Source organism: Rutilus rutilus (assembly GCF_951802725.1).
Source record: "Rutilus rutilus genome assembly, chromosome: 1".
Lineage (NCBI taxonomy): Eukaryota > Metazoa > Chordata > Actinopteri > Cypriniformes > Leuciscidae > Rutilus > Rutilus rutilus.
Genome location: NC_140209.1, coordinates 13,337,400 through 13,397,915, shown reverse-complemented (window position 1 = coordinate 13,397,915; position 60,516 = coordinate 13,337,400). Strand labels below are relative to the sequence as shown.

Genomic DNA, 60,516 nt, shown 5'->3' with positions numbered 1-60,516 from the left:
TTTAAACACAGCAGTGTAGTTTTTATATGTTAGGTTGACTATTTTATTATATTTTATTAAGGCTATAATGAACAGACTGCGATGTCAAGATTGCAATGCTGGAATGTGTGTGTGTGGGTGTGGGTGGCGCGGGCGCGATTGAACAGTGGACACAAAAAGATACTCCGTCATTTAGTTCATACAGGACATCATTCAAACTGCAAAGTGCTAACTTATATTTGTGTACAGTCGAAATAAAACACAACATTGTGCTTTTGTAAAATAAATTCAAGCAATCTGCCCCCGAAATGGCGCTAATTTTAAAATTAAACTAAAATGCTCACGGCTGCACGGGCATTCATAGCGGTGCGCGTCCACGGCGAGGAATGAGCAGAACAGAGTCAACATTTTTTAGTTAATTCCTACTTCCATAGGAATTCATTGAAAACGCTCGCTCTGCTCTGCAACATTATCAATGTCCTTGCGGACGAACATATGTTACTTTCGTTTTTAAGTTAGCTATTCAAAAGCCCCCAGCGGTGTCACACGTTGATTAACCGGTGTTAAAATATTCTTACCGTCACATACCTAGTATATTTTTATATAGATACAATAGGCCTACCTGATTTTGAACACAAGAGGGCAGTCTAGCACTATAAATGACATTATTTATTTTTTGGACTAAAAAAACATTCTGGATGTTTTTAAACTTAAACAATTATATATAAAAAAAAGAATAAAATGGGTTTAGTTCTGATATTTGTATAATTTTATATAGAAATAAATGGTGTATAATAACATTTTTAGAAGATATGAGGCTTTTAGTGTTTCCTTTTTTGACATTACTTTAATCCCTCGCCATAGCAAAACCGTTTGAGATATTTATTATCTGTTTACAATTTAGCATCTTTAATGTATTTTCATCATGTTGAAAAAGTTTGGTGGGAATAAAATAAACCACTTAAGAGGAGTGGGTAAAAATTCAGAGGCTGATTTTGCAAAGAAATCCACATTCAAACCAAAATATCTGACTTCTTGTTGCTCAGAGCTAATGACTGTAAATTAGAAAATTGTCCGGCTCGATGAGCCCAATATGCGTACTGATTTTTGTGACTGTACATAAAATTAACCCCCCCACTTTTGTCAAAAGCATTTAGAAAGTGACACACTTCCTGCTGCCAGTTGGTGGCGCTATAACTTTGACTCACAATAGTTACATACGAGTGATCGGCCTCTTACCACAAACACACGGCTGAAGTTTCATCAAGATCAGTTAATGTATGCAGAAGTTATAACACTTTGTTTTTATCTTTTCTCGCCATAAATTTGTTTCCTCGCCATGGCCAAACCGTTCGAGATATCAAAAATCCGTCCGCAATTTAGCATCCTCAATGTCTTTACTTATTGCTGACTGAGTTTGGTGGCAATTGAAAGAATTGCCTAGGAGGATTATTTCAAATTTCAGAGCAAGTGTTCTCCAAAAAACCCATAACAGCCGACTTCCTGTTGGGCTGGCGTAAAACTTGACCAGGGAAAGTTGTTCGGCCCGATGAGATCTATACGTGTACTGAGTTTCATATTAATTCATGCAAGCTTGTTTGATCTATGGACTAGGGCTGTGCAAAAATATCGATACAGCTAACTATCACGATATTTTTTTTCACGATAGTGTATCGATATTTCAACCTCTAGTATCGATATAAAAAAATAAAAAAATGTCATCAAATCCCTCTGTGTGCATCAAACAGTCTCCGCCGCTGCTGTAGTTGTCGCTGACTCGCTGTCCAGTTGTATGAGGCGCCGGACTGGACAAAAGCGAAGTGAACTGCGCGAGAGAGACCGAGGGCCCTATCTTGCACCCAGCGCAATTGACTTTGTACACGGACGCATGTATCATTCCTATTTTGCACCCGCGCAAAGCGGACTTTTCCCTCCACAGATGCACGTCGGTTAACTAAGAAATACACTTGCGCTCTCCGGGGCGGTTCAGCGCAAAGAGGAGGCGTGTTCCGGCGCAAACGTTCCCTCATGCTATTTTACAGGTTTAGAAAACAACTGTGCCACTAACCGAAAAAAAACAGTTTAAAGTCAGTGGTGCGTTGCGCATGTTATTCATATGCTATTTTAAGGGTGCATGCTTGGCCTTAATCAATGTAGCGTGTGCACAATGCGCATACACTTTGATTCTCTCATCTACACACAGACGCAGCAGTTATCATTTTTGCAAATCATACATTATTACGAAAGATAAATAGATAGATATATAGATAGATAGATAGACAGTCGGTCTCCTCGTCTGTGAACCGCTCCTCGCGTGCGCCTGGCAAATCCGCCGTTATAATAGGAATCCGCTTTAGAACAAGCGCGCCTGCTCTTAAAGGGAATGTGAGATGTCGCTCTGATTGGTTTATTTCACGTTACGCCCAAACCACACCTATGAATAATGAAGCTACTTCAGACCAACCCATTTTAGATTTGCGCCAGGCGCAAGAGTCATTTATCCCGCCGGGAAAATAGCAACAGCGCCAAGACCCGCCCACAAAGTTACTTGCGCTTTGCGCTTTGACACTTGCGTTTCAGATCGTTAAAATAGGGCCCCGAGTGTGTCTGCGCGTGAGAGAGACCGAGGGTTTCCGAGCATTGGTACATACATAGTAATGTAATTACTATATAAGAGGCATGGAAGTTCGATTAATGGACAACAATAATCAGTACAAACGTCTTGTCGGACAACAATAATCAGTACAAACGTCTATTGTTTAATAAATATAAATAATTTGAGCACATAAACTCCCATATGGAGGATTAAATAAGATTGAATGTATGTAGTAAGATTCCATAACTAATCACTGACACTGTACCACAACCGCGTCAAATAACAATGATTCTGAATTTTATTCACCAACATCAGGATGTTGTCAGTGCAAGTCATGGTGTCCGAGCATTAGTAGGCTTATTTGGTACATAGTAATATATAATTATTATATAAGAGGCATGGACGTTTAATTAATGGACAACAATATAAATAAAAACAACAATTAAATTATTATAAACAATAGTTCAAAACAAGACGTTTGTAGTACTGATTATTGCTGTCCATTAATCGAACTTCCATGCCTCTTATAGTATATAATATTATGTACCAATTAGGCTACTAATGCTGGGGCACTCTCAGTCTCTCTCGCACGCAGACACACTCCGTCTCTCGCGTACTGTCGCTCGTGCACGCAGACACACTCGACACAATGCAAATAGACATCATTTGAATTCAGAATTCATCCTCATTGTCTTGACTTCATTCACACCGAGTTTGGTGGTGATCGGATGAATTCCCTAGTAGGAGTATTTCACATTCCATTGTATGCGTTTTCCAAACAACGTATAATAACCGACTTCCTGTTGGGCTGGTGTAAAACTTAGAGCACGAAAGTTGTTCGGCCCGATGAGATCTATACGTGTACTGAGTTTCATATTATTACATGCAAGCGTGTTTGATTTATGGACCAAGTTTTCTGACACCATTCCAGGGGGCACTGTCGAGCCCCCCTGCCACTCCCGGGTACCAGCTTCAGTCCGTCCCTGATGGCCGCAGTTTCTGACGTGTGTGCAAAATTTCAAGAGTTTTTGAGCATGTTAAGGGCCCCAAAAGTGGCAAAAAGGCAAAAAAAAATATAATGAAAAAAATAAATAAATCATTACGAAAACAATAGGGCCTTCGCCCTTTCAGGGCTTGGGCCCTAATTAATGAATCGTTCACGACCGACCCTTTGTAACAGTTCTGAAAAGCTGTTCCATTTCTTATGCTGTAATGCTTCTCCCCACCTCAAGGGGGATCTAGGGAGGTTTCTAGTGATTCGTTATCTAATTCTCGTGAGATTCAGACGTTCGTATACTTAAAGTGCATCCGAATATGCCTACTTTCCTACTATATAGTAGGAGAAAACAGTACGTGAAAAGAGTAGTATGTCCGAAACCTCAGTACTCATAAAAGAGTAGGCGAGAAGTTCCCGGAGGATCTACTGCTTCAGCCCAGATTCTGAAGAGCTCGTGGATGGATCCTTTTCTATCCCAGGAGGCCACGCGAGTGGATACGTCAATATCGAACATCGCGGAGATCAGCGACACAGGTGTTTTCAAATGTGAGTAAACGCGGTTCCTTGTGTTAAAATCGTATGTGTTGACCTACTGGATAGTAAACTGTTGAATTGTTGAAGGCGTTAGACAGTTTAGCATATTTGTGATTTTGCAGTAAAAACACATTTTATTACAGTATGTACCGCTAACAGGGAAGCTCCAGTAAGCACACATACACACACTGAAGTGGATTTACATAGATGCTTATTTTAAATGTCTATTTACATCTGACAGTAAATTATTCTATACGTATTGCAGATGAGCACATCACAACATGAAATAGACATCTGAGTGATGAATGTGTGCTATTGTGTAGGAGAATTTACTGTTGTCAGCACTGTTAATATTACTTGATAAACAAATCTACATAAAGTAACTAAACATACGTTATGTATTTTATTTGTCTATTGGCACTGTTGATAAATTGAGGAACATTTATGTTGTATAATTAAAGAGTTCACACTTACAGACAATTAGAGGGAGTAAAGTTTAATGCGTATTTGGCGTGCTGTCTGGGGGGAGGGGCTCCGAGCCGGAGTTCGGTCCGAACCCCAGGGTACTTAATATCTTAATATCTGTGGCGTTTCCAAATCGACACCAATACCTTTATCTGGGGCGTCTCCAAATTGACACCCAATTCCTTTTTCTGGGGTGTCTACTAATCGACACCCAATATCTTTATACTCCAGCTCTTGCGTCTTCTAAATGGTTTAGCTCCGCAGTACTTGAGCGAGCTCTTAACACATTATAGTCCTTCACGTCTATTGCGATCTCAAAATTCCGGCCAGTTAATAATACCTAGAATATCAAAATCGACCGCTGGCGGTAGATCCTTTTCCTATTTAGCACCAAAACTTTGGAACAGTCTTCCTACCATTGTCCGGGAAGCAGACACACTCTGTCAGTTCAAAGCTAGATTAAAGACACATCTCTTTGACCTAGCATTCACATAATACATTATAGACCTCTATAATTCAATGTTAGGCTGCATAGATTAGGTCAGCCGGAACCAGGAACACTTACCATAACTCCTGATGTACTCGTTACATCATAAGAAGAATGGCATCTACGCCTATTTTAGTGTCTTTGTTTATCCCGAGGTTTTCCCTCAGCCTGCCGGATCCGGGCCGTATCCAGATCTGACGAAGGACCTTCGCCTGGACCCGATGACAACACAGTGCTGAAGTGCCAACTAGTCTCTCCCTATGGAGGATCCCTTTACCACTCTACAGATAAGGCGTTGTCGGGAAAATTCGTTTCGCGTACCTACCCCTAAGTGACAAAATTAAATTAAATTCTGTATCAAAATTTATAAGGAAAGACCAGTACTTTGTTTAGGCTTGGTTTGTAGTGAATTCCAAACCTGCGCACATATATTCAAACGCACATAACTATAGAACCAATTCTTAATGTGCATGTGAACGCCATCAGCGTTTCTCACAGGTTCGCGTTTAAAGTCTGTGTAGAGAGAATGGTGTCGTCTTAGCGGCCCCTAATTAAATAACAAATGATCGTTGCGACGGAAGCGAATCAATCAAAACTAACTTTAGCTGGAAAATAACTTTATTAAAGAACCGCTATAAAGCCAAAACAATCTCTATTACCGTAAATGATACGTTTATCTCTGTAAAGCTGCTTTGAAACAATTGTGAGAAATTACACTATTGTCTTTCAATAGAGCAGTTTTACAGGCTTTTATCATGTATCCTGACTCAAATAATGTGTTTCTAACAGCAAACACTCAGAATAAAGTGAGATGATCTGCTGATGATCCTGAATGGCTTGTTGAATGATTGTTGATAGTCAATAGTTGATAGAGTGTTGAGAGGCTCATCAATATTAACAGATCTGCTGAAAACACTCTTTATTTCATGACACTAGTTCGTGTTTTCACCTCATTTATTATGCTGATGTCTTCAGATCTCCTGTAAATTGACAGTCAAAGCTCATTTCTTAGCTCATTTCAAAAACAAACTTAGGTTACAAGTTACTGGTATATTTTAGATTTTAGCAGCTGTTCTGGGACCACTTCAGGGGTCAGCTTCACTGACTTCTGGGTCAGTGAAGCTCCGCCCACAGCAGTCAAATGGACAGTGAAGCTCCTCCCACAGCAATTACATCATCAGTGAAGCTCTGCAAAAGACTGAGTTTAGGCGAAGCACTGCTACGTGGAGTAAATCACTCCGCAGAAGTAGCAGTGCTTCGCCTTCTGAGAATATAGTTCCCAGAATGTATACGGTTAGAAGATGGCTGTGTCTCATGTGGCCTTGTTATTCGTACACGCTGTGACTATACAAATCACAACATGTAAATAGGAAAATGTTGGCGTTATTTTGTCACTTATTGGGAGCAGTATGCTATCTGGAGCCGTTTACCTCCTGTCTTTGTGCTAAGCTAGGCTAGCGGTGGGTGCGTCAGACAGAGTTACTGCACACACAGAGATGAAAAGGGTATGTATGGACTTATCTAACTCTGGGGAATACGGTGAAGAAGCTAAAGTCCCAAAAAGTCAACGTGTTCCTTTAAATGGTTTTCTTTTCACATACAATGAGTTTTTGGCACATTATAAGATTCCTGTTACAGGGTAATATACAAATGTTTTATGCAATATCTCCTGAAATTTGTATGCAGTGGTCCCCACCTACTATAGTAAGTTCTAAGGTAGGCCTAATATTTATTTCCTCCTTAACTCACAAAACAGATCCATAAGAGCGTCATTTCAAACAGGTTTGGCTTATAATCAATATTTAATTACAAACAAAGTTAATTATGTATCACTTAAAATTATACATAGAATTTACCCAGTTAAACTTTGTGAAATTCACAACCAATTTTGTGACTGATTTAAAATGCACTTTTTAGCAAAAGTTGCGCTGAAACTGTGGTTCATGTATTTCAACTCTGCCCATTTGTAAGACCATTCTGGCAAAAGGTTTGTGATTTTATCACTCAGAACATTGATGGACAATTTGTGTTGTTTTGGAAACATCTATTATTTGGTCTTTTGGAGAGCTACAGAGATAAGCGCAGTTGGGTTTATATAATACATTTTATTTAACATGTTTTACATAATTTAAGAAAGTAATTCAGCTTTATATTGATCAGTCAGATTTTCTATGAAGAAAAAAGCAGTTAAAACTTAGAAAATGTGTAAAAGTCTTGATATGTAGCATACTCTTCTTTTTTGTTAACAGTATAAAAAAATACCCCCAAAAAAGAAGGGTTCAGCCATTGAATTGGGACATCCTTCGTCGCGCAGCTGTGACGCAATCGCACTACAAATGCGCCCACACACACACGGGAGGGATGGCAAGACGATTGGATCCTAAGGCAGTTGGCAACAACTGGATTGTGAATGGACAGGAGAATGCTGAAGGAAGTGACGGTTCAGGAAATGAATTAGACGAGATGGAAGGTGGCGGGAATTATGGGAAATGGGATACGGTTAGAAATAATACACGGAAAAAGAAACTAAAGAATAAGTCAGATGAAAGTGATTCTGACAGGATTAACTGTAGAGGAAACGGAGAGAGAGCAGTTTAAGGTATTTGTAAAACTTGAGCATGAAGGGGATTCGTTTGGTGATATGAATCCAATACAGCTAACAAAAACTCTAAACAAGGAAATTGGCATAATAAAGTCAAGTCAAGTCAAGTATATTTGTATAGCGCTTTTCACAATACAAATTGTATCAAAGCAGCTTCACATTATTAAATTAAAATAATACAGCAAGGTTTGTTTCTAGTGGAATTTATTGATTGATAAAAATAAATTAATATTCCCAAAATATCCCCAACTGAGCAAGCCAAAGGCAACAGTGGCAAGGAACCGATAATAAAGAGTGCTAAAATACTAAGAAATGGATCATTGCTGATTATATGCAAGGATGAGAAACAGCAAATGAAGGTAATCAAAATGAACAAAATAAATGGAAAGAAAGTACAATGCTCTAAGACTAATGGTTAAAAATTGGTCAAAGGAGTTATCACAGGGATTCCGGTAAACGTCTCAATAGAAGATGTGAAAGGAAATATAAAAAATGCAAATGTGAGTGAAGTAAGACGTCTAAAAATAAACAGGAATGGAAGTACAACCGATAGTCTTTCAATAATGATCACTTTTGATGAGGAGAAACTCCCGAATAAGGTCTACATTGGATATGTGTTACGACGTGAGGCTATATATACCTCCACCACTTAGATGTTTTAAATGTAAGAGATTTGGACATGTGGCAGCAGTGTGCAAGAGAAAACAGAGATGTAGTAAATGCAGTGGTGATCATGAATATGACAAATGTGAAGAGGGTGCAAAGATGAAGTGCTGTAATTGTGGATAGTTCAGCTTACCGAGGATGTGAGGTTAGCAAGAGGCAGGCTGAAGTGCAACGAGTCAAGGAATCAGTTATGCAGTCAGTAAACCTCATTTAATATGTATACATTTACATTTATCTGACGCTTTTATCCAAAGCGACTTACAATTGCTATATATGCACGCCTCTGGAGCAACTAGGGGTTAAGTGTCTTGCTCAGGGACACATTGGTGTCTCACAGTGGATTCGAACCCGGGTCTCTCACACCAAAGGCATGTGTCTTATCCATTGCGCCACCACCACCTAACCAAACACTTGGGGTTAAACCACGTTCAAAATAACAGCCAACACTCAGGGATACTTAACTTCTTCTGAATTTATTTTTAAGGAACACAACTAATTATTACAAGTGGCAGTGCCACCTGCAGACACAATGGGGGATAGATGTATTACGTACATAACATTTCCTCCCCTCTTAATCAAGAAACAAAGAAAACAATGCATTCTCAGCTACACAAAAATTATACATTTATTTATTTTTTACTCTGGAGGTAGAGGGTAGACTGCCTCTTGCCTCGAGCCAGTTCGGGGATTATTCTGCCCCATGTCAGAACAAGCTCACTAACATAACTAATTACATTTATGTCCAGCAGAGGTTTCTCATGGCTCACGGCTCATAATGTCAGACGGTTGGGCGGTTTAATCACTCTGGCTGGATAACGTCTGACATGCACTGATGGAATGTTGAGTTTGCCATTGTTTATCTGAGACTCTGCTGATGTGTCACTGTTAACATCTTGTTCCTTTGTTGGTGGTGCCGAAGAAGTGTCATTTACAGTCGTTTGTACAGGAACAGACACATCACTGATGTCAGGTGGTTGTGTCACCTGAGTTTCAGCTGTTTGATTCGGAATGGACAAGAGTTGATCAGCATGGCGTCGCCATTCTGCAGAAGCTCCTACATCCACAGTATAAGATACTGGACCACTTTGAGCCGTCACCACACCTGATGTCCATCTTTCTCTCCCTCTGTAATCACGAGCCAGCACAGCATCACCGACTTCAAACGGTCTTGGCTTCGAACGACCAGCTCGGCAGAGGACCTGGGAGGTCTGTGAGAGTCGCACGGCAGCTGTCACACTGGGTTTTCAAGGCATCCAGACGTGTGCGCAGTTGTCGTCCCAAAAACAACAAGGACGGGGTCTCTCTTGTCGTCGGATGTGGTGTGTTACGGTACGTCAGCAAGAATGTTTCCAGCCGTCTCTGAAGAGTAAAAGAGCCCTTAGACGTCTTCAGTGCTTGTTTTAGAGACTGAACAAACCTTTCAGCCTGCCCATTGGTTGCTGGATGATATGGGGCGGAACGGATATGTTTCACATGGTTGGTCTTCAGGAAAGTTACAAACTCCTGAGAGACAAATTGTGGTCCATTATCACTCACCAGGACTTCAGGCAGTCCATAATGGCTGAAGAGATTCCGCAAAACTTAAATTGTTCTTCCTGCAGTTGTTGATGTCATCAACTGCACCTCAGGCCACTTCGAATGTGCGTCAACCACGACTAGGTACATGTGACCCTCACATGGCCCAGCAAAATCTACATGTATGTGCTCCCATGGTTTGCTTGGCCACTCCCATGGGTGGAGGGGTGCTTGGGATGGCATTTTCTGTATTTGTTGACATGACTGACACATTTTCACATACAGTTCAATGTCAGCATCAATACCAGGCCACCACACATAACTGCAAGCAATGGCTTTCATTCTGACAATTCCTGGATGGCCAGTGTGCAGTTCCTCCAGTACTCTTTTCCGCAGCTTGTGGGGAACAACGACTCTCATGCCCCGCATTAAGCACCCGTGTTGGACGGCCAGCTCATTGTATCTGGAGATGAAAGGTGAGAGCTCATTATTATTAGTCAGGTTGACAGCTTGAGTCCCTTTTATGACCATTTCGACGACTGTAGACAAGGTTGGGTCACTCATAGTCTCACGTCGGATATCAGTGGCACTGACAGGGAGTTTCTCCATCTGTCCGAGGTAAAACAGCTCTACAGCATCCTTTTTCTCACTGTGCTCTACTTGTAACGGCAGACGGGAAAGACCATCGGCATTTGCATGATGCTCAGCTCTTTTGTACTCTATTGTATAGTTGTGCGCAGACAAAAGTAATGCCCACCTTTGCATCCGCGCAGCCGCCATAGACGGAATTCCTTTTTGCGGCCCAAAGATTGTAGTTAAAGGGCGGTGATCTGTGAAAAGCGTGAATTTCCGTCCGTAGAGATACTGGTGGAATTTTCTGACGCCAAACACTATGGCCAGAGCCTCGCGCTCAATCTGTGCAAAATTCTGTTCTGCCTTGCTAAGTGTGCGTGACGCGAAGGCTATTGGCTTTTCTTCACCGTTGGGTAACATGTGGGAAATGACGGCACCAATGCCATAAGGTGATGCGTCGCATGCAAGCCGAATGGCGTTCTGAGGGTCATAGTGTGTCAAGACATTTTGTGACACCAGTTGTTCTTTAGCCTTTTTGAATGCAGCATCGCACTCTGCAGACCACTGCCAGCGTTTCCCTTTACACAGCAGGGCGTTCAAAGGATTTGCTATGTTTGCCAGATTGGGTATGAATCTTCCGTAATAGTTTAACAGGCCGAGAAATGATCTCAGCTGTGTGATGTTTGATGGAATTGGCGCATTGACAATTGCACTTACTTTTTTAGGGGACTTGTGCAAACCTTCTGCATCAATTATGTGACCCAGGAATTCCAGTGAGTCCTTGAAGAAGTCACATTTCCCTTTTTCAGCATGCAAGCCAAACTGCTCCAGTCGTCCAAGGACTACATCCAGGTTTTCCAGGTGTTCAGCTTCAGTCCACCCGGTAACCAGAATGTCATCCAGGTAACAATGGACATTAGGCAGACCTTGTAATATTTGGTCCATAGCTCTCTTGAATATGGCTGGAGCCGAAGCGATCCTGAATGGAAGGCGATTGTACTGGAATAGCCCTTTCTGTGTGGAAATTGTGAGGAACTTCCTGGATTCCTCCTCGACCCTCATTTGAAGGTAAGCATGTGACAAGTCCAATTTGCTGAAACATTGTCCTCCCGCTAATGAAGCGAATAGGTCCTCAATGCGCGGTAATGGATAGTGTTCAATGTGTAAGACAGGGTTTACCGTCACCTTAAAGTCACCACAGATGCGCACATCTCCGTTTTTCTTTATAACAGAGACTATTGGAGTAGCCCATTCACTGTACTCTACCGGTGACAATACTCCAATTTCAGTGAGACGGTTCAGCTCCGCTTCGACTTTTGGACGAAGAGCATACGGAACGACTCTGGGCTTGCAAAACTTGGGTTTGTGTTCAGATTTCAATGTTATTTTAGCTTTGATGTTCTTCATTTCTCCCAACTGTTTAGAGAAAATAGTGGCATGTTTCTGCAGCACAGCTTCTAGCGTCTTCAATTTGACTGTTTTTATTTCTTTCCAGTTCAGTTTGATCTGACGCAACCACTCTCTGCCATAGAGTGGTGGATAGTCCCCCTGCACGACATACAATGGAAGAACAGCTGTCTGCTTGCCCATTTTCACATGTACATGGATTACACCTTCAGGACGCAATGCTTGCCCAGTGTGTGTTCGAAGAACAATGTCCGTTGAGCATAGGGGCAGGTGTTTCAATATTCGATCATAAGTCTCTGTTGAAATCAATGACACTGCTGCGCCCGTGTCCAGTTCCATTTCCAGTGACATACCTTCAATTTCTGGTTTCACAGTGATACTGGACTTTTCTCCTGGCTGTGACAGTTTATACAGAGCTAAATCAGAGTCTGTGTCATCATCATTGGACACTAAATCAGCATCAAGGCGGTGTACATTTCCTTTTTTTATACAACCTTTCTGCTTAAATGCTTTCGTTGGCCGTGCAGCTTTTGCTGTGTTTCCAGTCTTTGTTTTTCTGTCATCATTAAAGTTACTTTTCCTGCAAACGCAACTGATATGGCCCTTTTTTCCACAAGCATTACAGTTTTTGTCTTTAAAACAACAGTCATCGTCACTATGGTTATTCTTCCCATATCGTTTGCATTTGTTTGCAGTCTTACTCTTTGATAAAGACAGTGCATTTACCGTCAGTGATCCGCTGAGTTGGTGTGCTTCGCGTGACGCTGTTTCCATGGAGACCGCCAACTCTACCGCTCGCTGAAACGTCAGCGTAGACTCAGTCAACAAGCGCTTTTGAGTAGCCTCACTCTTCAAGCCACATACAAATCTATTGCGAAGTGCATCATCCAAATATCCCCCAAATTCACAGTGTTCTGACAATCCTCTAAGCACTGCAACATATTGTGTCACCGACTCACTCTCCTCCTGATTCCGCTGATGGAAACGAAAACGCTCCGCGATGACATGGGGCTTCGGAGAGAAGTGCTGCTGTAGTGTGTCTGTGATGTGCTTGAAGCTTTTCTCTTTCGGTTTGTTCGGCGCAATCAGACTTCGGAGTAGTCCATATGTTTTTCCTCCAATCACACTGAGCAGCACAGGCACTTTCTTGTCGGCCTCAATACTGTTAGCTTCAACGAAGTGTTCAAATCTTTCAATATATGTGGTCCACGGTTCGATGCTTTCATCAAAACCTTCCATGTGGCCAATGGTAGCAGCCATCATCCTAGCTAACCTAGATCACTTTAGCTACGCAGCGAAAATAAAATAAAAGTTGTAGTATTGTTACGCCTAACTACTCACGATTCACTGTAGTAGCTTCGTGGTAATTTAATCCACCTCGTCGCCAATTATGTTATATTTTTCAATTTATCAATGATAAAATGTTTTCAACATTTTTCAATGAATCAATTATAAATAAAATATGGACTGAAAGAGGTTGTATAGATATAATTAATTATAATCCGCGTCAAAAATTTAGTCAGAACATTTTAGAGGATGTAGTAGGACCAATACAAGACAGTGTTATATGGTGTGGTGATTTTAATTCAAAATTTAATTTAAAATTGACACAAAGATATGCTATGAAAAGGAAAATAGAATTCCTAGATGGAAACTGGAGAAAGTAAATTGGGAAGTTTTGCAAGAAATTTGTGAAAAGAGATGTTTCACACTTTAAGTAGAGAATCAGATGGATGTAAATGAATCAGAAGGAATTATGAATTTCCAGTGTTGAATAGTGGGAATAAAATAGCTGTCAACAATCTAGAAAAGGATGAACTCCTGGTTCAAATATTCAAGAAAGTTCATAGCTCAGATAATCTTTCTGAAGTGGCCAGGCAGTGTAGGAATAAAACCTTAATGGAATTCCCTAATATTGTAAAAAAAAAAAAAAAAAAAAAGATGTCAGAAAATCCTTTACACTTACCTTTAAACATGTTTGAGTTGAGAAGAGCAATCATTAGTGCTAGACAGACTACTCCGGGGAAAGATGGAGTGTGTTATAAAATGTTGGCACAAATGACAGAGAAAACACTGGAAATAGTATTAAAACTGTTTAACCAAATTTGGGATACTGGACAACTCTCTTTGGTATAGAAACAAGCAATAATAGTACCAGTTCTTAAACCAGGGAAAGACCCATCAGATCCTTCTAGTTACAGACCATTGCCTTGACCTCCCATTTATGTAAAATCATGGAATGAATGATCACAGAGAGAATAACGTATTTCTTAGAAAGTAAAGCTCTTTTATCTCCATATCAGAGTGGGTTTCATAGGGGTCGTAACACAATGGACTCTGTTTTATGTCTAGAGTCAGACGTTAGGAAAGCATAATGCTGCGTTCACACCAAACGCGAATATGCGTCTAAATTCGCGCCTGCCACGTCTAGTTATACGCGTGACCACTTTGTGTTCATTTGCGCGTCAAGAGCGAAATTGACGCTCGGAAAAACAAAAGTTTGAATCGAAATTTACGCGCGTCAGAGGCGAAATCCGGAGGCGAAAGTTTCGAAACCCGTTGGCGGCCATCTTTTTTAGATGTTTATCGAGCATTAGCATTATTCGAGAGAGTCACCGCTCGTGTATGCTCTGGAGAGCAGAAACAGCTGCGTAGGGGACATTGACGCTGTACTTGGGTCCACCAGACCCTCCGGAGGGTTTCAGGAGTTTCACAATTTGCTCCAGGAGCTAGGTTTGGTGGACCTAACGGTGAGGACGCTGACGAGGACAGCGTAGGCCGTATAAGGCCTCGGCCTCGAGTGGTCGCTGCCTGACGAGCCCGCGCTGTACAGCCCGGCGCGAGGTTCACCCTCGCCCGCACCCACCTAATCTGTCATTTATTTTTGTTTTGATAATAAATGGAGCCAGCCTCCAAAAGTGAAACCTGTCCTGTGATTTTTTTTTTTCGTTTTTACACACTAAATTGTGTTTGTTGTCTTTACATTAGATTAATTATGTTTCATATAATCTAGAATAGATATGGAATAAATTGCATTCAATACAAAATGAGTATCTCTCATATATTGAAATCGAGTTTTTATGTGAAAGATTTGCTTTGTTGTGCAACCTTCGCGCTCGTGCGGACGCGTCGAGTATAATCCAGGCTTAACGCCTGGTTCACACCAGACGCCGAAGCAACGCGGAACGGAAAATCACGCGCGGTCCGGCGCCTGCCTGTTCACACCAGACGCGTATTCTCCACGGCGGTCGACAAGCGCTTCTGCTCAGTTGTTGTTTATTCAGAGCTATTTTTTACTTCATGGGTAAGTAAATAACCTCATAAAATGAATACACCATGTTTCTGTAACCAAGAAGTTTGTACACTTCTTTTATTAATCCGTTGTCGAGACACACAAGTGTTTAGTTAATACTCGCGGTATTTTAATTTGAAAATTGCTTATATTTTGACAATTGACCGGATATCTCGTGTTTCTTGGTGTGACTTCCTGCCGGAATGGACGCGAATCATTCCGGGTAAGATCTGTTTTCGATTATGGAAGTATAGCTTACATGTCAGCAGCAGAATCAAACCTCAAGAGATTAGATGTTTTGCAAGCTCAGGCTCTGAGAATCTGCAGTGGATCATTCAAAACATCTCCGGTATCATCGATGCAGGTGGAAATGGGAGAAATGCCTTTAAGAATCAAAAGATTGAAATTAATGATGGCATACTGGGTTAATCTCCATAATGACATAATGAATTGAAGAGAAGGAAGTATCATAACTCGGATGAGAATAAGTCATACTGGACTTAACAGTACACTATATAAAATGGGAAAACACCAAACTGGGGAATGCATACACTGTAGCCAACAAGAAACAGTTGAGCATGTATTAATCCATTGTAGGAAATATAATAACGAGAGATGTCACCTTATTCAATCATTCAAGAAAGTAAAACCTCATGACCTTTTCTTTATCAGGTCTATTACGGGAAACAGTAATTGATGAAATTATTAAATTTGTTAAAGAAAGTAAATTATATAAAAAGAATATAGCGGTTTTTGTTTTGTTTATTATGTTTTATTTTCCAGTTTGTTTATTTGTTTTGCTTGTTTTTATGTTTATTTATATTTTGTATAAAAGCAATTAACTTGATCCATATTCCATTCCAGTTGGTGGCGGTAATGCACCAATAAGCTATAGGCTGCCAACCGCCAATAAACACCAAAGAAGAAGAAGAAGACACACACACACACACAGAGAGAGAGAGTGTTTCAGCGTCGAGTCTTTTGAGGTGAGGAGAGCAGTTCACGGTATTTCTCATATTTACACAACCATCACACACACTTTACACAGTTTGATTAAGCGACAGACTCATTTCTGTATTGTTTTCATCGATCACAGCGATACTTGTGCGTCTTTTCTGGCGTCTTCCTTCTGAAATAAACATTTAGTGCAGCAGCAGCGAGCATGAGGAGAATATGTTGAGTTCATTCAGACCTGAGCGATTTTGTGTTCGTTTGTGTGATTGACTCGATGTTTGGAGTGAGAACTGTTGCTGAATGTCAAGTTAAAGTTTGAGATCTGTGAGGGGAATGGGACTCAATATCAAGTGCTGCTGCTGCCGGTGTTACGGATCAACTGGGGATCATGTTAACTGGGGACGCGCGCGTGCACGCAGATAGTTTTACCTGGATTTCCAGCAGATGTTGAACGGTGACAGATTCGTCACAGCGAATCTTTCACTGAGCAGATTTAAAAGCTTTCAACGTTATTGGTAAATGTTTGTATCATATTAGGACACTGTTGTTTACTCTGTCGCTGCTCCGCTGAATGTTTCAGACGCATTTAAAGGAGTCATAATGTTGTTTTAACTTTGGTACCCAATGCTCTATTATAGTCTTTCAGGCACTTCTAAAAAAGAAAAGTGGAAAAAAAATCACCACAGAGCCCCTCAGACCCTTATTTCTAAGGCATTATTGTCTCGCGAGATCTGATGCGATGTTTTGGCTGTCGTGGACGGTCATTATAATAATGCAAATGAGGGGCGCGTTGATTGGTTGCAGGAAGGAGGGGGGTTGACACCGCAGGTAACTTCAGCATCATTACAAACTGACATGGCGCAAGTTGTCAGAACCCGACCCGGCCGCGACATATGGGATTCAACCGTACATGTTTGAGCCGGACTCTGAACCAGAGCTGGAAAGGGAAGATGTAGAGTTGTTGGATGCACGTCTACATCAAGATGTCTCTGAATGGTAAAGACAATCATTTTGACTGAGACATACATTAACATCAGTTCGAGCAAAAACGTGTGTTGCTATTTTCTCCCACATAAATTTACCTTTTATTTAATGTAGATTACATTAACGGAGATGTAGTTTTTTTTTTTTTTTTATCAGCTTACAGAGGTTTTGAGACTTTTACTATCATGTGGTGTTTTTGCCTTGTTTCACGTTGTGGTTATTTAGACATTCAATATGTTTCTTCTTTAGACATGCAACGTGATGTTATACTTGCATTTAAACAGTTTTAGCCACTGAGCATGGACTCCTGTACCGTCACTACTGTAGCTGCTAGTGTAAAACAAAGTGGAAAGATGTGGCTAGCATTCGTAGAGTCCATTCCCCGTGTTTACCTCGAAGGTAACGTTACATACAATAGCCGCATTAGCTGTTAGCTGCTATTTGTTAACCACAGTAGAGCAATAAAATCACAGTCTTACCTTTTCAATTTCTGGCAAGTCCCTGATGGTTGGGATGGCACCTTTTCCCAAACGGAGCTTCGAGGCCAAGTTCGCCTGATACTGCCCCAAATTTGTAAATGATTCCGGTGTAAAATGTTTAGCACACACACCTAACGATACGCCACTTGAAAGAGTTGTTGGGACAGCGTCATTAAAAATGAATTTCCTCCACTGTTCCCTGATAGTTTCGTCCGTTTTTGGTAGATAAAACACATTTGCATGTTGTTTGTGGCAGTCACCCACAGAGCATCTCAAGTGTGCACTCGATTTCTCCATCTTTCTCGAGTCGACTAAACTGAATCTGAGGGGGAGAGGGGCGGGCTTCCCGCGGCATAGGTTTGCGGTGTCCATATTTGGTATATCCTCCCCCGTCTTGACGTCAAGAGGGGGAAGAAATCAAAATCTCGTTTTTTCGTGCGCGTGCACGTGGCCTATTTTACAAACCCTGAGGTAAACAAACGCTTCACTTTTAAATATCGGCTTCCCGGCCAGTGTACAATCATTATGCAATCATAACATACATTGATTCTCGTGGAAAAGTGAAATTTCTACATTATGACTCCTTTAAGGGAAGTTTTAATGTGTTTTAATTTCACGACACAGACCACGCCCACATTATTTTGTTACATTCGTTTCAATGAAATTGAATATCTGATGACAACTGTAAGTAGATTAAATAAATTATGCTATTGACATTGTGTCTTTACAGTGCATGTGTATTCGCAGATTATTGTTATGATTAGGGCTGGGCGATTTAAATCGCGATATTGTTATGCGCATCTCGTCAGTAAAGCCGGTTCCTTGATTAGTAGTAAATCGCCATCACCTGCTTTCAGATGAAGCGGCATTTACTACAAAGAGCCGTAGTTAACTGACAAGCTGAGCCAAATCACATCAATATCGCGGACGTATCGCCAGCGATTTTTAATGCGATATGGCTCAGTTAACTACGGCTCTTTGTACACAGCAAAACCTCCAGTGTTAAATTAACACCCCTGGGAGTGTATGAGTCCACACTCAAGAGTGTTTACGTTAATGAGATAACTAAGTGATTAATTTAGTGATGATTGAGCATTATTGAAGACACCTGATGTTAACAAGTAGAATCGCTGAAGGAGAAAATCGCAAATTGTAAGTTACCATTATTGTGATGGGTAGTTGCTTTAGTTGGTCTCTGACCCTTTCATGAGTACTTTAGATTTTGTTTGACGGTTGTATCTGAGTTTAAACTGCCAGTTGAACAAAGAAATAAAAGTGATCTTTGTTGGTTATATTATGACAATCATCATTTGAACTTGATCACTGAGCTCATTAAGATCCTTCTTTCTGACTTCGATTTATGTTGTTGGTTACAGCATAACTGTGAATCTGAATAAATGGCCAGAATTTTTGATATAAAGGGTTTCTTAAAACTTGTTTAAAAAAAAATCATTCCTTTAGGCACACACATACATGTCAAGATTCAGTCTATGCATCTCAACAATGGTGAGGAGCAGAATATTCAATGAGGAAAAGTAAATTACATAGACAATTCAGATCATAATTTATTCATACCGCAATGCATGATGGGAGCCATTAATGAGTTGTGATTGGTGGCAGCCACTGCAACATGCTTTATTATTGTCACCACCATTGTTGAGATTCACAGGCTGATTATTGATGTCTGAACGTCTTTTTGATTAGAGCAATGTTTATTAAATATTTTGAATTATAAGTAAAGTCCTGATAATCATAGGCTGAAGAATCACAAAACTGCTGCTAACAAGTTAAACCAAACTATCTTAATATGTTTCACTTTTCAGATCACAGTATGATTATGTCAAAACATAACCAACACTATAAGATAATAGTTTACTTTGTTCATATAACTGTTATAAATCAATAACAGCAGACAAACAACAGTAAATATTAAAGTAAACATATAATGGTCTAGAGCCCAACTAAAGCAAACACCCATCACCTTAATGGTAACTTACAATTTGTGCTTTTCTTCTTCAGTGATTCTGCTTGTTAACATCAGGTGTCTTCAATAATGCTCAATCATCACTAAATGAATCACTTAATTATCTTCTCAGCCCTAAATGCCGCTCCATCTGAAAGCAGGTGATGGTGATTTACTACTAAATCAAGGAACCGGCTTTACTGACGAGATGCGCATAACAATATCGCGATTTAAATCGCCCAGCCCTAGTTATGATGCCAATTTGTGGCTTAATTTAAATTGAGCAGCAGTACTGCTAAAAGGGATGTCAAGCATTTATTTATTATTTATTTTAATGTTACTGAGGAATGAGTTAAAACATAAAGCATACAGTAGGCTAGACTCCATAAATGTTCCTAAAGAGTGTTGAAAATTGAGAAGCCATAGTTTATGGATCCAGTGAATTACCCACAGCATTTTTTCAGGGGAATGTTCAACAAACATATTCATTAGCTAACAGGTATGAAAGAAACAATAAAAAAAGGAAGAAAAAAAAAGAGGAAAAAATAATAGGCAAATGTGCATGCATGCAGGACAGCTGTATTTGCCAACAGTGGAAGATCTGACCACACAGTCCCACCTTCCACATTCTGAACATTCAATCTAAAGAAGGGAGAACAAACTATAGACTAAGTTACATGTTAATGAAGAACAGTTACTTGTTTTGCAATGTATATGTATACATTTTTCTTACCCATTGGCCAGTTTGGCCTTCATACCTATGCTGCTCTCCATCTAATGTAATCATGTTATATTAGTAAATAAATGTCACTAGGGATGTCCCGATCCGATCCACGGCATCGGTATCGTGCCGATACTGGCCCAAAACGCTAGATCGGATATCGGAGGGGAGAAAAATTATTATCCGATACCTATGATCGATACCTATTAGGGGTGGAACGGTACGTATTCGTAATGAACGTACGTTCGGTGCATGGATTTACACGGAGAATACACGGCATAAAAATAAATAAAACTTGCGTGCACATTAATTAATGTGATACTGTTAGATACGCGCATAGACATATGCGGGAACGCGCATCTGTATTGCTTCAAACGCTCGCTTTATCATTATACGCGTGCAGCGCGTCCTATTCGCTTTGGACGCGCGAATGGATTCAAACTGTTCAAGCATCGAACTAGACGCGATAGACGCGAATTTGACGCTCTATTCGCGTTTGGTATGAACGCAGCAAAATGAACAGGCTGCGATGTCAAGATTGCATTGCTGGAATGTGTGTGTGTGTGTGTGTGTGTGTGTGTGTGTGTGTGTGTCAGAGAGAGGGAGGCACGGGCGCGATCGAACAGTGGAAACATAAAAACATACTCCGTCATTTTCATACAGGACATCATTAAAACTGCAAAAAGTGTTTACACATTCTACATTGAATAAAAAAGAAAATCAAATGTGTTTTTAAAAGTAGTATTATTTTACACAGAAATAAATTATTTATAATTTAGATGAGAATAAAGTTAAGTTAATAAAAATTTTAAGGAAATAAATATATTTGATCTGAAATATAGCAAATTAATTTTAAACTCATTCAGGTACAATTACCAAACATATCTCAAGGTCTTTTGAATAAAGGGTGGCAGTCTTTCATTATCATCTGTTGTTGTGGACTATATACTGGAGAAGTATTTGTTCTCCATTTGAGTGAGATATTTTTATGTGGCTAATTGAGCAAAGTGCTTCCATATATTTTATTATTAGTAGTATTAGTTCAAGAATAAAATAAAAATATCGGATTGATATCGGTATCGGCAAATAGCCAAAGCCGCGGTATCGGTATTGTATCGGAAGTGAAAAAGTGGTATCGGGACATCCCTAAATGTCACAGTTGTATTATCTTTTTAAGAACAATTTAACACACCACCACCCTTCATTGTGAAATTTTCACATCTCCTCTTTATATAATCACGCTCCTTTCTTGAGCAGCGATCGGGATATTGGTTATCCTGCAAAGTTTTTGATTTGTCTAACTTTAATTGCATCCATTTGCTGTGGCAGTATATGGCCTAACAACAATGACACTTCATTTATAGACCTTTTAATCTGTTCCTAATGGTTAGCAGACAACAATAATGAAAGCACATGATGTGATGGATAACAAGTAAAGAGAATATGTTAATGAGATTCATGGTACCAGTCAAATGAAGAGAACTGGCATAATTTAAATTTATATTACATAAAAAGATTGTGTCATATTTCTTTTGTTAAAGAGGTCAGCAAAAAAGTAAACAATAAAGCATTTCCTATTGTTTTAGAGAGGGTCATGCTATGCATGTGAGGTGACAAATGATTAAGAGGTTAGTGACAGTAGGCCTATGAGAATATTAGCCATAGAGAATATCAGTATATATTTGTAATAATTCATTATATCATATATTTTGCTTATTTCAGTAATACAATTTGTGGTTGCCTTTCAGTGTTTTTCACTGGACTTTAATCACTAAAGACAAAGTGTTTTCTACATGTCCAATACAAGACATTAGATACACAACATTCAAGTTCATGCTCCTACTGAGCATAATGTACATTTACACATTTGGCAGACACTTCTATCCAAAGCGACTTACATTGCGTTTCAAAGTACACCTTTACATTTATCAGGTCTTAGTTTCCCTGGGAATCGAACTCATGAACTTGGTGTTGTAAGTACTAACGCTCTACTGTTTGAGCTACAGGAAAGCTCGACACTATGTACAATTCAATATTACTATATATTTGCTATATAGAATTGTTCTGAAAGAAGAAGAGTCAAAATTCGTTTTTATTTTTTTATTTTATAAATCTGTTGAAAATGTTACAAGTTCATGAGATAATTAACTTCATGACCCTACGTGTATAAGCATAGCTGCTTTATGTCCAGGGAAAAGGATACAGAGGCGTCAGAGCTGGTTGTACAGAAAAGAGATCTTAATATAATCAGCAGAGTAAAATAAGCTGATAAGTGTTTTTATATAAAAAATAGTAGATCCATTATAAAATTAGGCTCTATGCAGATCAATAAATGCAACTTGAAAAAAATGTAAATGACTTTGCAATTTATGTTTCTTTTAGGTAGCCTAGCTATAATTTAATCTACATCTGTTGTTATTTGTGATTAGAACTCATGACAACACACTACAGAAAATATGATACACTGATGTTGAGAAGAAGATTCTTACACGTCTTCTGAAGTGCACTGACAAGTCTGTTCATCCAATGAAACCGAAATGCCCCATGTTAACATAGGCGTGGTTTCTGAGCTTGACACTTAAGTATGTTAAACTTATTTGAAATTGCGCCAAATACGCAGGAATACACACTTCAAAAACAAATCGCTTTATTATGCATACCAGTGTGTATACAAGTTACAACTGGTGAAACATACGTTTTTAATCATGGATCCGTGAAAAATGGCTGCGACGAATCTGTAGCCGTCTAACATCTGCTGGAAATCCAGGTAAAACTATCTGCGTGCACGCGCGTTTCCCCAGTTAACATGATCCCCAGTTGATCCGTAACACCGTTTTATTTCTACTCTAACATCTTTGGATTAAATTTGGTATTTCTTTACTTTGCAGTGTTAAAATAGACTGGAAAAGAAACCGCTAAATACTTTACATTGAGCCTATAGGTAGCCACGTGAGACAATTTAAACCTATACATGTAAAAATTCAATTAGGGCTGTCAAACGATTAATCGCGATTAATCGCATCCAAAATAAAAGTTTGTGTTTACATAATTTATGTCTGTGTACGGAGTACAATTATTTTCTATATATAAATACACACACATGCATATATTTAAGAAAATGTGTTATTTATATATATATATATATATATATATATATATATATATATATATATATATATATATATATATAATATAAATATATATATATATACACAGAATACATGCAAATATTCCTTAAATATATACTTGCATGTGTGTGTATTATAGAAAATAATTATACACCGTACACGCACGTATTATGTAAAAACAAACTTTTATTTTGGATGCAATTAATCGTGATTTTTTTTATATATATATATATATATATATATATATATATATATATATATATAAAACAGTTTGACATAGTAAACGTTATTGTTTTGTGGTGCTCTTTATTTTAATAAAGGTTTTATGATAATTGATCATTGTCAGTTTCTGCACATAGAAAACTGTAACATGTTAATTATCTAATTACATTATTGCAATGAATGTAGTTATTATAATGTTTAACTATATTTAGATTCATGTGGACATTTTATGGTTTAGTAGGGAAGTTATTTACCCGAGTTTCAACTGTGTTTCTTCAATAGAGCAGTTTTACAGGCTTTTATCATGTATCCTAACTCAAATAATGTTTTTCTATCAGCAAACACTCAGCTGTATATTCCCATCAGCTACAAGTGAAGACGAACATCAGAGCATCAGGAAGAGCTGAAATCTGCAAAGACTGAGTTTATTAAAGAGGACAGTGAGAACATGAGTGATCCAGAACCCTGCAGAATGAAACACACTGAAGATCCTGAAGAACAAAGAGGTTGGTGTTTATTCTTCATTCATTCATGATGCTGAAGAACATTCATGTTAGAAACATTCAAGCATATTTAGATAAACAGTTAGCCTAAACTATGAAATGGGTACAGGGAACATTTCAACAAATGTTCAGTAGAGGGAGGTTTGAGAAACTTTAATATTGATTGTCAACATCAAACCAAGTATTATTTTAGCTCTGGTTTATATTTGGTTTGCAAGTTTTTGCAACCATGTTACATAAATGTTGGACATTACTCAATATAGTTTACCCTTTTTTTATTATATTTTAAGCAATAAAAAGTAAACTGTATCAAGAAAATTTATATTCAAATGTCTATTTAAATTATGATATAAATGACCAATAATTAATTGCCGTTCCAACTGGAACGCAGCAAAACTTTTATTTCTGGTTCCCCATGTTCACATGCGAATGAATGGGAGTCATTGGAATTAAAAGTCTAGTGTGACTGGACTGTAATAATTAAAAAGTTGTATGTAAAATAAATTGAATATCAACTCAAACATTGATATCAACATTATGAAACTATTGTAGAATTTTTAATGCTAACATTACATTAGATAATTGTTTCATTAATCAAATATATTTAATAGGTCTTTGCTACAGAAACAGGGATTTGTGTCTATAATGTCTAGTCTATAATGTCTAGTATATAATATAATAATTATTAGAAGATTAATGTATCTCATATATGGAAAGTACTTTAGTTATTACATTGTAAGGGTCTGACAGGTCAATTTAGCTCAAAGGGAATTATTAATTCACTCATAGAGAATGTTGAAAGAATCGCTTATTACGGCTGAGCAAATGACTCGTCCAGCGTTCAGTATCAGCTCTGCAGCGGATATAAATATCCAAACTAGTGAAAAGACTATTTATTAGCAAGGTAACTTAGATCAGCAGTTTAATGGTGCGTTCACACCGGACAAGAACAGCGCGTCAGGCGCGAGTGATTTCAATGTTAAGTCAATGAAGCGACGCGTTACGCGCGTAAAAAATTCCTCCGGTGCGAATGAAGCCCAATTTATACTTCTGCGTCGGACATACGACGTAGCTACGGAGTAAGTTCGACGTTGTATGCAACGTGTTGGTTTTAATTTATACTTCTGCGTTGTTGTCCGCGTTGACGCGCAATTACTCATGCAGAGGGACCATGTGAAACCCAAGGGAGGAGTTCTAGCAGACCAATCACAGCACTTGCGTCCGGGTGGAATTGACATTTTTTTGGAGAGGTTCGCGTCAGGGTACGCCGAAAGGTACGTGCGCTAAACACAGCCTATGACGTAGCTACGGGGTAAGTTCGACGCAGAAGTATAAATTGGGCTTGAGGTGTAGAGTGCGGCGTGGAATACGCCTCATTCGCGTGTCAAGTTCGGGCGAATTGAGCGTCTGGCGCGTTAAGCGCGAATGATTTTATGTAGTGCTTTTTGTGCATTTACGCGTTTGACGCGAATTCACTTCTGCCTGCCGAGTTGAAAAATCTGAACTTCTGTGTCAATTCGTGCCACGTTAATCAATCAGGAGCCTGCTTGCTTCACGTGCCATAAAGTGACATAGCATAACAAACTCCCGCTTGAAGTCACTCATCAAAATGGAGGAGAAACTAATTTTAGCTGTGAGTGGTCACCCGGAATTATATGACTCAAGTTCATACTTGAGACAGGAACAAAAAGGACCTCGCTTGGAAGAAGATTAGTGAGGAGATTGAACAGCCTGGTAAGTTGTAAGATATACAAATTTCACTTTTGAGTCACGTTATTGACCTACTAACCAGCTAGCAAGCTGCCGTGCTGCTAGTTTACAACTACTTTTCACTAACAAGATAATGTGTTTATTCAGAGGATGTCTGCCGTAAAAAGTGGAAAAGCCTCGGGGACATGTACCTGAAGGAGAAGAGGAAGGAGATGGAGAGGAGTAGTGGGTCAGCAGCAAGAGGTGGAAGTTTTCTCAGATCTTGGGATTCCTCGGCCCCTTCGTCACTCCACGAGAAACGACGAGTAACATGGAAGGGGTCGAGGCCCGTATCCGAGAGGACAACCACCTCGAGGACAATCAGGGGAGACAGTGACAGGTGTGTTTCCAATAAAGACACATTACAAGGCATATATGCTGTCATGTTTACAGATGAAGAAATGTAATCTCTGAGTTACTAATGTGTCGTATTAACATTTAATATTGTCTTGACAGAGTCATATCAGAGAGAGGGTGATCAAAGAACCCCCTCTTCTTCTCCTCCTGTCTCCCCAGTCCCTGGTCCCTCAACCCCTGCTGCTGAACCTAGAGGTGTGTAAAGGCAATAGTACAAACAATATTTCAACATGTTACATGCACAAAACATTAGTCCCCTTACTAATAATCATTGTTTTTGTAAATGCAGACACAAATCCATTGCAATCTATGCAACCAATCATTTGCATACATTTTAGCTACTGTTCATTTGAATGTTTATCTATGTATATGTCTGAAGTATAACTTTAATTACTTAATATGTTAAAGGGATTCTCCACCGTTTTTTCATATTAAAGGAGAAGTTCACTTTTAAAATGAAAATTCTGTCATCATATACTCACCCTCATGTTGTTTCAAACCTGTATGAATTTCTTTCTTCTGCTGAACAGAAAAGAAGATATTTAGAAGTTTATCAGTAACCAGACAGTTTTTGGGTCCCATTGACTTCCATAGTAGGAAAAAAATATACTATGGAAGTCAATGGGACCCAAAAACATGATGCGATTTCTGCCTTCTCTCTGTCAGTAAACTCCCATTTGAAACGCGTTCGAAAAGGATCTAGAACTCTGCGAAAATTCAGTCAAACAGGCAAACAGACCCACAGGCATAAAGCTTGAGATCGCATCTTTTAAATGAAGTAATTTATATAAAAAACAAATATTCTCAGCTTCTGTAATCTGTACAAAAAGAGAGCGACTCCAGTCGAGCTCATTACGAGCCATTCAAAAGTAATGTGATCACTCCCCGGAGAGCGCATGCTATTCAAACGCAAATTCTGAGAACCATTTCAGAGCTGTGAAACGCCCACATCAGCTGTAAACAAAGCGTCGCGAGTGAAACATAATAGCCTACCTTATGGAGAAAAGATTCCTCAGAACAGTGCTGATATGAGGAGCAATATCTCCTGATATGAGGAGCAGATCCCGCTGAGGAGTGAGGTAGGCTGTTTTCTTTTCTCAAGTGTTGATGTGGAATAACGTTGTGGAATAACGTTATGGAATAACGTTAGTGTAGGCCTATGCAAACCGCAAAAAGATGAATCGCATTTCTATAATATGACTCGCCTTTCTGTGAGATGAATGAAGGGTACATATTTGTAAAGACTGTTTAGCCTAAATATGAATCGCGCGTCTGTGTGTGAAAGAATAAACTGCTTTGCTATAGCCTACTGAGATGAGTAAAAATCGACTGAAATATGTTGAAATAAAATGTATTTGTATAAGCAACGTATTAAACAGTTTTTAGGCTACTGTAGAATATACTGCCACATCAAATAAGCTTTTGTTTAGCAATTTCTGCTCATATCTAACGTTTTATATATATATATTCAAATTAATGAATACATATGATAAAATGTAGGCCTATAATTTTTTTTTTTTTTTTTTTACAAAGAAAGAGTACACTTGAAATATTGTTGAAATTGTAATTATTGTTGTAATTGTAACATTTTTAATAAAATAGCAAAACATATTTACAAGAGAGATGTAAGCGAAATCTTAAATGGTCAATATAAGTCTAAATACATCTTTTGTCCTTGCATTGTGGCTCAGTCAGTGTCACACCTGAATGATTGGCTCATTAGGCAGAGTCATTATGCAGAGTCGGTGGGACATTGTAATCTAAGGTGTAAACTACTCCTCCTTCACGCCCCCTCGCATATTGGCTTTCCAAGCAAAACCTGTTTTACACCATTTAAATCACTGTTTTTTTTTTGTGAACGATAAAGCAAGACTATTTTCACATCATTTTGAAGCTAGAACTCAAAGGGACAACATCCATTAGTCAAAAGTCTTGTGGACACATATTTCATGTTTTTTGTGGTCTTAGCCCTGTTTGTGCTATATAGAGTGAATTTACACCTTAGCCATTAACATGTTTATAAATAACTGAAAAAAGCACAAATGTCAAGGCATGTCAGAACATCTCAAGGACCCCAAAAACAGCTTGGTCCCCAGAGGGTTAAACTGTTATTCCCTTAACTAAGATGAGTTGATACATACCTCTCTCATCTCAGTGCGTGCACTCAATCGCTCTGGTGCACGGTGACACTTTGATAGCACTTAGCTTAGCCCAGTATATTCAATGGGATCTAACTGCAATGAATTTAGAAGTGACCAAACACATCAACGTTTTCCCTATTTAAAAACAGTTACACGAGTAGTTACACAACCAAGTATGGTGACACAAAATAAAACGTGGCGCTTTTCTAAGTGGGTTAAAAAGGATAACTATAATGTATGGCGGAATAGCACTTTTGGCAGTAGTTCGACTCGGCGCAGTAAACATACCTGCAAACTTGTCGCTTTTCGGCGACAATCGCCGTTTTCTTGGTCAATTGGGTCATTTACGTGAATCGCGTAGAACCGGAGAGTTTTATTTTCGGGGGGGGGGGGTATATTGTTTCTCACAGTAACTGCCATGCAGGCTAGAATTGCGAAACATTATTGGATAATTCTTATAATTGACATTTCTCTGGGCCAATCGGAATCTTAGCACTTTTTCTCTTGGCCAATTGGAATCTTAGGACTTGCGTCAGAATCTTGAAGCACACAGCGTCAACTAAGCTGAGCTCGCCATTTGATGAGACGGCTGGCTACCGTGCGAGTCTAATGGAAACTCGCGCATGAATTTTACTGCATTTTAGCGCCCACCAAAATGATTTTTTGTCCTGCCAAAGTCTTATTTGATCGGTGAGTAATGTAGATGAACGGCTGCGTTTGTGACAGGGCGTATGTTTAACTGAAAGAACGAGCAGAGAGAGAGAGAGAGCCGGTCGCGCGCGCGCACTCTCTGTGTAAACGACTTCACCGTCTCCAAACTAGGCGCCTCTCTCTCCCTCGCACGCACATATTAATCAAAAATAAATCGACACGGTGGTAAAAGGTCGAAAGACCTTTTTTTTCTGAATTACTGCTGGGTGTGAATTTTGCTAAATAAGTTTCCTTATCTTCTCTGAAAAGCGTTCTGGACATTCAGCTGACTTAAACAACACTTTAATTAAACGAAATAAAACTATACAGTGATGAAATGTTTTTATGTTGACACAAATCTTGGATGTCAGTGTCCTAACTGCTGGCATAATCACACAACGCGCACGACACGTCCAATTCGCGAACTAATGACTCCTTTGAACCGATTCATTTTAATGAATGGTTAAAACAACTAATCTTTCAAACAGTGAACTCAGGTGACGTCTGAATCAGTAACACTTTACAATAAGGTTATATTTATTACATAAATTATATAAAAAAGTACAGTTTGCTAACTCAAGCTTAAACTTCAAAATAAAGAAAACCACTTGTTTTAAAAAAAAATAAGCATATGACTACATTTTTCCACACAGTGCTATCAAGAATCGATAAGAGAATTGGATCGATAATCAGAATCGTCAGTGGCATTATTATTGATAAAATCTTATCAATTCCCATCCCTATGTGAAGAGTTTATTTTTTTTTTTTCGAGTTAAAAGATTTAAACATTTTGCTAACATGAGGTCTTATTGTGTCACTGTCAGTCTTTTTACATCAGTGCAAAACTAGGGTATGCAGATTAATTATTATTATTATTATGCATTATTCATCAGCATGCATTGATTAATCCCATGGCATGTAGCAAAAAAAAAAACATGCCATACCCCCCCCCCCCCCGACACTGTCACCTTTTTTAGTCTGAGGAGTTTGCAGGTCTGAGTAAAAAGTCACGTTGGTTCTACTTCTAATGACAGAAGTGAGGGGGAGAGGATTTTTAAGGTGTGACTTTTTACTGCGCCGAGTCAAACTACTGCCAAAAGTGCTATTCCGCCATACATTATAGTTATCCTTTTTATCTGCTTAGAAAAGCGCCACGTTTTATTTTGTGTCACCATACTTGGTCGTATAACTACTCGTGTAACTGTATTTAAAGGGGGGGTGAAACACTCAGTTTCAGTCAATCTCATGTTAATCTTGAGTACCTATAGAGTAGTATTGCATCCTTCATATCTCCAAAAAGTCTTTAGTTTTATTATATTTATAAAAGGAAGATAGGCTGTACCGAGTCTTTCCGGAAAAAAAACAAGCGGCTGGAGGCGTACTTTGTGGGCAGAGCGAAAGAATCACGTCAACATTAACTATATGTGATCATGTTGTTTACTGGCTGTGCTTGCGCGATAGCTAACAACAAACAGACATTTGAAGCAGTTTTACTCACCGCCTGCGGTTCCAAGGCACGATTGTGAACCTTTATCGTTGGGACTGCTCCATCCTTAAGCATTAGAAGATCTGCAAATCCGGCGTCGAACTGGGCAGCGCAGCCGATGACTTCCCTAACCCCCAATTTCCACCAGATGCGGAACGGCTCCGCTGCGTGACAGCTCCGTGTTCCGTCGTCCGTCAATACCCACCAGGTCCGGATTTGTTGCGGAACGGCTGCGGTCATGACTGACAGCTGAAGTCACGAGGACCCACGAGATCTCGCGAATTCATGTATGATCGCGCGATATAAGTGCTCAATTGCTGCGGAGCTCTCCGGCATCCGGCAAAAATAGAAGCTCTGCGTATCTGCTCCGGAGGGCTGCGGATCGCCGGAGTCGGAACGCAGCTGTACCGCATTCAGTGGAAATACACTCATTGACTTTAATGGAAACCTATTGACTCCGCCGCCGTGCCGGAGCCGTAACGCAGCCGGTGGAAATTGGGGGTAAAGCCGAGCACAGCGCTTTGATGGCCGTACTGCTTTTGCTCTCTTGCTCTGGTCTACGGGTACGCGCGCGCCCTTCCGGGAGAAGTGCCCTTAGGACCCGTATAAGGAAATTCCGCCACATCTGACGTCACACAGGCCCATACTCGGAAAAAAAACTTTCCGAAACTTGTGACAAACCGGAAGGAGTATTTTTGGCACAGAAATACTCCATCTAACGTACAACTTAATTTTTGAAACTTTGTCCATGTTTAGCATGGGAATCCAACTCTTTAACAGTGTAAAAAACTCAGTATGCATGAAACAGCATTTCACCCCCCCTTTAAATATTGAAAACATTGATGTGTTTGGCCACTTCTAAATTCATTGCTGTTAGATACCATTGAATATACTGGGATAAGCTAAGTGCTATCAAAGTGTCACTGTGCGCCAGAGCGATTAAGTCCACACACTGAGATGAGAGAGGTATGTATCAACTCGTCTTAGTTAAGGGAATAACATAGTTTAATATGAAAAAAACGGTGGAGTATCCCTTTAAATCAAGTTCAAAACAATATCACACTTGCATTTAAGCACTGTCTATGTCACTCACACAGGCACAGATATTATTCTCACAATATCTAGACAATTTTGTCGTTTAAATGCAATTTTTAAACCTTCACTTCATGCCTTCTCAAGTTTAGGGGGAGAAAAAGATTTTTTTTTTTTTTTACAGGCCAAGGAGAGCTCGTGTGTTGTATTTTTTATAATTTTTTTTTTTTTACAGGCCAAGGAGAGCTCGTCGGGCCCCGTGAGCGGTCACCGGATGGTCCAACCTCCGGTGCCACCTCCAATACCCCCAACCCCCACCCCCACTGCCACTAACCACAGACTAGCACTTCCTCCTATGCCTTCTGCACAGAGCATGCTGCCTCATCTTAAGGACAATTATAAAATTAGATTATTTACAAATGGAAAATAGCTACACTGTGCTAAATTTGGAACAATTGGGGGTCCCCCCCCCAGAGTAGTAAAAAAAAAAGAGGCAGCAGGCTCTGAAGGAAACGCAGAATGCTCTCCTTCCTCTTCTCCTACATGCTGTTCCCTGGGGCTTTTCCAGCTTCCAAGCGAGGTCCTTTTTATTCCTGTCTCTACAAATTTTTTTTTTTTCTGTTCGTATTATTTCTTTTATATAATTGGCCTTAATAAATTATTTTACAATCTGACTAAATGCCTGGTGTGGTTCTATGCAAATCAAAGCAAATCTTTTATCACATAACTTGATTTTTAATATACCTACCTTTAGGAGTACCATCCCAAGAACACCATCCCTACTGTGAAGTATGGGGGTGGTAGCATCATGCTTTGGGGGTGTTTTTCTGCACATGGGACAGGGCGACTGCACTGTATTAAGGAGAGGGTGACCGGGGCCATGTATTGCGAGATTTTGGGGAACAACCTCCTTCCCTCAGTTAGAGCATTGAAGATGGGTCGAGGCCGGGTCTTCCAACATGACAATGACCCGAAGCACACAGCCAGGATAACCAAGGAGTGGCTCTGTAAGAAGCATATCTGTGCTTTGTTTAAAGCTGTACTAGACTGGAATAATTTGCCTGTAGAGATTAGATCCATTACTTCTTTTCGGTTGTTTAAACAATCTATATTATCTTATTTTAAAGTAGATTGCACATGCTATCATTGAAACTGTCGTTGTTGTTATGTGTACTGTTGCTCTTTTTTTTTTTCTTTTTTTTCTTTTTTGGGTGGTGTTTTGTGTTTTGCCTGTCTGTTGATGTATTGTTAATTGTAAATCCTGTTATGTTCTTTAAGTTGTAATTGTGTTTCATTGTAAGGACCCCCTCAAAAACGAGATGATACATCTCAAGGGGTTAATCCTAATAAATTCTAATATCAAGGTTCTGGCGTGGCCTAGCCAGTCTCCAGACCTAAACCCAATAGAGAATCTTTGGAGGGAGCTCAAACTCCGTGTTTCTCAGCGATAACCAAGGAGTGGCTCTGTAAGAAGCATATCTGTGCTTTGTTTAAAGCTGTACTAGACTGGAATAATTTGCCTGTAGAGATTAGATCCATTACTTCTTTTCGGTTGTTTAAACAATCTATATTATCTTATTTTAAAGTAGATTGCACATGCTATCATTGAAACTGTCGTTGTTGTTATGTGTACTGTTGCTCTTTTTTTTTTTTTTTTTTTTTTTTGGGTGGTGTTTTGTGTTTTGCCTGTCTGTTGATGTATTGTTAATTGTAAATCCTGTTATGTTCTTTAAGTTGTAATTGTGTTTCATTGTAAGGAGCCCCTCAAAAACGAGATGATACATCTCAAGGGGTTAATCCTAATAAATTCTAATATCAAGGTTCTGGCGTGGCCTAGCCAGTCTCCAGACCTAAACCCAATAGAGAATCTTTGGAGGGAGCTCAAACTCCGTGTTTCTCAGCGACAGCCCAGAAACCTGACTGATCTAGAGAAGATCTGTGTGGAGGAGTGGGCCAAAATCCCTCCTGCAGTGTGTGCAAACCTGGTGAAAAACTACAGGAAACGTTTGACCTCTGTAATGGCAAACAAAGGCTACTGTACCAAATATTAACATTGATTTTCTCAGGTGTTCAAATACTTATTTGCAGCTGTATCATACAAATAAATAGTTAAAAAATCATACATTGTGATTTCTGGATTTTTTTTTTTTTAGATTAGATTATGTCTCTCACAGTGGACATGCACCTACGATGACAATTTCAGACCCCTCCATGATTTCTAAGTGGGAGAACTTGCAAAATAGCAGGGTGTTCAAATACTTATTTTCCTCACTGTGTGTATATATATATATATATATATATATATATATATATATATATATATATATATACACACACACACACACACACACACACACACACACACACACACACCTAAAGGATTATTAGGAACACCATACTAATACTGTGTTTGACCCCCTTTCGCCTTCAGAACTGCCTTAATTCTACGTGGCATTGATTCAACAAGGTGCTGAAAGCATTCTTTAGAAATGTTGGCCCATATTGATAGGATAGCATCTTGCAGATGGAGATTTGTGGGATGCACATCCAGGGCACAAAGCTCCCGTTCCACCACATCCCAAAGATGCTCTATTGGGTTGAGATCTGGTGACTGTGGGAGCCATTTTAGTACAGTGAACTCATTGTCATGTTCAAGAAACCAATTTGAAATGATTTGAGCTTTGTGACATGGTGCATTATCCTGCTGGAAGTAGCCATCAGAGGATGGGTACATGGTGGTCATAAAGGGATGGACATGGTCAGAAACAATGCTCAGGTAGGCCGTGGCATTTAAACGATGCCCAATTGGCACTAAGGGGCCTAAAGTGTGCCAAGAAAACATCCCCCACACCATTACACCACCACCACCAGCCTGCACAGTGGTAACAAGGCATGATGGATCCATGTTCTCATTCTGTTTACGCCAAATTCTGACTCTACCATCTGAATGTCTCAACAGAAATCGAGACTCATCAGACCAGGCAACATTTTTTCAGTCTTCAACTGTCCAATTTTGGTGAGCTCGTGCAAATTGTAGCCTCTTTTTCCTATTTGTAGTGGAGATGAGTGGTACCCGGTGGGGTCTTCTGCTGTTGTAGCCCACCTGCCTCAAAGTTTTGCGTGTTGTGGCTTCACAAATGCTTTGCTGCATACCTCGGTTGTAACGAATGGTTATTTCAGTCAAAGTTGCTCTTCTATCAGCTTGAATCAGTCGGCCCATTCTCCTCTGACCTCTAGCATCAACAAGGCATTTTTGCCCACAGGACTGCCGTATACTGGATGTTTTTCCCTTTTCACGTCATTCTTTGTAAACCCTAGAAATGGTTGTGCGTGAAAAACCCAGTAACTGAGCAGATTGTGAAATACTCAGACTGGCCCGTCTGGCACCAACAACCATGCCACGCTCAAAATTGCTTAAATCACCTTTCTTTCCCATTCTGACATTCAGTTTGGAGTTCAGGAGATTGTCTTGACCAGGACCACACCCCTAAATGCATTCAAGCAACTGCCATGTAATTGGTTGATTAGATAATTGCATTAATGAGAAATTGAACAGGTGTTCCTAATAATCCTTTAGGTGAGTGTATATATGTATATATCATGGGTTTGCATACATAATGATATTTTATACATGGGGAAAAAAGAACCTACAATGTTGACTATCTTAATATATATTTTCTTAATTCATTATAATACATTATAATGCATTTTTTGTTACTTACAGGCCTGAGGGATGAAACGAGAGTTAAATTCAACAAGAAAAATAGGAAAACAAAGCAGTAATTGCTTGTGGTCGAAAATGTTTGGAAATAAAATAAAAAAAATATTCAAGAGATGACAATTTTGGGATTTTGTAATAAAAATAAACAATATTGTTAAGGATAAAACGGTGGGTCACATTAGTAGGGTTAAATATAAGAACTTAAATCAACCCTAAATGTATTCACAAAATAAATGGGCAGCAGTTTCTTCTAAAAGACCACAAAATGAGCAAGTTTAATCATTATCAAGATATTTACTGATAGATGAAAAAAACGTGTCGTTCATATCTTTTAAGTTGTTGCGCGTGCGATAACGCGTCGTAGGTCACATGATAACGTCAACATGGCGGATGATGTGCGGCTCGCATTCATACTTAACGAGATCTGGCTATAAAGTATACTCTTTTAGCGCTCGTCAAGTAAGTACTTATTGAAATTAAGTACCTACTTGTTGAGTATGCAGTTTCGAACGCAGCCATGCTCTTTATAGGTTTGTGGGTGGCTCTTAAAAGAGCCGTTGGGGGGAAGTCATGAGGAGGACTTCAAACGCTACTCCGTCAGCTGCCATGGTACTGCTCCCTCCGCCGAGAAGTGTTCCATGAAAACCTCCCTCACCTGGAGTGCCTCCCTGGAGGAGTTGTTGGCTGCAACCCGATACATCTTCCATTGCAGCGGTACATCCTCCATTGTGAGGAGAGGATGCCAAAGGCGTTCTCCACCACCAGCCTGGCTCTGGAGAGGCAGTAATTGAAGACATGCCTCTCTGGAGGAAGCGTGCATCCAGGGAAGGGCCGCATGAGGTTCCTCCACACCGGGAACGCCTCATCAGCCACGAAGACATGGGGCTGGGGTCCTCTGTCTTCAGCACCAGGTAGAGGGTGGTCAGGAGGCAGATGAAGTGTGCCAGCCAGAGAGCCTGTCCAAAGGCGGAGTTTGACAGAATTCCACCGTCACTGGTCCTGCCGTACCCCCCAACATCGATCACCCGGAAGTGATACTTTGCATCCACAACTGCAAGCAGAACAATGGAGAACGTTCTCTTGTAGTTGTGGAACTGGGATCCTGAGTTGGGGGGTGCCTTCAACACCACATGCTTCCCATCCACCGCTCCAACACACAGAGGGAAGTTCCACCGCTCCTGAAATCCCTCTGCGATAGACCTCCATTTATCGGTGGTCGGCACAGCCATGTAGCCCTTCACAAGGCAGTCCCAGATGGCAGTCACTACCTGGGGGACGATCTGGCACACTGTGGAGACACCAACCCTGTAGCTGGACGCTATCGTCCTGAATGAGTCCCCAGTGGCAAGAAACCTAGAAAACATTCTTATAAATATTATTACAAGTACACTTGTAGTTACATATTCAACTATACAATCAACAGGTATACTATTAAATGGTTTATGGTATATTAAAATGCCAATAATCAAGCACTACATATAGACAATAATCAAGCACTACATATTGCTTATAGATAGAGATATTTAATTTCTAGGTTAATGTCTAGGTTATAGCAGTTAATCACTAGAAAGATCACTGTATTACAGAGAGACATGACAGTATCACGTCTGCAAAGAGAATATTTTAATTTCTAGGTTAATGTCTAACGTTAGGTTATAGCAGTTAACTGAGTATCACTAGAAAGAGCACCAACAGTGGTATCCTTACCACAGTTTAAAAAAAACATTGATAGCATAGCATATGTTAGCATATTGAACCATACTGTATTTAAAATATCTTATACATTTACTAACCGAAGACAGATGGACAAGGCGCTCCGCAGCTGGGAAAGAGCGCCTGAAGTTGGTGTCCTGGAGGGTGATCCTCGCTCCGATGCGGGACAGCAGGTCCATCAAACTGGTGCGGGACAGGCGGATGTACCGCTGAAAGTGGCCGTCATCCAGGCGCAGTTCCTGGAGCAAATGGTGAAACTCGCCAAACTGGGTTCGTCTCCGAAGGGTCTGGTGGACCCAAATACGTTGACAATGATCCCTACGCAGCTGTTCTGCTGTCCAGAGCAAATACAGAGCGGTGACTCTCTCAATAAATTATCGATCAACATCAGACATCTTGTAAAAAGATGGCCGCCAACGGGTTTCGAAACTTTTGAAACTGTCGCTTCAAACTTTTGTTTTTACTCGCGTCAATTTCGCTCTTGATGCGCGAATGGACACAAAGTGGTCAAAACGTATAACTAGATGCGCCAGGCGCAAATTTGATGTGCTATTCGTGTCCGGTGTGAACGCACAGTAAGACATTATATTCGTAAGCACATAACACAAGTAACACTTCTCTTTAAAACACAAACAAAACTTTATTGATTATTCTAACATAAAACTAATATCTAACACAAATATCAGCTCTTTTATGTCGTTTCACTTCATATTCCTCTTTTTGAATTATTTCTGTTATGAAGTTAAATGAAATAACTTTTTCTCTTTGATTTCAGACCTGATGGAAGTGAAGGAGGAGAGTGAAGAACTGAGTGAAGTGAAGGAGGAGAGTGAAGGACTGAGTGAAGTGAAGGAGGAGAGTGAAGAACTGAGTGAAGTGAAGGAGGAGAGTGAAGAACTGAGTGAAGTGAAGGAGGAGAGTGAAGAACTGAGAGAAGTGGAGGAGAGAGAAGAACTGAGCGAAGTCAAGAAGAAGAGTGAAGAACTGAGTGAAGTGAAGGAGGAGAGTGAAGAACTGAGTGAAGTGGAGGAGGGACATCATGTCAAACCTGGAGAAAAACCTTTGATACGCTCAAAGACTAAACGGACATTTTTAAAGAAAAGAGGAGCCAAGAAATCTTTCACCTGCACTCAGTGTGGAAAGAGTTACACAACCAAACAAAGTCTTGAGATTCACAAGGGAGTTCATACAGGCAAGAAACCATTCATTTGTAATCAGTGTGAAAAGAAATTCTCAGACAAACAATATCTTAAGCGTCACATGAGGATCCACACCGGAGAGAGACTGTTTACATGTGATCTGTGTGGAAAAAGCTTCATACAATCATCAAACCTTGATGTTCACATGATGATCCACACCGGAGAGAAGCCGTTCACATGTGATCAGTGTGGAAAAAGCTTCATAAAATCATCAAGCCTTAATAGTCACATGATGATCCACACTGGAGTGAAGCCGTTCACATGTGATCAATGTGGCAAAACATTTCTTAGGGCATTGGAACTGAAGAGACACCTGACCGTTCATACGAAGGAGAAGCCGCATTCATGTTCTGTGTGTGGAAAGAGTTTTTCATTGCGGGGTAATTTACATACACATCAGAAAATCCACACTGGTGTGAGAGAGTACATGTGCTTTGAGTGTGAGAAGACTTTTACTACAGCAGACAGTTTAAAACAGCACCAGAGAATCCACACTGGAGAAAAACCTTACAAGTGTTCACACTGTGACAAGAGATTCAGTCAATCAGGATATCTGAAATTACATGAGAGGATCCACACTGGAGAGAAACCTTACAGCTGTTCACACTGTGACAAGAGATTCAGTTTGTCATCATCTCTGAAAATACATGAGAGCATCCACACTGGAGAGAAACCTTACAAGTGTTCACACTGTGACAAGAGATTCATTCAGTCTTCAAGTCTGAAAATACATGAGAGGATCCACACTGGAGAGAAGCCGCACACGTGTGATCAGTGTGGGAGGAGTTTCACTATTAAAAGTAACCTGAAGCTACACATGAAGATCCACACAGTGGAGAAACCACATCACCACAGTCACAGTAAGTAGTTCCCCAGCTAACAAGACATTTTTTATAAGAACATTCTCCATATATTCAGAACCAAAAAAAGTCTCCAAATATTCAGAACCAAATGTTGGTTCCGGGAACGTAAAAAATGTCCAGTTTTCTTGATGTTAGAGGAATGTGTTTTAAAAGGTAAAATGTTCCTCAAACGTTCTTTCAACTTAATTTCGATTTAAAATTCAACATTCTAGGAACGTTAATTTGTAACATTCCAAGAACATACCAGTTTCCTGAATGTTAATAGAATGTTATTTAAAGGTTAGCATGATGTTCCTGAAACATTCTGTCATGTTTGGAACCATCCTCAAACCAGATTCAACTGGTTTAAAATGACTATTGAACTCATAAGTGATCTTGACTTGTGGCTTCACTTTTTATTTCACATTTTTTCTCTCATTTGAAAATGTCACATGATTTCATGTTTCTTTTAGACCTGATGGGAGAACCAGAGAGAAACCTTACACATGTGATCAATTCGGGAAGAGCTTCACAGATAAAGGAAAGAGACACACGATGGTCCACTGGAGAGAGACCATACACATGTGGTCAGTGTGGGAACAGTTTCTTAAGTAAACACAAACTTAGGAATCATATGAGGATTGTTGTACTTGTATCCCGCTGTAACCTTATAAATAATTCTAAAACATTCCCTTAACCTGTTACACTTATAAATTGCCCTTACCTGCAAGTTAAAGATGCTAGACGTTAATTCAGGGTCCTTTTCGAATCTGGACATGTAAAATATTTAGGAGAGATCTCATTTCGAGGGATTTATCAGAAGAATTCACTTCTGGGCCTCTTGCCAATACGACAGCATCCACACCGGAGAGAGACCTCAATGCGGGAAGAGTTTCACTCAGGCTTTCACTCTGAAATCACATCTTCTAATTCTGAAGAAAGACCACTTCCGAGTTTGGACTTGGCAAGTTTGGACTTGCCGACTCAGAACAAACTCTCGAGGACGGGAGGACGCAAGTCCAGTAATTCTACAAATGGAACGGCAGCGTACTTGATAGCGTCACTCAGCACATTAATAGGCCTACATTCTCTGATGTTCGACTCCGCCAGTCGGAGATCACCAAAATTAATATTAAACAAGTAAAAATATTGCAAGTACGATGTCATGCACTGTAATTTGCTCTGGCCCCCTTCCTGTTCGCAGGAGTGATGAGATAGTCAGTAGATTGTGTTCACTCAGTGGCTGGCTGTCGAAGTGGTGTTTGCAAAATAATATAGAATTTATAGAGCTGACTGAGCCTGGGTTCTCCCAAGGTTTTTTTTTTTCTCCATTAGGTCACCTGATGGAGTTTTTCGGTTCCTTGCCACTGTTGCCCTTGGCTTGCTCAGTTGGGGATATTTGGGGATATTTAATTTAATTAATCAATCAACGATACTATTGATCAGCATTACCAAACGTGGAATTTCCACTAGAAACAAACATTGATGTATTGTTTTAATTTAATACTGTGAAGCTGCTTTGCTTTGGTGTCACATGACCCTTCCAAAATGGCTGAAGTTGTGTTTTTCTGATCTTACTGCTGGTTTTCTGATCCATAAAAAATCGGAGGAATCCCTCTTAAATCTCAAAATATTAGTTGCTGTTTGAAGTAAGAAAAGCTTAATCAAAAATCTTCAAGCAAAATTGTGGCTGTTGTTTGTATTTTGTGAAGTTTCTGGGACACTACTGCTGAATCCTCGGGCCTAGTGGGCCTTGGTCATTAAACAATGCCACCAAAAGCCTCTAACCACACCACCGAGGATTATGTTACCATGGCTCAAGTGCGTGAGTTATTGGATCAGCAGAAGGACTTCTACAGAACTTTGCTTGAACAGCAAGAAAAAAATTTCAAATCTTGTGTACAGATCATAGTTGACTCTTCTAATAAGAGGATTGACGATCTGTCAAAGCAAGTTTATGACTTCAAGGTGAGTCTGGAAATGACTCAAAAAGAATTTGATGACTTTAAAATCTCTTGTGGCACCTGGTCAAAGATCTGTAGTGAAACCAGGTCAGATCTGGATACAATCTGTAAAAGTTTCAATTCTATCACAGAGAAGACTGACTATCTGGAGGGCCAGTCAAGACGGAATAATATTGTTGTGGACGGCATTAAAGAGTCTGTGAGAGAAAAAGTGTCTGATTCTGAAGATAAAGTGAGAAAACTATTCAGTGAAAAGTTACAGTTGGATCACTTGAAAATAGAGCTTGACTGGGCTCATAGAACTGGGAAGCCAGCGACACCTTCAGAAAAGCCCAGACCTATTGTGGTCAGATTTCTGCGGCTTAAGGACAAACTGGCTGTTCTGGATAAAGCAAAGAACTTGAAGGGCTCAGGCATTTTCATCAATGAGGACTTCTCTGAAACCGTCCGTCAAAGAAGGAAAGATCTACTCCCTGCAATGAAGGCGGCTCGAGAGAGAGGTGACATTGCATATTTGAGATATGACAAACTTATTGTCCATCCACCAACACAAAATCCTCCTCAACAAAGGAGGACCAACAGTTAGAGGTTGGTTCAATAGTTGCCTACCGTGTTTTCTTCATACAATATTGTGTTTTTTTGTGTGTTTTTTTTACAGTAAATATACACTCTATGGACTACTACAATACATCTGATTCTGATTTCAATATTTTTGATTCCTCTTTAATTGATTCTTATAATTTTGATGTTGACCCAGATTTGCATTTTTTTTCATCATTTGATACCACAAACCTTTGCAGATTTTATGATGAAACTCAGTTTAATGACTTGTATGTTTCCATGCCTTCTAATATATTCTCCACTTTTCACTTGAACATAAGAAGTCTTCCTTCTAACTATGACAAATTTATTCATTATTTATCTTTACTTAAACATAAGTTTTCTGTTATTGCTTTATCTGAAACATGGCTTACAGAAGACTCTAGAGAAATATTTAAATTATCAAATTACAATTCAGTTCATTATGTAAGAGAAATTAGATCGGGAGGTGGAGTATCTTTATTTTTTTTAGACAACTATGAGTTTAAAGTTAGGGATGATTTATCACTGAATTCAGTAGAATCTGTTTTTGTGGAGCTCTCTGGTGTTTTTGGTGGAAAAAACGTCATAGTTGGCGTCATCTATCGTTCACCAGATTCTGTTGTCAAAGATTTTAATGAATGTCTATCCAGTTCTCTTGATCTGATTAACAAGGAGGATAAACTTTGTTATATCTTAGGTGATTTTAATATAAATCTTTAAAAAAATAATCCAGATACATTTACTGCAGATTTTCTAAATATACTTTATTCTAGTTATTTTTTCCCTCTTATTCATAAACCTACTCGAGTAAAGGAGAACTCAGCAACTTTGATTGATAACATCTTAACAAATAATTTGAGTGAAGGAATGAAATCTGGAGTCTTGTATTTGGATTTGTCTGATCATTTCCCTATATTCCAATTTTCGTTAATCAAGTTTAATACAACCAAACAAAAAAAGAAAAAGATGCTTAAAAGAATTATGAGCAAGCTAAATGTTTCTAAATTTAAAGATATGCTTGCCAGTACTTCATGGAATGATCTTTACAAAGAAAAAAATGCTCATTTTGCATATCAAAATTTTATGAAAATTATTAGCGGTAGTTTCAATGAATGTTTTCCAATTATTAGCTCTACTATGAAATATAGTCAGGCCTTTAGTAAGCATTGGTTTACAGTTGACTTGTTGAAGCTGCTGAGGAAAAAGAATAAATTGTACAGAAAATATATTTCAAATCCTACACCCCTTACCCGTGGTGCTTATACATCTTGTAGAAATAAATATACTTATTACATTAGATCGTCAAAAAAGAAATATTTCTGTGAGAAATTTAAGAGGTGTTCAAATGATACTAAAACCACATGGAAAGTTATAAATCAGTTGCTGCATAGAGATAAGTCTCATTCAGAATTACCTTCAGTTTTTTATGAAGGTGATAATTCTTTTAATAGCTCATTTGATATAGCTCAAAAATTTAATAATTTTTTTGTTAACATTGGACATGAATTAGCCAGTAAAGTTCCTGCTTGTAATGGTAATCCACTAGATTATATTATAAGGAATTATCCTTCTATTTCTCTTTTTCAGCCTCCTGATGTTCAAGAAATAAGTGATATTATTGATGAAATGAAAACATCTTCAACCGGCCATGATAATATTTCTTCATTCCTTGTCAAACAGATCAAGCAGTTTATTTTGCAGCCACTGGTTTTCATTTTTTTCACTTTCTCTGAAAACAGGAGTTGTACCAGAGGATTTAAAGGTTGCTAAAGTTATTCCTCTGTTTAAAGCAGATGACCCTTGTTGCTTCAATAATTATAGACCCATATCCATATTGCCTTGTTTTTCAAAAATATTAGAAAAAGTTATATATAAAAGGATCTTATTCCATCTTGATTCTAATTTAATTCTTTATAAACATCAGTATGGCTTCAGGAAAAGTCATTCCACATCTATGGCTTTGCTTTATTTGATTGACAAAGTTTCCTCTGCATTAGAAAATATTGAATTTACCTGTAGTATATTCGTTGACTTCTCAAAAGCTTTTGATACAGTCAACCATCATATTCTATTGAAAAAATTGCAAAAATATGGTTTTCATGATGTTACGCTTGAATGGTTAAATTATATTTCAAACAGACAACAGTTTGTTTGTATTAATGGATGCTATTCCAACAAAGCCAGACTACTTTGTGGGGTCCCACAGGGGTCCATTCTTGGACCATTATTATTTCTTATTTATATTAATGATTTATCAAATGTGTCAAATATTCTTTTCCCAATAATGTTTGCAGATGACACAACTTTAGTTTATTCTCATTCAAATTTTAATTTTCTGATTAAAAATGTAAATACTGGTTTAACTGCATATGCTACATGGTTCAGATTAAATAAGTTATCGCTGAATACAAAAAAATCTAATTATATAATTTTTAGTGGAAAAAAAATCATATTCTAAGAACCTCTCTAAAGTCAAAATGGAGACTGTGGAGATATCCCAAGTTTCAACAACAAGATTCCTCGGAATTTTTGTTGATGAGAACTTGAATTGGAAAACACAAATTGACTGGGTTAGCAAGAAAATAAATAAATCTATTGGTATAATTAGGAGGATTAGCAATCTCATTACTACAAATTGTCTTCTTACACTCTATTACAGTTTAATTTATCCATATCTTTCATATTGTAATATAGTTTGGGCAAGCACTTTTCCTTCTACACTTCATAGAATTTTGGTTCTTCAGAAACGTTTTGTTAGGATTGCAACCCGATCTGAGTTACATTCTTCATCTGTGCCTCTATTTCAGAATCTTCAGATACTTACTGTGTATGACATTAATATCACTCAAATATGTGTTTTTATTTATAAGGTATATTTTAATTATGAAAATATCCCAGAGCACTTTAAGACTTATTTTAAATTTAACTCACAGGTTCATTCTTATTCAACTCGTCAATCCTTAGATCTTCATCTTCCAAAGTTTCTTACGTGCAGAGGTCAATTTACTATCAGATTTAGGGGTACCAAATTATGGAACAGTTTTTCCCATTTAGCAATAAACTCCTCCTCATTAAAATGTTATAAAAGATATTTAAAAGCCCATTTAACTGCTGTTCTACATTTTTAATATAGTAATTATTTCATTTTTATGTTATGATCATATTTTTGATTATTATTTTCATTACTGTAATCGTCATCAAAATTTGTTGATGTTATGTGTATGTATATATGTATATGCATGTGTGTTTTGTGTGTGTGTTATGGATATATGTATTTCACTAGTTTGTTGTTACTTTTATGTAGTAAAATGTTTTTGTTTTTTATGTTTTTTGTTTTGATTTTATTGTAATTATGTCTATAGGTGGAGGCGTTAAATAAGCCCAGTTGGGGTTTTTTGCCTCTTCCTGCACATCATTAAATTGATAATATTTGTTTTAGTTCTGTTTATATATTTTATGTTTTGTTATTATTTTTGTCATTTTGTATTTTAAGGTGCAAATATAAATAAACAAACAAAATACAACCTATGTTGTGAAAAGCGCTATATAAATAGACTTGACTTGACTTGACAGACAATTGGAAAAGTTATTGGGGCAGACCTGACCTGTTGAAAATAGGTTTACCAAGGTCAGATAAATCCCATCACATAGAGACTCTTTCAACTAGCTATCCTCATATAGAGACTGTGTCTGTTCCCCGAATTTGGAAATCCCAAAAACTTTCAACCCATCTAAGGTTAAACATTTATTTGCTGTTCAACAAATAAAAAACAGCTATAATACAGATGAGCAAATGATAAAGCTTGGGTTGCTGAATATTCGATCCCTTACTTCATAAGAGCTTATTGTTAATGATATGATTACTGACTATAATCTAGATGTGCTGTGTTTGAAAGAAACCTGGCTAAAACCAAACGATTACATTACTCTAAATGAGTCCACCCCGCAATATTACTGTTATAAACATGAGCCTCGTCTGAAAGGCAAAGGGGGAGGTGTCGCTGTAATTTATAGTAATATTTTCAAAACCACTAAGAAATCTAGTTTTAAATATACTTATTTTTGAAGTGTTGGTGCTTAATGTAAAAATGTATAGTGTAAATGACAAATCACATTTGAGATTTGTGCTGGCTACTGTATACAGGCCACCAGGGCACCATAAAGATTTTATCAAAGAATTTGCGGACTTTCTATCAGAGTTAGTACTGAAAAAGATGCATTGGGATTGGCATTTAAAAACATTCTGAACTCTATTGGAGGTAGACAACATGTGTCAGGACCTACTCATTGTCGTAATCATACCCTAGATCTAATATTATCACACAGAATAAATGTTGATGCCGTTGAAATTCTGCAGCAGAGTGATGACATCTCAGATCATTATCTAGTCTCGTGTAAATTACATTTAGCCAAGGCTGCAAAGCCGACTCTGTGTTACAAATATGTTAGACCTATCTCTTCTGCCACTAAAGATTGCTTTATCAATAATCTTCCTAATCAGTTTCATCCCAGCATCTAGCTTAGAAGAACTCGATATTGCAACAGAAACTTTTAACTCTCTCTTTTCCAGCACTTTAGACACAGTTGCTCCGTTGCCCTGAAAGAAGATTAAAGAAAATAGTCCAACGCCGTGGTACAACGAGCACACTCAGGCCCTTAAAGGTGCATTGCGCAACATTTCATGTTAAAAATACCCGTTTTTCTAACCCATACATGCTTAAACAATTGCCCGATGGGCTGAATGAGCCCTTCTCTGATCACTGCGATTGCCTCTATAATCCTGTACAGTAAAATAAATAAGAGGGATTCGGGGCGGAATTTTAGACTGGGCGTGACGTCATGCGCGTTCACGCTCACCTGGCTATGTCTGGCAGGTTTGTGTATTCGCCGCCATTCTCCGAATCAGCGAAGACAACTCGAGCGACAAAACTTTAGTCAATGTATGAACTATTGTGACCTTGCCCAGGGACAGCAGTTGAAAAGTATTGACACATTTCACATAAATGTTCGTCAGTGTGTATTGTCCCTGTCAAAATATCTACTAAATAAATCAGCACTACATGTAGTTTAGTGATTCGCTATTCGAGTAATTAGGATGTATTGCTATTGGAATTATGCTACTTAGCAGATCAATAAAACAGGCTAAACCCCCGCAAATGGATACAGTAAACACATAAAACAGTTCAACATGGAGATAGATGGAAACAAAAACCGAAGTTTTCTACTACCCACGTTTTCCCCTCACACATAAGTGTGTAATTTACTCAAATGCCTTTCCTTTCACATATTTAAAATGACTTGCAGATTTATAACTTTATTACCTCTGAAGACATTATGACTGTAAACAAAAGATTTGTGTGGCTGATGCTCCTTTGGTTAAGAACAGCTTGTGCTCGTACAAGCGTGCGTGTGCGTGTGGTCCATGAGCGTGCACACCTCTGGTTGCAGTTTCGCTTGTCGCCAGAGGGGGCATAGTTCTGCAAAAACTCAGAGACTTGCGCAATGCACCTTTAAGAGAGCACCCAGAAAAATGGAGCGCAACTGGAAAAAAACAAAACCTAGAGGTATTTCGCATTTCATGGAAGGAGAGCTTGATTGCATACAGAGAGGCCTTAAAAGCTGCTAGATCTGCTTATTTTCCAACCCTATTAGAAGGAAATAAACATAATCCTAGGTATTTATTTGAAACAGTGGCTAAACTAACAAAAAAGAAAGATTCAAGCCCAGACATTTCCAAGCAACACAGCAGTAATGACTATGAAATTCTTCACTTATAAGATTGATAATATCAGGGACAAAATGATAACTATGCAACTGTCTACTACAGTATCGCATCAGGCAGTGCATTGTAGTCTCCCTAAGGAAAAATTCGATTCATTTATTGCTATAGGAGAGGAAGAATTCGCTAAACTCATTAAATCATCTAAACTGACAACATGTATGTTAGACCCTATACCAACTAAGCTACTGAAAGAGATGCTCCCAGAGGTCATAGATCCTCTTCTTACTATCATTAATTCATATTTGTCTCTAGGACACGTACCAAAAATCTTTAAGCTGGCTATGATTAAGCCACTTGTTAAAAAACGCAACTTGATCCTACAGAATTAGTCAATTACAGGCCGATCTCGAATCTACCCTTTCTGTCAAAGATACTAGAAAAGGCAGTATCTTCACAACTATGTTACTTTTTAGAAAGAAATTATATCTGTAAGGATTTTCAGTCAGGATTTAGACCGTACTATAGTACTGAGACTGCTCTCATTAGAGTCACAAATGATTTGCTCTTATCATCCGATTGTGGTTGTATCTCTCTATTGGTGTTACTCGATCTTACTGATGCATTTGACACTATTGACCACAACATTCTTTTAAATAGACTTGAAAATTATGTTGGCATTAGTGGAATTGCACTAGCATGGTTTAAATCATACTTATCTGACCGTTATCAGTTTGTAGCAGTAAATTAAGAGATGTCTTATCGATCACAAGTTCAGTATGGCATACCATAGGTCTCAGTACTAGGACCGTTGCTGTTCACTCTGTACATGCTTCCATTAGGAGATATCATTAGGAAGCATGGAATTAGCTTCCACTGTTATGCTGATGATACTCAGCTCTATATTTCTTCACAACCTAATGAAACTTACCAATTCACAAAATTAACGGAATGCATAGCTGATATAAAAAACTGGATGACTAGTAATTTCCTACTACTAAATTCTAAAACAACAGAAATTTTAATTATTGGATAAAAAACTTCCTTACGTATTAACCTAGAATACTGTCTAACACTTGATGGCTGCTCTGTTAAGTCATCGGTTAGGAACCTGGGTGTGCTCTTTGATACCAATCTTTCATTTGAAAGTCACGTGTCTAGTATCTGTAAAACCGCATTTTTCCATCTTAAAAATATATCAAAATTATGCCATATGCTCTCATTGACAAATGCGGTACAATTAGTTCATGCGCTCATGACCTCAAGGCTAGATTATTGTAATGCTCTACTGGGTGGTTGCCCTGCACGCTTAATAAACAAACTACAGCTGGTTCAAAATGCAGCAACTCGAGTTCTCACTAGAACCAGGAAGTATGACCATATTAGCCCAGTTTTGTCAACACTGCACTGGCTCCCTACTATCCCTATGGCTTCCTTATCCACCCTGACACACCCTGGATGGGGTCATCACCTTATGGCATCGTGTACGATCCAAAGGGGCAGACAGTGTTTGGCCTTGTTGAAATTAAATGCCCCAATGTAGCAAGCTATGTTGACTTCCCATATATTAAGATCAGTGAGGGCACACACACACACACACACATTAAGGAAATCTCATCCGTACTTTTGGCAGATCCAGGGCCAGATGTTGATTTCTGGTTTGGACTGGTGTGACTTTGTTGTCTACACTCAGGAAGACATGTTTATTCAGAGGATTCCCAGAGACAATGAAATCACCAAAAGAATGAAAGAAAAAAAAATGACACTTTCTTTTATTGTGTGTGTTATCTCAATGCTTGCCTAGATAATTAGAATCTGATAGCCTGTCACACTTCTTTTACAGAATGCTGTTAATTTCTCTTTTCTCTATTACTCTTACTGGCAGTTCTAATCTAGCAGCTCTTATCAGTTCAGTCCATTGCAAAATATTTGTACATATTTATTACTATGTTTCTTGTTGTAATTCTATACTAATTTGTACATATTTATTACTTTGTTTCTTGTTGTATTTGTATACTAATGTGTACATATTTATTACTATGTTTCTTGTTGTATTTGTATACTAATGTAATGAGATGGAACATTTAATTTAATAAATAGATTATTACATATGTACATGTTCTTCCTAAGATTTCATTACCTAAAAATAGTATTTTATAACGGTTGTTTGTCATTTGGTAGCCCTAAACAAAGGTTATTACTCAGTAAATATAATTCACTGTGCATGAAAATATTATTCTTTTATAACAGATGGCTTAAAAACACTGATGAGCTAAAGTACATATAACATGCAAATAATTCAGTAGAGAGTTCATAAATAACATGAGGTACTATACAATGAAATTTATACATTTCTAAAAGTGAACAATTATAACAAAGTGGCTGAAAAAATTCTTGTAACATTGCAGCTTCTGTAACATATTGACAATTTTTTTTATTGAATTAAAATAAATAGCTATTTACAGACAAGTGGCTCTCTACTCTGGCTTCTTTGCCCAAGCCTTTACAAGAGGCCTGTTTTCATAGTTCTTCAGAAGACATGCTGGCCTATAAATCTTGCAAGGCACAAGGTCATCAACAAGGAAACCTCGGTCAACCATGATGGCCATCCCAGGTCTCAAAAGGGAGAGAATTCCAGACTCCCGCGTGATCTGTTTGTCACTGATGGAACCAGCGTACAGTGGAGAGATAAATGTGACAACCCCATGAGGAGCCACTCCAAGCAGCCCTTTGAGAGTAGAGTGGGACTTGTATGCTGAGAACATTTCACTTTGGAGAAGAGGTGATGAAGGGCACTGGCACCTCAGCTCCGTGCAGTCCAGGATGACTGTAGTGTCTGCATAGTCCTTAAAATCAGCTGGCAGATGTGCCCTTATTTTCTCCTCTGGTATCCAGATCCTCACAGACCCTAGCACAGTGTACTGAAAGTTGCTCCGCGTTGTGATGATCCGACTGACTGTGGACTGGTGGACTCTGTACCGGTCAGCAACGCCACGCTGTTTTGAACCCAATGCAAGGTAGTTGAGAAACAAGAACATCTCATCAATGGGCTGCAGGGAATGAGTCTGTTCAAAAGAAATAAAATGTACATTATATTTCTCTCAACTTCTATTAACCATGATCTTTGTTAAGTTGTATTGTATGGTCCATGTAAATAACTACTTACTACAGTGGAACTGTAAACTCAACTCTCTGTGCTTGTGTCACACTGACCATAGATGGCAGCGAAGGCTCTATTAAGGCCCAGAATCTCATCAGTAGGTCATACGATGCAAATCTAAATAAATACAATTCAGATATTAGCATTTAAATCTTGTATCAGTGTATACTATGAAATGAATAGGAAGCATTTCAAATATATAACTCAATAAGCCTTTCTCTCAATTCAATTCAAATTTCTTTATTGGCATGACTGTATATAATGCAATATTGCCAAAGCTACATAGAATAATTATAAAGACATCAAAAGAATAAAATATTATAACAACTTAAATTTAAATGTACAAATTAAAAAATATGTGTGAACATTTGATACCACAGCTGCTGTTTGTCCCTCTCCAGGTATGATCTTTATCTGTTCACACACCTATATCCGTTGCTGCAAAAGTACTACAGAACAATCCGGACATCTGATCTTGTGAAAAAAAAATGTATGTCCTTGTCTGAGGCAGAAAAAGATTAATCCCAAAGCGCTGATTCATTGTCAGCTTCTCGACTTGTTCCCTCAGCTTGAGGTTCTCCTCTCTGAGAGACATGTTGTCATCAAGGGCTAAATCGACTCACCTGCGGGATCTGGAGCCGAAGCGTAGTCGTGGTCCATGAGGATGTCAGCCTCCTCGCACGCAGCGTCATCCCGCGACACCAGCGGCCACTCTCTCCTCTCCCATACCCCCGGTCTTGAAGTGGGAAGGGTGTAATTGTTCAACTCAAACAATGCTGGAACAGCTCCCTTGATTAATGGCTATCTCCCTGTCTCTGACACTGGCTCATGAACATCCTCCTTTTTAAAATGCCGGCTACATACTCGGGTGTGGGGACAAACTGTGAAGTTGTCCCTCCGGATAGCGACAAGCCATTTTCGCCTGATTTCCGCGTCAGATGGAAATGTGTGAAAACTAAGTACTGTGTTGTACTTACTTGAGGCTTGACACAGAGGCACACAACAGTGCTCAGCTGTACTGCTGTTGGTTCGCTGAAATTTAAACGATTTCTTACTAGACATTACGCTATCGTTATCGCTTGGTAAACAATCACCTCAGCCGTAGCGGAAATGGCTTAGTTGGCTGAGAATTTAGCGGAAGTACGTCATCACCTCCGTGTGCATATAGCCTATTGAGCTTTATATTGATCAATACGATTTTCTATGAAGAAAAAAGCAGTTAAAACTTAGAAAATGTGTAAATGTGTCTTATGTAGTTCTACATGAATCCCCCTAGTGTTACATTTCTTGTCTTTTCTTGTATACTGTAGTATTTGTAACATACACTTTTTTTTTGTTAACAGTATAAAAAAAAAACACTAAAAAGAAGGGTTGACATTATCAATAACTCCACCTTGGTTGTTTCCTGCAGTACTCATAGATTTTGATATGCTAGAGGTAATGAAAGAATCTGTGGCTATTGTTGAAGATAGACTACAAACTGTATATCAAGCATTTGTCCCAGTATACTGTATAGGGATGTATCTAAAGATCCTAATACAGGAAGAACAGGTTTTGCTTTCAGTATTCCATCATTAAACATTTCTGTTAATAGGAGAACATCAGATCATTTATCAGTATACACAATTGCCTACAAAAAAGAACAAAACACACGTATCTCGGACACAGTCAATGTCCCTGACAAGCGTTACTCGAGCCTGATTTGTTTTCCTTGATTGGTTTTCCCTGAAGAGAATTACGTTGTTGAAAACGAAAGTGAAAGAGTCACGCACGTTCATTGCGATTTACCGTGATGAGATTTACGTGTCTTTATTAAACTCAACACATTATAATGATTTATCTGTCATCTACCCTCGATTAATTGTAATGGAATGTTTGTATTACCCGATTATCCGCGATCCGCGCAGCACTATACGGTTTGAGAATGGCCACAAGCGGAGCGGTAACCGTCCGAGTTTTGTCGAGAGCCGGAGGCGGCAGCCTTATAATTATCTATGCAGAAAAAACCCTGATATAAGTCATAACCTTCGACTAATAATCAGACTTATGAGTTTGTGACCGTGAGGTCAGCATTATTGGCAGAGGTGAAACTCTAAGTGACACTGGAATCCAAATTAACTAGTAAAATATAATGTAAAGAGTTAAATAGAGTAATCAAATGTCTAATTAAATTATGATATAAATGACCAATAATTAATTGGCGTTCGCACTTGAACTGGAACGCAGCAAAACTTGTGTTTCTGGTTTCCCACGTTCACATGCGAATAAATGGGAGTCATTGGAATTAAAAGTCTAGTGTGACTGGACTGTAATAATTAAAACGTTTTATATAAAATAAATTAAATATCAATCTTGAAAATGCAGCAGCTAGATTCCTGAAGGGGTGTAAAAAAAAAAATGTATCATGTTACACCCCTTCTGAGATCTCTACATTGGTTACCTGTTCAGTATAGAATTGAATATAAAATTATATTACTTGTCTACAGATCCTTAAATAATCTTGCACCATCTTATTTGACGGACTTACTCCACCTGTACACTCCTAAGCGAGGACTTAGATCGGGAAACAAATTCCTCCTTCACATTCTCAGAACCTGCTTTGAAAAAAAGGGGAAATAGAGCCTTTGAAGTGGCTGGCCCCACTTTGTGGAATAATCTCCCGACCCAAATTAAAATGGTTTCCACTTTATCTGAGTTTAAGGCTGCTCTCAAAACTCATCTGTTTGTCTCGGCTTTTAACATGTAATTTATCCTGTTTTTATTGTTTCTAAGTGATTATTGATTGTTTCTTTCTTGTGTATCTATATTGTAATTATTGTACAGCACTTTGGTCGACCAGCGGCCTTTAGTAAATGTGCTTTAGAAATAAACGGAACTTGAACTTTAAACTTTGGTATCAGCATTATGAAACTATTGTATAATTTGTAATGCTTAACATTACATTACATTATTCTAACACATAAAACTAATATCTAACACACATATCAGCTCTTTTTCTGTCATTTCACTTCATATTCCTCTCTTTGAATTATTTCTGTTGAACTGAAAATGAAATAACTTTCTCTTTGATTTCAGACCTGATGGAAGAGAGCGAGGAGAGTGAAGAACTAATTGAAGTGAAGGAGGAGAGAGAAGAACTGAGTGTAGTGAAGGAGGAGAGTGAAGAACTGAGTGAAGTGAAGGAGGAGAGAGAAGAACTGAGTGAAGTGGACGAGGAGAGTGAAGAACTAATTGAAGTGAAGGAGGAGAGAGAAGAACTGAGTGTAGTGAAGGAGGAGAGTGAAGAACTGAGTGAAGTGAAGGAGGAGAGAGAAGAACTGAGTGAAGTGGACGAGGAGAGTGAAGAACTAATTGAAGTGAAGGAGGAGAGAGAAGAACTGAGTGTAGTGAAGGAGGAGAGTGAAGATCTGAGTGAAGTGAAGGAGGAGAGTGAAGAACTGAGTGAAGTGAAGGAGGAGAGAGAAGAACTGAGTGTAGTGAAGGAGGAGAGAGAAGAACTGAGTGAAGTGAAGGAGGAACATCATGTCAAACCTGCAGACAAACCTTTGATTCGCTCAAAGACTAAACAGACATTTTTAAAGAAAAGAGGAGCCAAGAAATCTTTCACCTGCACTCAGTGTGGAAAGAGTTACAAAACCAAACATTTTCTTGAGATTCACAAGAGAGTTCATACAGGCGAGAAACCATTCATTTGTAATCAGTGTGAAAAGAGTTTCACAAGCAAACACTATCTTAAGTGTCACATGAGAATTCATACCGGAGAGAAGCCGTTCACATGTGATCTTTGTGGGAAGAGTTTCACACAATCATCAAGCCTTGATGTTCACATGAGGATCCACACCGGAGAGAGACCGTTCACATGTGATCTGTGTGGAAAAAGCTTCATAAAATCATCAAGCCTTGATTTTCACATGAGGATCCACACCGGAGAGAAGCCGTTCACATGTGATCAATGCGGCAAAACATTTATTTGTGCATCAGACCTGAAGAAACACCTGACAGTTCATACGAAGGAGAAGCCACATTCATGTTCTGTGTGTGGAAAGAGTTTTTCACGGCGGTGTCATTTACATAGACATGAGAAAATACACACTGGTGTGAGAGAGTACATGTGCTTTGAGTGTGAGAAGACTTTTACTACAGCGAACTGTTTAAAACTGCACCAGAGAATTCACACTGGAGAAAAACCTTACAAGTGTTCACACTGTGACAAGAGATTCAGTCTGTCAGATCATCTGAAAACACATGAGAGGATCCACACTGGAGAAAAACCTTACAAGTGTTCACACTGTGACAAGAGATTCAGTCAGTCTTCAAGTCTGAAAACACATGAGAGGATCCACACTGGAGAGAAGCCGCACACGTGTGATCAGTGTGGAAAGAGTTTCTCTATTAAAAGTCACCTGAAGCGACACATGAAGATCCACACAGTGGAGAAACCACATCACCACAGTCACGGTAAGTAGTTCCCCAGCTAACAGACATTTTTTATAAGAACGTTCTCCATATATTTAGAACAAAAAATATTCTCCAAATATTCACCAAATGTTGGTTCTGGGAACGTAAAAAAATGTCCAGTTTTCTTGATGTTAGGTTAAACAAAGTCATGTGTTTTAAAAGGTAAAATGTTCCTCAAACATTCATTCATCTTAATTTCAATTTAAAATTCAACATTCTAGGAACGTTGATTAGCAACATTCCAAGAACATACAAATGTCCAGTTTCCTGAATGTTAATAGAATGTTATTTAATACCCCTAGGTATCTCTAGGTGGGTCCGGGGGCATGCCCCCCCGGAAGATTTTTTTTTTTACATTTTAAAGATAAATTCATTAATCTGGTGCACTTTGAGTCACCCGAATCCACTGTTAAAAATAAATAATCCACCCGCAAACCGCCCGAACCTATGATATTCTCTGATTTAGATATCTGCACCTGATCATCACATTACAATTATTCAAATTCTCAGTGTTAAGCATGATAATATGGTAAAATATCACACTGAAGTAGGCTGATTTAAAATGAACATTTATTTAAAATAAAAGTTCTTCTTTTGGCAAAATTACATTTCCTTAATAGCAAACAGAGGCTTTACTCCCTTCAAACTTAAATTGTCAATGTTTCATTACATCACTGTTTGAAAACACACATTTTTTGTACCTTTATAAAGGGCATTTTCCCCCTAATGTTATTAAATATGGTCCATCTTTCATTTCAAATTCTTAAATTTGATCAATATACTCAATTAAAATAATAAGACACTAGGCTGTTACCAATCAAATTAAATATTTTACATTGAAAAATTGTAACTGTATTAAATTAGATTATTTTAAATATTTTCGAATATATAAATAAGGAATGTTGAAAAGAATGATACTTTATGAAACTAAACCGCCAGTAGGAGGCGGCAGGCGACCGTCTTAATGAGCGAGTCATTCACTCAAACGATTCGTTCAAACGGCTGATTTATTCAAAAAGATATTTTATGATATTTACAATATTTCAGTTACACTACACTTGAACAATAACTTTTATCTTTCTTCTTAACAGTTGGACAAAAAAAAAGTGTTCAATGAGTATACAGATTACATCTACAGTAATTTTATACAACAGACATTTTATAAAAATATATCAATAAAACCTAAATCAATGTATTTACAAGGTTTTAATATTATTTTGGTCACCAAACGTCGCAACCGAAATTTAACCAAATATCAACGTCTTATGATGTTGCGTGCCTGATGGGAATAATCTGTTATGTCTCATTTAGCAGATGCTTTTATCCAAAGCGAAGTAGGAGAGCATTTAACACACGCTCAGCACAATCCGGCGCGACGTGACGAGGTCCATACGGGTTCTGTTGTCGTACACGTCTTACTCATAGACGGACTTACTGCGTTACAGTTGGTTAAATCAACAAGGAAACTTTACGCGTGATTTATGTCATCGCGACATACTTACAGTGCGTGTTTGAAAAAAGGATGTAATTGTCCTCTGCTTTTTTCATTTTCGTTTGGTTCATTTTACCTTTGACGGCCAAACAGCAAAGTGACTAAACGAACGAAAATTCTCAAGAGCAACAAGAGATTTGAAGCTCATGGCAGACACGCCCAAGAGATGATTCGCGCTGTGATTGGCTGAATGTTAGTTCACTCAAGTCTAAGTAACCAATCAGAGAACACGGGCGTAAATATTGGCGCTGGGTAAAAAAAAAAAATGCGGGGGGACAGAATCACCTGTTTCTAAAAGTGAGGGGGACGTGTCCCCCCCCCGGTTGCTACGCCCCTGGCTTCACTTTTAGTTTCACATTTTTTCTCTCATTTGAAATGTCACATGATTTACTTTTTCTTTTAGACCTGATGGGAGAACCAGAGAGAAAAACCTTACACATGTGATCAATTTGGGAAGAGCTTCACGGATAAAGGTGTCACAGTGTCTGGTTTGTGTTTCCCCGGGTGTCCAGTAGAGGTCTCTTTCCCTTCCTGTCACCATTCACTCTGGAACCGCAATTCCCATAATCCTTTGTCTGTTCCCATCACTCGTGATTGTACTCAGCTGTTCCCTATCACATTGTTAGTGTCTGTGTATAAATACCCTGTCTGTTTCAGTTCATGTCACAGAGTAATTGTTGTATGTCACGCTACACTTCTGAGGTCTGTTACAAGTCTGTTCTTGTTTTGTTTCTTGTTTATTTTGTGTATTTGTTTTTGGACTGATTAAAATGGATTTCGACCCTTGCATGGATGACTACGATTCTGATTACTTGGATTTTGACCTTTGCATGGATGACGACGAATTGGATTGCCCTGATTATAATATTGCTACATTTGGATCCACCCATTTCTCTGTATTGTCCCGTGACAGAATGACTCCTTCATCAAATGGATCCAGTAGCATGAATATTTTGCAGGGCTTTGCTTTATGGGCCCGCCAGAATGAGGAGGCCATGGCGCTCAAATCCCCTAAACTCCCTTCCATCAATGACAGAGAGTCTTTTAGGGGCCAGATTTTCAGGGACTCGTGGAACCCGCAGGGGAGGAAGTACTAGAGGTGAGCCCCGGACCCACTCTCCGCTCCGGTCTTTCTTCAACCATGGGCCGGTGATGCTCAGCCCAGAGCACCCTTCGCCGCGGGTCCTGTCCAGCCCAGAGCCTGCACCTCGCCATAAGAAATGACGGAGGAGGAAGACTTCCCTTCTCTCTAACGTCACGGAGGTCGTCCCCGTACAGGCCGCTGTGGTACCGGAGGTTATTCCCGTAAGCCCGCTGTCATCCCAGAGGTCGTCCCCGTACAGGTCGCTGTGGTACCGGAGGTTATCCCCGTGCAGCCCGCTGTCATCCCAGAGGTCGTCCCCGTACAGGTCGCTGTGGTACCGGAGGTTATTCCCGTTAGCCTGCTGTCATCCCATAGGTCGTCCCCGTACAGGTCGCTGTGGTACCGGAGGTTATCCCCGTGCAGCCCGCTGTCGTCCCGGAGGTCGTCCCCATGCAGGCCGCTGTGGTACCGAAGGTGGTCCCCGTGCAGCCCGCTGTCGTTCCGGAGGTTGTCCCCGTGCAGTCCGCTGTCATCCCAGAGATCATCCCAGAGATCGTCCCGGAGATACCCACCATCAGTCCTGCCATGGCAAGGAAGGCTGTCTTCCTCTTTTATGCTGTAGCAGTACTGCATGCTTGGAGGAGACACAGTAGGTCTGCCGACCTACAGACTGTTCAGGTCAAGTCTGCCGATCCAGAGACTGTTCAGGTCCCGTCTGTCGATCCAGAGACTGTTCAGGTCCCGTCTGCCGATCCAGAGACTGTTCAGGTCCCGTCTGTTGATCCAGAGACTGTTCAGGTCAAGTCTGCCGATCCAGAGACTGTCCAGGTCACGTCTGACGATCCAGAGACTGTTCAGGTCACGACTGCCGATCCAGAGACTGTTCAGGTCACGTCTCCTGAGCCGATGTCTGTGTCTGTTCCTGAGTCAGTGTCTATGTCTGTTCCTGAGCCAGTGTCTATGTCTGTTCCTGAGCCAGTGTCTATGTCTGTTCCTGAGCAGCCGGTGTCGGTTCCTGAGCGGGTGCCTGTTTCTGTTCCGTGATCGCCCAAGGGGTCATCTCCGTCACGGACGCCCGATGAACTGTCCGCTCCGCCCTGGCCACCTTAGGGAAGGGTTCCGCCCTGGCCGCCTGAAGGGTCATCTCCGCCCTGGCCGCCCGATGGACTATCTGCTCTGCCCTGGCCGCCTGAAGGTTCGTCTCCGTCACGGCCGCCCGATGAACTGTCCGCTCCGCCCTGGCCACCTGAGAGGAAGGGTTCCGCCCTGGCCGCCTGAAGGGTCGTCTCCGCCCTGGCCGCCCGATGGACTATCTGATCCGCCCTGGCCGCCTGAAGGGTCGTCTCCGCCCTGGCCACCCGACGGACTATCTGCTGCGCCCAAGGGGCAACATTCTAATCTGAAAAATGAAGCCTACCCGGAAGTGCGAAAAACTGCAATACATTGAAAATCCGCTAGGGGCAGGTCCCAAAAGGGAACAAATGTCCATAGACCTCATGTTAAAATGTCCGTTTTCACAGCATAAGTGAAAGTGAAAGTGAAAGTGACACATGACGGCCAAGTATGGTAACCCATACTTGGAATTTAACCCATCCAAGTTAATGCACACACATTAGGAGCAGAGAAGTGAGTAGTTAACACACACACACTGCAAACGTGAATACACACACCCAGAGCAGCGGGCAGCCTTTTGTGTGGCGCCCGGGGAGCGATTAGGGGTTAGGTGCCTTGCTCAAGGGCACCTCAGTCATTTCCCACCGGTTCTGGAATCGAACCAGCAACCTTTGGGTTACCAGTACAACTCCCTAACCACTGGGCCATGACTGCCCCTAAATATACAATAAAATTTACATAAAACTGCCCCATAAGACTGCCCCTAAATATACAATAAAATTTACATAAAATATACATAAATTCATGTTTTTACAGGTTAATAAAATACTTTTATTGTATATTTTGATAGGTTCCGAGTGCCTGACAACTGTGAGGGGGGTAAAAAAAATTCTAACTCGTTAGTTTAGATCGTATTTAGATATAAAATGTATGACAAATAAGGGCGTTAACTTTGATTGACAGCTAAGCATAGGCTGCACCGAGGGGAATTCCTGAAATTTGAGGGATATTGCAAACAGAGGTCTACTACAGAGAAATTTGACGTTATTTGAGCGGACTTTGCTTTTTCAGTGCGTGATCGGTACATGATTGGAGCGTTTGGGCCGTTAACGACAGAGCAGAACATTGAGCAGAGAGCGCAGCGCGCCGACACACACACACACACACGGAACGGAGAGTGCGGCGGCGCACACACGGAGCGGAAAAGACCCGCTCATGAAAGCTGCGTGAGAATGAAACCTGATCGCCGAACATGGCACATGGCGCCCTCTCCTTGCGTTCAGCCCTCATAACTTTAATTCCTAAGCCAGGGAAAGATCCCATGAAATGTGGCTCTTACAGGCCCATTAGGCTTTTAAATTCAGTCACGAAGATAATTGTAAGTTTTAGCCAGTAGACTTGATAAGTATTTACCTTTACTGATTGATCCTGATCAAAATGGTTTTATAAGAGGTAGACAAGCTTTTCATAATATACGTCGTGTGTTAAATGTCATACACTCAACAAAAGGAGTCTCGGATACAGCTTTATTTTCTTTGGATGCCGAGAAGGCTTTTGATAGGGTGGAGTGGGACTATCTTTTTGATACACTCTCTCATTTCGGTATCGGTCCGTATTTTATAAAATGGATAAAAATGTTATATTCAAAACCCACAGCAGAGATATTGACTAATAATATAATCTCTAAATCTTTTCCACTCTCTCGAGGCACACGTCAGGGATGCCCCCTTTCGCCGCTTCTTTTTACATTGGCTATTGAGCCTTTGGCTATTGCAGTACGAAGAAGTGGAGATATAGCAGGGATTACAATTGGCAGTCTTGAAAATAAAATAGCTTTATATGCTGATGACATTATATTATTTCTATCCAATTTAAGTACATCTGTGCCTTATTTATTGTGCCTAATTAAATCATTTGGATCTTTTTCAGGTTATAAAGTGAATGAGT

The 60,516-nt window shown here is 39.4% G+C and overlaps 1 protein-coding gene and 1 long non-coding RNA gene across 2 annotated transcripts; both read left to right on the top strand.

Moving 5' to 3' along the window:
- Positions 1-16,051: 16,051 nt before the first annotated feature.
- Positions 16,052-58,391, top strand: LOC311299392 (uncharacterized protein). Its single transcript, XM_084422937.1, has 7 exons — positions 16,052-16,099; positions 23,903-24,070; positions 37,732-39,015; positions 39,471-39,584; positions 53,498-54,880; positions 56,776-57,668; positions 57,734-58,391. Exons 2-6 carry the CDS (start codon positions 24,013-24,015, stop codon positions 56,814-56,816), a joined length of 2,880 nt encoding a protein of 959 aa, XP_084279063.1. The 5' UTR covers positions 16,052-16,099; positions 23,903-24,012; the 3' UTR covers positions 56,817-57,668; positions 57,734-58,391.
- On the top strand, positions 24,716-33,687 carry LOC311299399. Its single transcript, XR_014629114.1, has 3 exons — positions 24,716-26,156; positions 26,273-26,368; positions 31,758-33,687. It is a non-coding gene; the product is annotated as an uncharacterized lncRNA (long non-coding RNA).
- Positions 58,392-60,516: the final 2,125 nt, after the last annotated feature.

What these genes read in the sequence shown, in the direction of transcription:
- LOC311299392 (XM_084422937.1), top strand. Translation starts at nt 24,013, where the DNA reads ATGAGTGATCCAGAACCCTGCAGAATGAAACACACTGAAGATCCTGAA. An exon ending in AGATCCTGAAGAACAAAGAG is followed by an intron (nt 24,071 to 37,731) that starts GTTGGTGTTTAT and finishes CTTTGATTTCAG; the next exon opens with ACCTGATGGAAGTGAAGGAG. An exon ending in ACCACATCACCACAGTCACA is followed by an intron (nt 39,016 to 39,470) that starts GTAAGTAGTTCC and finishes TGTTTCTTTTAG; the next exon opens with ACCTGATGGGAGAACCAGAG.